This window comes from Poecilia mexicana, unplaced genomic scaffold (assembly GCF_051168715.1).
Source record: "Poecilia mexicana isolate PSO_F unplaced genomic scaffold, ASM5116871v1 scaffold_5, whole genome shotgun sequence".
NCBI classification, from domain to species: domain Eukaryota; kingdom Metazoa; phylum Chordata; class Actinopteri; order Cyprinodontiformes; family Poeciliidae; genus Poecilia; species Poecilia mexicana.
The window spans coordinates 20,341,162-20,413,250 of record NW_028263374.1 but is presented as its reverse complement, the minus strand read 5'-3'; the positions used below and the strand labels follow the sequence as shown (position 1 = coordinate 20,413,250).

The 72,089-nt window shown below is 38.0% G+C and overlaps 3 protein-coding genes across 3 annotated transcripts; all 3 read left to right on the top strand.

Annotated features, from left to right (window-relative positions):
- The first annotated feature begins 10,218 nt into the window (after positions 1-10,218).
- rpl29 (ribosomal protein L29) lies at positions 10,219-12,578 on the top strand. Its single transcript, XM_014975073.2, has 4 exons — positions 10,219-10,308; positions 10,720-10,772; positions 10,864-10,928; positions 12,413-12,578. Exons 2-4 carry the CDS (start codon positions 10,736-10,738, stop codon positions 12,503-12,505), a joined length of 195 nt encoding a protein of 64 aa, XP_014830559.1. The 5' UTR covers positions 10,219-10,308; positions 10,720-10,735; the 3' UTR covers positions 12,506-12,578.
- Positions 12,579-15,539: 2,961 nt separating this feature from the next.
- Positions 15,540-64,905, top strand: iars1 (isoleucyl-tRNA synthetase 1). Its single transcript, XM_014975083.2, has 34 exons — positions 15,540-15,625; positions 17,331-17,454; positions 18,029-18,185; positions 18,268-18,387; positions 18,479-18,561; positions 19,447-19,564; positions 20,486-20,633; positions 24,175-24,262; positions 24,520-24,580; positions 25,641-25,736; positions 26,822-26,944; positions 34,646-34,737; positions 35,522-35,620; positions 39,393-39,519; positions 41,822-41,895; positions 42,517-42,711; positions 42,866-42,952; positions 43,878-43,961; positions 44,918-45,062; positions 46,165-46,285; positions 46,409-46,500; positions 46,795-46,872; positions 47,402-47,523; positions 50,519-50,621; positions 51,400-51,483; positions 53,450-53,624; positions 55,940-56,052; positions 58,151-58,246; positions 59,613-59,789; positions 60,042-60,162; positions 60,326-60,451; positions 61,581-61,727; positions 62,490-62,642; positions 63,860-64,905. The coding sequence occupies exons 2-34, from the start codon at positions 17,336-17,338 to the stop codon at positions 63,940-63,942; spliced, it is 3,807 nt and encodes a 1,268-aa protein (XP_014830569.2). The 5' UTR covers positions 15,540-15,625; positions 17,331-17,335; the 3' UTR covers positions 63,943-64,905.
- On the top strand, positions 26,953-33,899 carry vimr1 (vimentin-related 1). Its single transcript, XM_014975093.2, has one exon. It carries the CDS (start codon positions 30,059-30,061, stop codon positions 31,193-31,195), a length of 1,137 nt encoding a protein of 378 aa, XP_014830579.2. The 5' UTR covers positions 26,953-30,058; the 3' UTR covers positions 31,196-33,899.
- Positions 64,906-72,089: the final 7,184 nt, after the last annotated feature.

Here is a 72,089-nt window from a genome sequence, read left to right as displayed (position 1 = left end):
TCTTTTCTATTCTAACCATGTGACTGGATTTTCCGGATTTTCTGCAACATCAGTTCAATTAACCAGCAGGAACTGTAATGATTGAGTTAATTGTAGACTGAGATGTTCTGGTGGCCCACTGAGTTCAAATCCATAACCTGCAGTCAGTGTCTCCATCTGGATTATGGTCCTTGGTAAAATATATTAATTTAAAGTTCATCCAGTAGAATATATATATATATATATATATATATATATATATATATATAAATTCCCCTCTCACCCTCTGTGGGTGGTCTCTTTCATCCTCTGAGCTCGGGTCCTCTACCAGAGGCCTGGGAGCTTGAGGGTTCTGCGCAGTATCTTGGCTGTGCCTAGAACTGCACATTTCTGGACTGAGATGTCTGATGTTGTTCCTGGGATCTGTTTGAGCCACTGCTCCAGTTTGGGGGTGACTGCCCCGAGGGCCCCTATGACCACAGGCACCACTGTGGTCTTCACCTTCCAGGCCTTCTCCAGTTCCTCTCTGAGGCCCTGGTATTTCTCCAGTTTCTCATGCTCCTTTTTCCTGATGTTGTGGTCACTTGGTATTGCTACATCCACCACAACGGCTTTCCTCTGTTCTTTATCCACCACCACAATGTCCGGTTGGTTCGCCATTACCATCTTGTCTGTCTGGATCTGGAAGTCCCACAGGATCTTAGCTCGGTCATTCTCCACCACCTTTGGGGGTGTTCCCCACTTTGACCTCGGGGCTTCCAGTCCATATTCGGCACAGATGTTCCTGTACACTATGCCCGCCACTTGGTTATGTCGTTCCATGTATGCTTTCCCTGCCAGCATCTTGCACCCTGCTGTTATGTGCTGGACTGTCTCAGAGGCCTCCTTGCACAACCTACCAGCACCTCGTCCTCTGTTCCCCATTGTCTGAGACATTCGCTGAGCACATCGTCCATTGAGGCTTTGTCCTGAGCACATCGTCCATTGAGGCTTTGTCCTTGATGTATTTATGGATCTTGGATGTTTCATCCTGGACAGTGGCTCTCACACTCACTAGTCCTCTGCCTCCTTCCTTATGGCTTGTGTACAGTCTCAGGGTGCTGGATTTGGGGTGGAACCCTCCATGCATGGTTAGCAGCTTCCGAGTCTTAACGTCCGTGGCCTTTATCTCTTCCATTGGCCAGCTAATTATTCCGGCAGGGTATCTGATTACTGGTAAGGCATAGCTGTTTATTGCACGGATCTTGTTGAGCCATTGAGCTGGCTTCTCAGGACTTGCCTTATTCGTTGGAGGTATTTGGCTGTGGCTCCTTTCCTTGTGACCTCATCGAGGTTGCCATTTGCTTGTGGTATTCCCAGGTACTTGTAGCTGTGCTCTATGTCTGCTATTGTTCCCTCTGGGAGTGAGACCCCTTCTGTGTGGATGACCTTCCCTCTCCTTGGTATATGCCACATTTGATGGACACTTGTGCAAGTGGTTTGCAGTTGGCTTCAAGGGTGGTTTTCCACAGCCCCATCGAGTTTGCAATGAAGGCTCTTAGAGTCCTATTGTACATCTCTAAGCATTCAATGATCCAAGTGTGTGGCATCGAGTCATAGGCTGTGTGTGTGTCGGGTTTTGCAGTCTCGGGTGATTGTGTGGTCTACAAGGAGTTGGTGTTTGGCTCCTCTGCTATTTATGCCGCTGCCCTTCTGTGCCGTGTTCATGTATTTATCCATGTGCCCGCTTATCTTAGCTGCTATGATGCCTGACATGAGCTTCCATGTCTTTTCCATGATCTCATAGTTCTCATAGTTGCTCTTATAGCCAAGCATTTCAAGGATCACTCATGCTGAGTTGTATATCAGCTCATTGGTTTCTGTTATGGTGTTGGTAGGGATTGTTCTCAATGCTGCATTCACATCTTCAATGATCATTCACATCTTTGATAGTTCGTTCATTACTGGGGCTGCATACCCAGTCTCGGGGTGGGGAGTAGTTAACTCCCCCCTGACCTTATCTTTGGGCTCCTCCCTTTTGCCGTAGCATTTGTGTTGTACCTCGTCAATCTCAAGTTGTGATAGCAGTTGCCGTTTGCGGATGTTGGAACACTGAGCTACTAGTTGTTTGGCAGTCATTGTAGACTGTGGGTGTCGAAGTAACCATTCCACCCTCAGTCTTTGCATGTAACCCCTCTGACTAGGGTTACTTGAGTAGTAGCATTCCAACAGATCCATGTTTTCGTCTCTCGCCCATTTCCGTCTTGTTCCAGTAGCCCATTTTTCATCAAGGTGCTCTGGTTCCCCAGCACCTGACGCAGACCTTGTTTGGCCGGGCGACGTCTGAGCCGGCATGTTATGCGTATCAATGTCTCTCATGTTATGAGGTAGGCTATATAGCTCCAAGGGTCTTGCCTAAGGACCCACACTGCATAGCTCAATTGCACAATTGCACTGTTGTAACTCGCCCCAGCCCGGATTCGAATCCCGGTCTCCCGGGTGGTAGACTGGTGTCTACCCACTGAGCTATACAGTCAGCTATATATATATATATATATATATATATATATGTTTTTGTTTAGCTTATTTTTAATCAACTAAAAATTAAATAAATAAATGTAGATTTTCAGATTACTGTGGCTAACTGTTCAGACACCAATGGTTCATGAGCTTGAAGATTATAAGATTAAGCAAAATCCTAAAGATGTTGAGTTTTAAGACATACACTGCAAAAACACAACGTCTTGTGTTTCTGGTCTAGTGAAATCTTAATACATTTGAAATAAGAGAAATCTCATTTGTAAGTACTTTTTCAGCATGTTTTTAGTAAATAATTCCTCAATATTGGATTTAAAAGGTTTTAGTTCCACTCGCAGATTATTTCACTTAAAACATTTTTCCCATTTCATAGGTAAAATAATCTATCAATGAAACTGGCACATTTTCATGAATATTAAGGCATTATTTACTTAAAATAAGCCCCTGTACCTTGCCAAAAAGCTACATGTAAGTTAGTTTTGTCTTATTTCAAGTGTACTAAGATATTTGCACTCAAAACTAGACAAGTGGCCCCCATCTCTCCACCTCTTATTAGACTCTGTGGAGGCAAGATGGGGCAATGGGGAAGCATTTCCACATCCAGATTAGCAGGGTGGGCTGCACAGTGAGATAGTTGTTAGCTCTGTTGCCTTGCAGCAAGAAGATCAGAGATTTCTGAGTGCATGATCTTTGGGACTTTGCAGGTTTTGGATTTTATGATGAAGTTGCTTGAATTTGAATTGAAGCTGTATATGTGGTTTCAATGTCAGCTGTGGCAACATTAATGGGAGTATGCACGAAAAGAAGAGAACTACAAACACTTTCCAAAGCAAAAGGAGAATTAAAGCAAAAGCTTGCAGTAAGAGACCGTCTTTAGCAGTTTTGCAGTGTGAGATTAAATGGCTGCAGCATTTAGGTATTTATGGAAAAGGTAGGAGACGAACTGCAGCTGAAGGCTGACGGCTCACAGCGGGCGAAGGTTTGTTAATCAAGAAGAGAGCTGGAAAAAGAGGGTAAAAAGAAGTAGGAGAGAACAAGCATGACTGACTGTAATTGGCAGTACCAGTCAGGTTTAGACATAAAATACTAACCTGTTCATAGCTGTGGACGACTGAGTTTAAACGCACGACTTCAAGCCGATTAAGGCTTTTTTTTTCTTTCCTTCAGATATGCTCCAAGAAGATCACTTCCAGTCTAAACCAAAAATATTTATCACAGGTTGCTTATTTGCGCACAACAATTCATCACGCCTCTTCTGAGATCCAAACCGTTCTGCCTCTGGTTCCTTCGGCTTCCAGAGACATTATGAGCCGGGTCTTTCATGTACTGACGGGAAGCAACTCCCTGGGGGATTCACTTTGTGCAGCTCAAAGACGAGACTTCCTCTTGCAGATGAAAAGGAAATGAAAGTGGGTGTGAATCACAGCAAAAGGGAGACAGGAGGTCAGAGGTGAAACTGAGACACAGAGACCGGAAGAGACAAAAATTAAAATGTACTTTTTTTTTTTTTTTTTTTTTTTTAGAGAAGCAATGGAGGCCGTGGATGAAAAAATAACAAAAGAGAAGTAAGTAAAAGGATAAGGAGAGATGAGCTGGAACAATGAAAGTTTTTCCCTGAACTTCATCTTTCACAATTTTCTCAGATTCCTAAAACTGAGGTCTATATTTCCTCATTTTCTTTCTATCCATAACCACATACTATTAATAAAAACAGGATTTAACCTGAACATAAATTTGAGTTAAGATCCTTTTAACTAAAGGATGACAAGAGAAGAATCGTACAGTTTTTTTATTGAGTAAATTAATTTATAAGTTATTTTATTTTGTATGACAAAATGCACATTTTAAATAAATAAAAACACGTCATTCAGTTTTATGAAAAGTGATGTCACTTTTTTTTCTGCTGCTCAGATCCATTTAAATTCATTTTATTTCATGATTTGTTGACTTAATCTTGAGGAATCTTCAGAATATGATATCTATGAGACAAACACATTTGAGTTACAATTATCTGTAATTTGAGCAGAAAGCTGCAGAATAAATAGTTTGCTGGTATATACAGCTTCAGGCAGCAGCTCTTTGTTCTGCGAGACACAAACTCAGATTACTATGTCTTGGAAAGCCACAATAAACATTTCTTTGTCTTACATGAAGGAGTTGTGTCCTGTGTCCTTGAGATGATTTTTTGTGCAAACTGTTGCTTATGAACTCCTACAGAAGTGTAAAAGATGTTAACTTCAGTAGAACGAGGTTTCTATTAGTTAGTTACTTAGCGAGGAAGAAGCTGTTACCTCAACAAAATAAAGAATTAAGCAAGATTTTGACTTCACTCAGTAAGAAAACTTAAATTTTTGGAGACATGTCCAGAGTACATGTGCTACTGAGAACATAAAGCTGTAACCCTGAAGTCTGTTCTGATTAGGGGAAAATTTAGCATGAGCAATTTCAAAGTTACCAACACGCCAGATACATAAACGCCAGAAAAATCTACAAAATATCGCCAGCGCACTAGACATAACAGCACCTGCAAATAACTTTTGTGCGATGCTCCGAAATAATTATGGAGAAGAAATAAAAGAACAGAATGACAAAGAGTCACAATAAAGATGAAATTGGATATTACAGAGATGAAACGAGTTCAGCAGCAGGGGAAGCTGCATGTGTTCAGTTTAAATGTCTCGCAGGGAAGCAATTAAATACCACAGCTTATTGTTGGTGGGAATTAAAGCCCCTCTGAGGATATTGTCTCTATACTATACATCTTCATGATATAATTACTATAAGTAGGTCATGGTGAATGATATGCACTCTATTATTAGATACGCAAAGATGCAAGACTTGGAATTTTTTTCATAATAATCTGGTTTCTGAAGCAAACATAATTAGTCTTTTTTTTCCCCCCTCTGGCACTAAAATCAGTAATTCATATTAAAAACAATTAACACTTTTAGACGTGCAAGTTTGTTTCCTTCTCATCTAAAGATTCAGATGAGATTTAATATGTGATATAATTCCAGTCAACAGTTGAGACTTTCATATCCTGTGACAGTAATGTTGAGTGGTATTTTTTTTTCTTTTGTGCATGTGTGCGTGTGTGTGTGTGTGTGTGTGTGTGTGTGTGTGTGTGTGTGTGTGTGTGTGCACGTCTGTCTGCATGTGTACAAAACAGAGAAATGCACAGATATGCATAGATCAATCTACGCGTATGAGGAAGACAAGTACATACTAGGAGGGTCAAATACAACAATTGTATCTCTTTTATGTGTTTTTTTTTCTAATAAAAATGTGTGTTGAAAGCACACATCTCAAAGCTTCTTGGCTTGCTTTGCCAGCCTGCGATGGGAGTCCTTGGCCCGTGACAAGTCTCTTCAGTGAGAGGATGTTCCCCTTGGCTGTTCTATAAAAGCAGATGCACATGTACTTCCTTCCAGATGGTTGGAAGCCTGATTCAAAAGGCTAACACTGTGCAGGAAAGACTGCAAACTCAGCATTGTTGGCAACAGCTGTGCACTGCAAAGCAATCCCAGGCAAAAGGCAGAAATGACAGTCATAAAATGTATTCAGATAAATATTTCTAGATGCTAAATATGTAAAATGAAGCCCATGTAACCTGAACAGATTGCACTCTTGAACTTTTACACATTTTGTCAGGCTGCAATCAACAGCAGAGATTAACAGGTTATCTGGAACACGTGTTAAAAAGGACAAATATTAGTGGTGCATCCCACAAATCTGACCTGTCCGGATGAGTGGCAAGAAAAACATTGCTTGAAGTTGCTGTTTGCGACAAACTTTGGAGCGGACTAAGCAAACATTTGGAAGAAGAACGAAAATCAACCTTTCTGGCCTACATGCAAAGCACCGTGACTGACGGAAAACTAGTCCTCCATATCACCCTGGGTGTGGCAGGGTGCTTTTGTCTTGAGCATGAACAGGAAAGTTGATGCAGGGCAACCCTGGAAGAAAATCTTTTTAAGCAAAAATCTATCAAGATAACTGAAGCGTACAGCCAGAACCACAAGTTCAAAGCATATTTGTGTGTTAAGATGGTCCAACCAAAAGTTTAGACTCAAATGTAATTGAGTGTTTGTGGTAAGACTTGTTGTTCACAGAGACTCTCACTCCAGTCAGCTTGAGCTATTTATCCAAGAAAGAATAGCCAAAAGTTCCAGCATCAAGATGTGCAAAGCTTTGATGTGCAAAGCTTGGGGAAAAATGTTACTCTACGAAAGATAGACAAAGGTGAGCTGAATACAAATTCTGCACTATTATGTGCCAGTCTGTCGCTTAAAATTGCGATAAAACATGTTTTAACTTTCACAAAAATGCAAATACAGCTGCAAGGCACTGATTGACGACATCGATTTTATAAGAGGTTGTTCACCTTTTTCAGATCTGCTAATTCAAAATGACATGATTAGGATCACAGCTGGTGTGTTTCGCGGAACCACAGCAGTTTTAAAACTCAAACTGACTAATCAAAGCCCAAATTAGCTGTTTCAGTCACATCTCCTGGAGTCTGAGACCAACAATTCCTTCAGATCAGGATCTCTGCCAACATTGTAATGTCAGATATAATCAGATCTTTTTCATGTTTCAAATGATTGTCTTTGTTTACTTTCTCTTCTGTCTTGAGGCAGTGGTTATTGCTGTAAACAGCACCTTGAATGTTGTTGTGATCGGTCTGCTCGTTCAGATTTATTCTTACTTGCCTTTGCAGTTTGTTTTGTTTTGTCTTACCATAGATATGCCTTATAAATTACTGACTCTTGTCTTGGCATCCTGGGGTTTGTTGTTTTATATTCAGTTTGCTTCCCAGCATGCAAAAACTAACTTGTTTTCATTCCTTAATTGTGCATTTTGCTTCATTTTTACCTGACATTGTGTGAATGACTGATGTGTAGCTCAACATACTGAACAGGCAAAGACCTGCAGACTCAGACCAAAAAATTTTACTACCATAAATCTTTTTAAAGGAGCACAATGAAAACTATCCAAACTCTATTCCAAGCAATGTGGTTGCAAGTATTTTTAAAGCATTGTACTGTTATGCTTTGAGGTTTGATAATTTAGAGTTTCAGCGATGCAGCTGAAACCATCTCGGCCAATGATTGCAGGACGATCAGATATAAACCAGTGAAGGGAAAAAAAAAAAAAAAAAAAAAAAGCTCACTCGAGCATGTTCAGCTTGTTGTTCAAAACTCACCGCAAAACCAAAATCACCATGTGTGAAAGATATCAGAGAAAGTGGAAGCCAGCACGCTCTCCGCCGCTGTCAGATGAGGGAGAAAACAAGAAACAACACATGTATCCAAATCTGTAATTGACTGAGTGGAGCTGAGAGCTGCAGAGTGGAGCGGAGCGACTCTTCTGATCAAACCAGAGACTAAATATAGGATCCTGCGGCACGATTTCCTCTGCTTGAACAGGGATTCACGCAGTCTGGGAAAGGAAAGGAAAGGAAAGGAAAGGAAAGGAAAGGAAAGGAAAGGAAAGGAAAGGAAAGGAAAGGAAAGGAAAGGAAAGGAAAGGAAAGGAAAAGAAAGGAAAAAAAAAAGAAGAGTGAGTATAGAACAGTCCCTTGGTGGATCATTGGTGCGTGTGTGTGTGTGGGTGGGTTTGTAAGGGAGAACAAAATGAAAGCTCATTCACACGGCTCTGCATCCATTCACACCCTTCATCACACAGAGGAGGAACAGCAGCACAGCAGTCTCTGTGGATCTGTCTGGTTGCTTTCTAATCTGTCCATCATCTCACCTCGCTGTGTGCCATCGCTAAAGATATTCTCAGCAGATCTGTGAAAACAAAGTCCCACAAAATCTCAACCTTGTTTCATTCAAGCTTCTGTCAAAAAAAAAAAAATGCCTTCAAGTCATTATCTATAAACTCCCAGTGAAGAGTTGTTATACACTGAGAGGCTCGGCGGAAAAATATCGATAAAGCCTTAAAGTTGTGAAACAACTGCTGAAGATAGGAGGAGGAATCAACATTTGAGGGAGTAAAACATATCTTTTTAATCTGTTATAAATAGGCAAACACAATCTGTGTCCCCAGAAAAATAAAATTTTCGAAAAATTATTTCTCTCTTTCTTTCTGTTCTTTATGGTGTTTTACATGTTTAAAAAAGGTCAGAGAAGTTATGTAAGTTATGCAAAATGCATATAATATGAGCAACTTTGAAATAAAATAATGCGAAAGCCCATGTGTGCAACCATTTGCATCTGACTGTGTGTTTCAGCTTGTCATCCTGTAAGTCATGTTTTTTTCAAGTTTTCCCTTTATCTGTCTTCCAACTCAGGTCAACTTCCACATCTCCACTCAGGAAAGCATCACCACAGGATGATGCTGCCACCAGAATATATCAACATAGGAATGAATGGCATGTTCAGAGAGATGTATACTTATTTTTCCCACTTACGAGCATTTTGCTTGTAGCCCACAAAGTTCCAATTTGACCTCATCTTATCAGAACCCTAGTGATGCACAGACAACTGTCAGATCCTTAAAGAGACCAAAGAGAGAAGAACACCAGTGTTTAGAAACCATGACTGGACACGCCCCTCTCAGCATGAGAGGGGGGTACTGCATCTCAGTACCATACCAGCAGGGCAGAGGATGTTGAAGGAAGCTGGAAGAGAAGGGTCGTTGAAGTGTCTCTACAGTTTACAGGATCTCCATCACAGCTCCTGCAGGAACAGGCTCTGAAACATAAGCAGAGATTCCTCACACTCTCTCCATGAGCTTTTGAACTACTGCCATTATGCAAATGACACCACAACATCAAAAGCAGAACCAAGAGGCAGCTAACACACCTTTCTGCCTCAAGATATTAAATGTTGAACCACTGCGAAGATTGTGCACTCTGTATAGTCTGTTTTCTTTCCCTATCCCATCCATTGATTGTCCATACCTGCTTATCTTCGCTGGTGTCTGTCATTAGGTGAGAGGTTGGTTCATAACAGGGCAACACAGAGACACACAGAACTAACAACTACACATGGACAATTTGGAAACTCATTAAGCTAATACGTAGTCATGTTAGCTTAACAGCATGCTCAGGGAGAACATGAAGAAAGACCTCAGGCCAGGATTCAAACATAGGGGCTCTTTATTACAATGCAACGGTGCTACTGCTCTACTGTACAGCTCTAGTTCATATTTGATAAATTAAATGTACCAATCTGTTGCGTTACCATTAGAAAATGAGTTCTCTGTTTGCTAACAGTTAAATTACAATAAATTGATTTGGTCTGAAGGCCTACGTCTAATCTTTAAGTAAATAAAAGTGCACAAGCACAATCTGCTAATAATACTGAATTATTATCTTTATTTTTAATTAAAAATGTGAATGTGATCCGAAAGAAATGGTTAACAACAATTACTATGTTGTTCAGTGGACCAACGCTAATGTCATATACTGTAATTTAATGCAATTTCATCTTTCTGTTATTATTCTAATTATGAATCAAAAGGCGTATGTAGAGAAACAGCTTAGTCAGACTGTACTCACGAATCGCACATTAATGACATCTAAGTAGCAAATAAAGAGGAAAAGAACATTGTGATCTTTCAGGCAAACGGAGCCACGCTTTGCTTAACATAAAGTTGATGTGGCTCTATTTTTTATCGTGGATTGGAGCGACACCAGGCGGTCCTGTGTGAGCTCTTTGTTATACTTTAACCCACCAACAGGTGGCAGTGTGCAAAAACATGCGACTCTTTTCGACACACCTCCGCTCTTGACTCAAGTCTTCTTCTCTTTGCCGCAGCGAACTTTCTTTCTCTTCCGGTTGTCGTCTGTTCGTGTGGCAGGTATTTATTTATCCCAGTGCTTTGAGCTTATTATAATCTTCATCCATCTGCTTTTGCTTTATATACTGTTCACCAAACATCCGCAGACATTGATAACGTTTCTAGTTAATAATCTAGTCTTCACAGTATGGATCGGATTCGACCCTTAAAAAGAGACAAATAAAACATCTGATTTGGGCTAACATCTGTGTAGCTACCGACAGCTACCGATATAATACCAACTAGTTCGTGATTTAATTGACTATATTTTCCTCCTGCGTTCAGTCTATTTATGCATTTTTTTTAGAATAAAACAGGTTTATTGGTGGCTAACAAGCCGAACTAAATGAACGTTTAATAGCAACGGACGCTAGCATCGCTTTTCGTGGCTAATGATGCGCTGGTTCTGTTTTTCTCTTGTCCGTTCTACAGATTTACCAGCGTTGAAATGGCAAAGTCTAAGAACCACACAACTCACAACCAGTGTAAGTGATTGCATCTGAATTTACTCGTTTATATTCCTCTAGCTTTGTGCAAAGAGCGGTGTAAAAACGAATGACTGTCCTGTTTCAACAGCTCGCAAATGGCACAGAAATGGCATTAAGAAGCCCAGATCTAATCGCTATGAGTCCTTGAAGGGGGTATGTATGTTCACCAACTCTGCTCTGTGTTACAGCGGTGCTTTGAGAAATGCAGTGTTCTTACACAAACTTTTAATAGCTAAATAATTGTACTATCAGTCTTTTGGAAGTTGCTTCCACATATCCAAGACCTCAAATTTGTCTCTGTGTCATCTCTGTCCAAGTATATGTTTTGTTAAAAAAATATATATATATACACATATAAACCATGTTTCACCTGGAAGAAAATAAACATTTTAATGATACCAAATTAGTGTCTCTGAATTGACATACACCAACAATTCAATTGGCTACATACATTACAAATTTATTTGCAGTTTTTGAACATTACAGTCAAGTTCAATTTATTATTCTAATTGGCAGGGGAAAAAAAACATTTCTAAGCAGATCACATTGAGTCACTGACTTGGAGCATTCACTCCTCCAGGATGAGCATGTAGTGATAGAGAATCACTTGCATTGTGTTGTTGACTTTGCAGCAATCCCTCACATTGAACATGCACGCAAGTGACAGTGCAGAGGAAAACTCCTAACAAAATGAAACCTTAAGCAGAACCTAGTTCATTACAACCAGAACCTAGTTCATTACAACCAGCCATCTACTGTGACTGACTAGGGATTTGAGTACGCTGTCTGTTAGTACTTCTGTGGCTTCATCTAGGAGAGAGAAACGTAACAGATGAACTCTGAGCTGGTTTAAACGGCCACAGGATGAAAAATTTGCAGCGAAAATCTCACCCAACAGCTGTGTCTAGGAGACGGAGAGAGATGTGGTCAAGTGCATCGTCTAGAAGAAGAAATGGTTCAAACTGGTTCAAATTTTATAAGTGAACCCAGCATATTGCACTGATGTAGCATTCCTTCTTAAACAAGCATGTTGTGATAATAGACCATCGCTTTAATTTAAAATCTTTAAAATGTTGAAAGATTAAAGAATGCTGTTTACAGGATTGTTTTTGATGAGTTTAATACCATTTCATCTGATGCCTACCACTATTCAAAACATTTTTTTTTAACTGAGAACTTCTATCTGATAAAGTTGACTTCTTGATTATGACATTGTTTATTTTGTAAGGGGCAGTTATATTGCAATACATTTTCTAGTATCATGCTGGTCTAAATGTTTTTAGCTAAATATTTGCACAAATGTTGTCAAGTGGAGTTTTGAAAAACTGCATTAGGAGAATGTGCTGTAGCTTTAAACACTTCCAGTTCTGTAGGTGAAAAGATGTTAAACTGCAAAAGATGATTTTAGATTAATAAACTTTTTGTATTGCATGTTTATTTTGTGCATTTCTGGTGAAGCTGGTGTAGTATTCTGTATTTGTGCTCAGAATTTTTGCACAATATTTTTACTTGAATCTAAACTGCTTTACATGATTTACTTTCATGAGCAAAATCTGTTTCCCCTTGATGTTTTAATGGTTTATGCTAGACTGTTTAGTGCAACAGCTCACTCATTCTATGAACCTTCCTGTTTGCAGGTGGATCCCAAATTCCTGAGGAATATGCGTTTTGCCAAGAAGCATAACAAGAAGGGCTTGAAGGCGGCACGGAAAGCAGCAGCTCAGAAATAAGCTGTCTGCTTAACTTCTTTGTCTTATTGTTCCACATACACCAACATAATAAAGTGATGCTTTATTAACAAAACCATTTTGTTTTATACTTTGTATGTGTTGATTATCCAGAAAAGGATTTATTTTAAGCCAGCACTGTGGCTTTTTGCTTCCACACCAAATTTTGGAAAAGTTTGGAAGTTGAAATAAATCGAGAATGAGCTTTCTGTTCTGGAAGTGTTCATACATGTTTTTTTTGTCCGCTGCACCGTTTTCGTTGAACCAGTTAGTAAATGATGGTTGTGAGCTGCAACGGAAAAGGAGACCGAGTCTGACTGAAAAACCTCTTGGCACTCTAGCATTCTTTGTGGAAATGGCTTTCTACTGGGGTTACATAAAAAAAAAACATCTGTTAAACTGCATCGTTCCTCAGTGACCTAAGAACGCACATTTCAGCTGAATTGTTCTAAATGTACATATAAGATCATTTATGTGCTTTTTTTTGGTGAAAACTCTTAAATTGAAGGTCTGACAATATGCTGTTTCAATTGGAAACCTCTATACTAATGCATGATGGTCACTGCCATTTTCACTTAATGTAAGCAAGTCAGAATTGAGGATCTTGTGAAAAAAGTTGCTTAAATTATGCAAATGAACCTGTAAGTTTCTCAGTTCAGTTCTCGGATAAATTATTTATTCAGAAGTATAAAGACATCATGGGATTTATCCAATAATGTAGCTGTAATGGAATATATTGTACAACCTGGAGATGCCCAAAAAAAACATTGAAAACATTTGAAATATGGAAGCTTTTAATATAGAGGATAAATCTTTAATAGTAAAAGTTAGACTTAAATCTAAGAAGACTACTTTCTGTATCACATTCTGCAACACTGGTTTTAAGCAGATTGCAACAGCAAATATAAACAAAAGCTCAATTCTTGCAGAATGATCTTTAGGTTGAACTTTATACATTTAATGCAGATTTGTGTTATGCTGTAATCTTTCTAGTAAATATGATTTTAAAAAATGACTTAAGTACTCTTGTACTAAAAAAATACATTCAGTGAATTCAGCTATGATATATATATATATAAATATATAAATATATATATATATATATATATATATATATATATATATATATATATATATATATATATATATATATATATACTCCAACTTAATGCATGGCGGGTTCCACCCCAAATCCAGCACCCTGAGACTGTACACAAGCCGTAAGGAAGGAGGCAGAGGACTAGTGAGTGTGAGAGCCACTGACCAGGATGAAACATCCAAGATCCATAAATACATCAAGGACAAAGCCTCAATGGACGATGTGCTCAGCGAATGTCTCAGACAATGGGGAACAGAGGACGAGGTGCTGGAGGAACCATCATGGGAAGACAAGCCCCTACATGGGATGTACCACCGACAAATAACTGAAGTGGCTGATATCAGGAAATCCTACCAATGGCTGGAGAAAGCTGGACTCAAGGACAGCACAGAGGCCCTCATCCTGGCCGCCCAGGAACAGGCCCTAAACACCAGAGCAATAGAAGCTCAGATCTACCACACCAGACAAGACCCAAGGTGTAGGTTGTGCAAGGAGGCCTCTGAGACAGTCCAGCACATAACAGCAGGGTGCAAGATGCTGGCAGGGAAAGCGTACATGGAACGACATAACCAAGTGGCGGGCATAGTGTACAGGAACATCTGTGCCCAATATGGACTGGAAGCCCCGAGGTCAAAATGGGGGACACCCCCAAAGGTGGTGGAGAATGACCGAGCTAAGATCCTGTGGGACTTCCAGATCCAGACAGACAAGATGGTAATGGCGAACCAACCGGACATTGTGGTGGTGGACAAAGAACAGAGGAAAGCCGTTGTGGTGGATGTAGCAATACCAAGTGACCACAACATCAGGAAAAAGGAGCATGAGAAACTGGAGAAATACCAGGGCCTCAGAGAGGAACTGGAGAAGGCCTGGAAGGTGAAGACCACAGTGGTGCCTGTGGTTATCGGGGCCCTCGGGGCAGTCACCCCCAAACTGGAGCAGTGGCTCAAACAGATCCCAGGAACAACATCAGACATCTCAGTCCAGAAATGTGCAGTTCTAGGCACAGCCAAGATACTGCGCAGAACCCTCAAGCTCCCAGGCCTCTGGTAGAGGACCCGAGCTCAGAGGATGAAAGAGACCACCCGCGGAGGGTGAGAAGGGAATTTTTATATATATATATATATATATATATATATATATATATATATATATATATATATATATATATATATATATATATATATGTATTATATACATATATACACTGCTCAAAAAAAATAAAGGGAACACTCAAATAACATCCTAGATCTGAATGAATGAAATATTCTCATTGAATACTTTGTTCTGTACAAAGTTGAATGTGCTGACAACAAAATCACACAAAAATCATCAATGGAAATCAAATTTATTAACCAATGGAGGCCTGGATTTGGAGCCACACACAAAATTAAAGTGAAATGTTCCCTATCTCCAATACATAATTGAGCTACCCAATGGAGAAAGCTCACTTGATCTCACAATTTCACAAACACTGGGGTCTATGTACAGCAGTCCTGGAGTTCTGTAAAGCATTGGGTAAACCTGAATGTGAAAACCAAAGAGAAGATGAAACGGCCATCTCTACATAGTCAGCAATAATGTCACTTAAATTTGAACAAATGTCCGTGTGTTATTCTCATCTATTAGAAATATGTCTATCAGTACACTATCATGTCAGTTTTTACAATTTCACTTATCCCAGATAATCACTAAAATAATTAATTTGTCAGCACATTTTTGTGCTTGTTTTCTTAACCGAGGAAAAATACTTTCACCATCTCTTTAAGCTGTATTGCATTTACATTGGATAGATAACCCAACTTATGTTTTAACTTGTTAATTGCTGTTATTTCTTCCCAAAAACACTATTCAAGTGCAAACCGCCTCTGATTGTTAATGTCACTCTTAGTTTGGTGGTGCTACAAACATAAACGAACCTTTTATTTTGAAGCAGCAAATCGGATCTCGTGTCGTCACGTCCGTCCATGCTCTGACTCCAGCTTGCATCATTTCTCGTGTCTCGGCAGCCGGTTGCAGTGCATGTGAGTGCCTACTTTTGAAGTAATTAAAGTTTCTTAGAACGCTGTATTTAATCATACTTTTAAGGGAAATACGAGCATTTAAGAGCAACATTTAACAAAGTTTATTGTTACTTTAACAACAAACTGAGCAACTGAGCGTCTACTTGCGGGATTAGCCTGCTAGCTGACAACAAGGATGTGTCATTCGTGTGAACCAGCTAACCTAACCTGTTTGGACAGTGGTTTTGTGATTTATTTATAGATATAAATGTTGGTCTTCTTGTTAGAAATTTGAATTTGAGTTCTGTTTAAAAGCCTTTTAGCTTGGTATTAACTAAGGGAATCAAAGGTGTAAATCAAAGTTTGTCTGGGCGATTGGTGTAAAATATGGCTAGAATTGCTCGGGAAGGTGATACAAGCATTAAACTTTGCACAAAAGTTCTTTATAGGGTACCAATAATTTTATTGGTAGTTTTTTATTGGCAGAGATAAAGAAAATAATAAAAACATAGAATTTTTACTTATGAAGAACCAACCTAAGTAGTTATTTCCAATCTTTAATTAGGTTTCAATTTAACACCTTTGTGACCCTCACAACAACTTCGTACAATTATCTATATTTATATGCTGTCCTTATGCATTCACAAGTAAATACTAATTTGATCATTCTTTTTCTGTCCTCATTGTACAGTTGATATTCAGTAAAGTACTAAACATTTCAAAACATCAAATTTTGTACAGAACTTAATTTGTCCTTGTCTGCACACTTCCTCATTTCTTCTTCACAGTGGAGTTTTGTTGTACTTATGATTACGGGACTTAACGCCACTTTGCATTTTGTTTGCTTCATTGTCACCTCCATCAGCATGAGCATGAGACGACTGTTTTCATTGGCAACGCATCAAGCTCATCGGATGATTCACAAATTCCTTTGTGTCTAAAGACATTTTGTCCAGTGAATTTCCATTACCAGTTCTACCAGTTCACCACCAACAACATGCATACAAGATAAAAAGAGGCAAATTATTATTTTATATAATTTAAGCTTTCAGTACAGAAGTTTTTAAGTCTTCGGTGCTAAGACTTATTGTTTAAAACAAAACAAAAAACTTGATGACAAAATAGATAGCAAAGATTGGATGAATTTCCGTTGAAAATATAGTAGTGACACAGCTCAGCTGGAAGGAGCTACTTGGAAATGTTGACAGCAATTGCCGATGGTGCTTTCAAAGTAAACTGCAGTTAAAATAGAACATCCCACAATAAACAATGCGGTCACTGAAAAAAATAAATATTCTTCCTCCTTCCATTTTCTCTGAAAATGAGTGATTGGTGTACAAACATCACATGGGTGATTCCTTTGCTAAATGTATTAGTTCAATATCAATTTCACTTACAATGACTTTTCATTTAAAGTCTTAATTTTTTTTTTTTGTGCAAATTTCAGTGTTCTATTTTCACCAGTCGGTTACTATGCAATAGTGGTTACCTAGCAGCGGTTGCTAAGGCAGTTAAATGTTCCAATGGCTCCAACTCTGAGCCATTTGAACATTTGTGAAAAGTTTTTGAGGCATTTTTACACCAAAGACTCTACTGATCATTGCTTGTCAAGAGAAAGACCTGAAACACATGTGGCTGTATTATCTGAAGTTAACTGAAAAACGAAAGTAAAAAATATATATTTCTAATATATTACTGAACTGTTTTTCTGTTTGTGTATAAACAGACACCATGGTGGAGCCAGTTCCTGAATCCATCAATTTTCCCTCTGAGGAGGAGAAGATTTTGCGGTTTTGGCAAGAAAGGGACTGTTTCCAGGAATGCCTCAAACAGTCCAAGAACCGACCCAGGTGGGACTCCTTATGGTGACATGGGTGATTTAATTCAGAATCATTTGACTTATTTTGTCCAAAGATTTAAGATTTTCGGATTTACAGTAAGCTCTAATATATTTTATATATATTTCAGTTTTTATATATGTCTGAACATACATCAGTTTTTCTCTATAAAAATCCAATCCATGAAAGGATGGTTTGTGCTTTTGAAAGCGAGAAAGCAAGTTAAACATTGACCCAACATTAAATAGATTGTTCTTTCAGTGACAAAGGTAAAATTATAATTTAACTTAGGGTGGCAATTACTCGGTGACAAATTATTCCAGGTTTCAGGGAGACTACGTGACTCATAGATGATACAGATGAAACCATAGTGACTCATTGATAAAAACATAATTATTTTAAATCCTTGGTTATAAAGTATATTAAAATTCCAAAATTTATTAGTATTTGTGTGAAAACATTGAAAACATGTTCAACTACAAAGTCTTTCTTATCAGCACTCTTCGCATTACTATATGACCTCATTTTTTTCATTTCTTTGTTTTATTGCTAAGTGAAATCCATGATATTACTAATACCTCACCAGGTACACCTTTTACGATGGCCCTCCCTTTGCCACGGGTCTGCCGCATTACGGTCACATCCTAGCTGGCACCATCAAGGACATCGTTACCCGCTTTGCCCACCAGAGTGGCTTCCATGTGGACCGGCGCTTTGGCTGGGACTGTCACGGCCTGCCTGTGGTGAGACTTTGCCCTCCAGTTTCTCAGAATATTAGAAAAGTATTGTTCTATGTGATTACATTTTTCTCATTGGTCATTACAGGAGTATGAAATTGATAAAACTTTGGGGATTAAAGGACCTGAAGACGTGGCCAAGATGGGCATTGCTGAGTACAACAAGCAGTGCCGAAATATTGTCATGAGATACTCTAATGAATGGGAGGTGTGTGCAATAAATATTTACATTTTGTCCAGTCTGTAATCAATATGCTTACATCTATTACATGGCAAATTATTAACATTTTTTCCGTCAGGCCACAGTGAGAAGAATGGGCCGGTGGATCGACTTCAAGAATGACTACAAGACCCTTTACCCATGGTTCATGGAGACAGTCTGGTATGGATATCTCAAACTGTTGCATTTTCTTCTGTAGATGGTGTGAATTTAATGAAAAGGACATAAAATCTCCAATTACAGTTGTATTGAATTTCTTATTTCATCTTCTTAAGGATTTTACCACTTAAAAATAGTATATTTCAGGATTTTATTAGCTTGTATTACTTGATTTGAGCTTGATCTTAAAGGCAACATTGTTAGCATTCACATTATAACCCACTGATCTGTGCTGTGAAAAGCTAGAAAACGTTTCTCCTCTCCGAGCTCACTCCACTTACATTTAAACATCGAAACTAATTGTCTAATTACCAGCTTGACTTGAACTTAAAATTTCCTGTCGTCTGCAAATTATAGCCGCACGCTGCTAGAAAATAATGCAGTTGTAATAGCAATGTTTAATGTTGCTTTAATAATAATAATAAAACTTTATTATCAGCGAGACTCCATAAAAATGTGTGAATATGTTGTTGTTGTCAAGCAAAGTCTAAACTCACAAAACTTAGAATATTTTCTTCTACTTGATAATTATTTGGATATTCTAAGCAATACATGTATATGAATATCTTGAAAAATTTGACCATGTGAGTAAATAAACAAAGTAAAAGTCTGTTATAATATACAGTATGTGCCTAATTTGTTGTTTTATGTTTTTTTTAATCTGGATTAGCCATTTTATTCTTTTATATTTAACCTGGTATAAAGCATAAAAGCAAATATATCTGCATCAACTAAGCATTTTATAGATGTATATTATGAAGTGTGAAAATGTATTTTAATCAATAACAAAACCGAATGCTGCGTACTTTATGTTACAAGTTTTCCTTGTTGTCATTTCATGTTTAAAAACGTTTTTGAAATCATTTTTATTTTGTCTTTTTCCTTCAGGTGGGTGTTTAAGCAGCTGTATGACAAGGGCCTGGTGTATCGGGGAGTTAAAGTCATGCCTTTCTCCACTGCCTGCAACACACCGCTCTCCAACTTTGAGTCCCATCAGAACTACAAGGTTAGCTCAAGTCAGGAACTCTTTCAGGCTCCTTCAGCTCGTTTCTTTTCTGAAAGTGATATTTGTTCTGGGATGTGGTCTATTTGGCTATAGAAGAAATTTATGTGGACAATAAAAACTGTCACCCATTTTCTGCCTTGCTCTGAATCAAATGTTGTCTTGCAAGCAGAAATGTATAATTCTTTATCTCAGTTACAGATGCAGTCTGTTTAGCTTGGGAAAACAATAACTAGATTAAAAATGCTCTGAAATGTAAATGGACTGAACTTGTATAGCGCTATTTCCGATCATTTTGACCACTCAAAGCGCTTTACACTAGAGTCACATTCACCCATTCACAAATGCTCACACATTCATAAACCGATACACAGATCGGTAGGCAAGTTGGGGTTAAGTGCCTTGCTCAAGGGGGCTTCGACATGTGGCAGGAGAAAGCTGGAATCGAACCTACAGCCTTCCGATCACAAGACAACTACTCTTCCCACAGAGCCACGGGGCAACTGTGGCTCTGTGGGAATTCTATAAAATGTATCAGCATCTTATAGAATTTAGCTCATGAGACCATTTTATAGTTTTTCTGTGTTTACACATGAATTTATGATGTTTTCTTTCATTTCTTTGTCATAGCAGAAGATGGTCAAGCCTGAACTCAGATATTCATTGATTTTGTAGTGTTTATATTTGTGTTTGCACATGTGTTGTAAATATCACCATATTTGTTTATTTTGTTTTTATGTTGTATTTCCTACGCTGTTTGCACTGTCTTTGGAGCTGGGTCTCTTTGTACATTGGATTATAGTCTCTAATTATACTCTAGATTTTATGAAAAATATGTCTGACGTAACAGTTTATGCACAGTCCCAAACTGGAAATGAGAATAAAGAGCAGAACCTACTCATCCTCTTGTGTTTCTGTCTGCAGGATGTCCAGGATCCCTCCGTGATTGTGAGTTTTCCTCTGGTTGAGAGCGAAAACGTTTCTTTGATCGCTTGGACAACCACACCTTGGACCCTGCCGAGTAACCTGGCGCTCTGTGTCAACCCAGAGTTCTTATATGTCCAGGTCAAAGGTGAGAGATTTTTTTTAAAGAATGAAGAGCTACATAATTTCATATTTTTTATCTGTATTTTCTTTTGTAGTATTGTAATAAGAGCAGGAACTAATAGCCTTTTGATAATAAACAAATTGAGGTTGTAGATTTCTTGAATTAGCTGGATGGCTAGTATTTTTTGCCTATATTCTTTTGAACAATGACCCTAAATATACAGCCAGAACTACAAGGGAACAGTTTAAGTTGAGGAATATTCACATATTGTTCACTGTTTGAGATTTTTTGGACATTCCAAAGTCTAGAAGTAAATGAGCTTTACAATTTTTCTTCCCCTTTACAATTAGACACTAGTTTGTTTTGCCCCATAAGACAAAATGTTAGTAAAATGTAAAAAATATTCAACAGCTGTGAATAATTCTTGAACGTGCTGTTGTATGTTCATACATTTTGATTTCACAACTTAATTTATTTAAATGTTCCTTGGTCCAAATACTTTGTTAATTTTTCCTACATTAAGTAGTTTCTGCAGCTTGTTCCCTCACCGCTTCTGAATTAGCTCCTGTTCCTTTAAGCCTCCTGCAGAAATACCACTCTTCTCTGATTGGATATCTGATTGGTCTAAAATGGCAGAGTGCAGGCTGTTAATGTATTTTTTTTTTATCGTTAATGGAGTGTCGGTGTAGCCATTTAGTATGCATCATGTGATGTTTTTTTTATGGAGGTGTGATCATGTAAAGTGAGACCTCTTATAAAAATATAAAACTTTAACTCACTACAGAGGAAAGAACGTGTTCTCATCCTCCCATTGCTGAGATGTTACATAATTTCTCTGACTGGAAGAAACATTTTTTTAAATGGAACATCATGTACATCATATCATCTGTTTACTTATTTATTTGTGAATACATAAATAAATAAATAAGCTTTCAACACAAGTGTGTTTTAAAAACAACAGCTTCTTGCCTTGCTTCCTGATATGAGACAGAATTGCCAGACCTTTACTCCTTGGACTGATTTTTAGGGTCTGGATCCAGGTCTGTGTACCTATTACCTGGAAATGTGGATGAACCTCAAACGAGGCCACTTAAAAAAAGCATTGTCCTTGTTCAGATACAGAAAAAAGAAACCCTAGAGATGTAGCTGCTGTTTTCTGCTACCCTACTGCTGTATTTTTTTTTCCAGTTTCCTGTGAGATAACCGGTAGGTTTTTAAATGGATGACCTAGATTTCTGTCAGCTTGCCATAACCTGGCAGATACTCCAGGGGGCACTGTTGACGTGCAGCTTTTAATCCTCTCTGCACTGGCTGTGCTGCATGAGAGACTGCTTTGGAATACCAATGAATGTTCTCGTTTGGCATCGGCACAGTCGCCTCTCTGTACTCCTTTTCCATCTTCATCCCAACAGTTTCCCAAATTTTCCCTGATCGCTCTTCCCTCACATCCACCTGTTATTGTCTCTTGTTGTTGGCTCCTTGCTTTGCCGCATGTGTTTCTGATTGATTCGAGGGTTGCCAGCTGCGGCAGGTCTGAGCTGCGCTGTCATTTTTCACGCCACTGAGGGGAAGAAACATCTTTTATTGATTCTGCTACGTACTGTCCCCCTTTCTTGTCCCTCTGGCTCAGACCGTTTGGTTTTGCCTGCCACACAGCTGCCGCACTTACTATTCTCGCTGCCTCCTCTTTTACATTTCCTCTCTGTCATTTTTTTTCAACAAGCTTTAGTTTCTTAAAATGTCTGTCTCTTATACTGTGCCTTGCTAAAGTATTCATACTTCAGACTTCAGTGTAATGTGCTTGAATTTTATGTAATAGGTCAAATCAAAGGCATACACTTCTGTGAAGTAGAAAGTAGATGATACATGACCTAATTATTATTATGATTATTATTATTTTTACCAATAAAAACCTGAAACAGGTGGTGTGCATTTAGAATCATCCCCTTATATCAACACATTGTAGAACCACTTTTTGCTGACATTACATCTTCAGCTCTTCTGGGCTTTGTCTCCACCAGCTTTGAACATCTATAGACTGAAATATGTGGCCATTGTTCTTTACAACAGAACTCAGTCTGAGCCAGATTGTATGAAACAGTTTACAGGTCTTGCTGCAGCTTCTCAAACAGACTTAGGTCTTCATTCAAGGTGTCTGTAAAAACTTAAAAAGTCTTAAATTCATATAAATAAATTAAGTCCTTCAAATATCTTAAATTAGTTAAAAGTAATTTAATTTGGCCATAAATATGTTAATCGCAGGACTTAAATGTTTGTCGTTGCATGACTATTTATTCTTGTATGTGTAGCAATTTTTTTGTAGCGGGACTTTTCTGCCTGGCAAAAGTTTGAGTTGCGCTCAACTTTACAGTTGAGGCTGCTGGTAAATAGCTGCCAATATAGCTTTGGTATGCTAACAAGCTAGTTTTTTTTGTGTCTATCATGGGTAATTGCACATTTATTGCTAGTTGGCTGGACAATGTTTGTTTCACTGCTGTCTCACTTCTGTTGCCAACCCACACAAAGCTAGGTGCATTGTGTGCAAAAAAAAAACAAAAAACTTGTTTCTTTTTCAACCTTGGGACTAGTTTCATGCAATACTTCACTGCTGCTGAAGAGATCTGAAGAATATTTGATGAGTTGCTGTTTATTGTAAATTAAGTTGATGTTAAAAAGCATTAATCACTCTGAAGAGGGCGTTATGTTGACAGGGGATGAAAAATGACCAGAGCTGTTAGATGAATGAGCAGATATTCCTCTTTGATAGATGGAAAGACTTATTGGATGCTAGGAATATCATGTTAGTAAATGTCCACCACAGAGATGCTCAAATAAAGTGGGAAATTTGATTTATGTATTTTCTCATCTGGATAAATGTGGAAAAAGCTAAATGAGATATAAAAAAAAACACCTGCATTTCTATGCATTATGCCATTTATTCATTTTCTTTATGCTTAAAAAAGCCTAAATTGAAGAAGTAGATTAGGCACATTTCTTTATATAACACATTAAGTGTTGAGTTTATCATTATTGAGATAATTGACTTTTTTATTATTAATTAAAAAACATGCATCCTTATATCTGCCTCATTTATTCCCTTATTGTCTGTGGTCTTTGCAGGTTACACTGATCACTGTTAAAATACCTACCACAGTCCAATTTAGCCATTTGTAATTTCTTCTTTAGAAATTCACCAGATTTGACATGTGTCTGTATAAATCCCTGGATGAAGTATTTCAGAACTTCTGACCATTATTTGAAGGGTTGTTTGTTAAAATCTGGCACTTTTAATTGGGATCTGCTGCTCTGCATCAGTCTGTATTTGAATATTGGTTTTCCTCAGCTCTAACTTATTAATAACATCATGTCCATTAAATATTCACTATTGACTTCTAGTTTTTACTGTTTCTGGTCTGAAGTATGATAGGTCTGTTTAATATTCACTTAAGACTGATAAACGTATTACTAGAGATTATTGCGTAAAGATTGTTCTTCATATAAAAAACCTGCTGTAAAAAGTGGAAACCCATAAGTTGCAAATGACATTTTCACATTATTCTTTCAGAAAACACCACAGAAAGGACCTACATCATGATGGAAGCCAGACTGGGAGCACTTTTCAAGTCTGAGGGCGAATACACAATTTTGAACAAGTCAGTTAAAACTATATTAAGTTTTCACAAGTTCAAATAAGAAATATTGATGTATAATCTCCGCTTTTCTTTGAGAGAACTCTACTGTTAAGCTTGGTTTCTCCCTTAAACCCTACACCCCTAAAAAAGTAGGAATGGTAATAAAAATAGTTTAGAATGTCATATCAAGTCGCCTCTTGATGAGCTTTCTGTTTTTTGAGGATCTTGACTAGTGTTGGTTATTTTATTTTTTAAACATTCTCTGTTCTTCTTTCTAGATTTCCAGGCAAAGATCTCAAAGGAAAAAAGTACAAACCACTTTTTCACTACTTCAGTAAGGTATGTAGGGTTTTCTATTTTATTTCAATCAAATTTGCTCGCAGCTTTACATAATCTTTTTATAAAATAAAGAAAACATCTGTACCAGGGCACAAATGCCACATGGGACTCTTTGCAGCTGACAGCATACATCAAAAATCTTTGTGCTAATGTAGGAACCATGCAACTGCATGGGACATTCAGTTCTAATATAACCAGGCTGACGTGCTGCGCTTATTACTCATAGTTAGCATAGCTATTTATGAGTAAATAACTGTTTGTAAGTAGAATAAATGTACTTCAGAATTTGAGCTCATGCAATTATTATGCAACTCTGACTGATGTTGTGTCCAAACTTGGCTGGGATTGAGGAGAGGTAATATAGAATGTGGGGTACGGCTGAAGTGAACAGGTTTATTAGATGAAACAACTGAAAATGAAGACAGGAAGCGCAACTCAAATGATGAAAAAAACAACAACAAAAACAAATCTTTCTTAGTAAAGAGGTATAGTCTAACTATTAAAAACAAAACAACCAAAATACATCTAGGCTAAGCTGGGTAACATAAAAAATACACGTAGGAGAAGCACTATAACGTTTGTACTCATTATAGTGCATTAACACCCATAACTTGCTGCACACTCATTGCTACTATGGGATTTTGCAAGAAGTCAAATGGACTGGCAGCGTCCATCTTTCGGTGTTGCAGGATATTGTGCTTACAGAGAGTAATAATGTGTGTGAACTTAAGCAACACATAAAAAACATGGTTGCAAGTTGTTAGTCACGTGTGCGAGCAGCTTGATTTGCACTGCGGCGCCCTGAAAAGAGGTGAGACAGAGCTGAAAAACTGCATGGGTGCCAGCAGGTAGACGCACCGCTGTGCTTGACAGGAAATCTGTGTATTAGATACTTTGCAACAGTGTTTTAATAAAATATATGATTAAACATGCAAATGCATACTAATGTCAAAGTATGCAAAAATGCTAAACGCCTCTGTTGATCGTGATTGTTTTTCTTCTGTTTCTTCACCTCTCTGTTTCTTTTCCACGGTGTGAAATCCTTCCTGTTTGACTCAAGTGTGCGGAGAAGGGAGCGTTCCAGGTGGTGACGGATAACTACGTCAAGGAGGAAGAGGGCACAGGAGTTGTCCACCAGGCCCCGTACTTCGGAGCTGTGAGTAACACGCTTACATTTATCTCCAGTTGTCAAACGGCAGCAGTGTGTGGCCAAGCGCTCGATTTATCTAAATTGCAGCACTTTCATAGCTTCTGTTCCCCGAAGGAGAGAAATTAATAAAAGTATACATGTTATGAAATGTGAGGAAACTTTCATGCCTTGACTGACACCTATGAGCATTTAGGCAAATATTAAATGAGAACACTGCTTGTATTCAAATGTCCACCATCCATTTGTAAGGTAGGCATCAGAGATTTGGGTCTCATTCTTCTGCCTGAGGGAACAAAGGATAAAACTGAAACTAAGCAAGTTAGTGATTGATGTGTCATTAAGTGGGTGTGGGTGGATTTCCATCTCTGACAGCTATTAGGGTGTGAATTTCTTTAACAACTGGAGATGTTCAAAAACAACAAATCAGGGCATGACTGGTGGATCAAAGTGTTTTCTAACCAAGACTCTCCAGGGAACCTCTTTAGTTGTCACAGAGCGACTGAATTTATACTGAGATTAAACTAATTAATCGTTTTTATTTCCACGTATTTTGACTACTTTGTGTCAGTTTACCACATAAAATCTACAATTTGAATGACACTTGACATGTTTTTATGCTTTTCATTAGGACCTTATATTCAGTGGTGAGATTCTCTTGGACTTATTTGAAGAGTCAAACCTGAAATATGAATGCATTTATTCTAAAGATTTATGGTCGGGGAAAAAGGCACTGCCCAACTGCGTTTTTCAAAATTTATTTTGTTATGACTAGATGTGAAATGACCCAGTGAGTCATCCGTCTTGGATCCTGACAGGGTGTTTGAATAGAAATTACATCTAGAGCTGGGCAGTGCTCATGTCTTTCGTGCAAAGCTGCTACATACCAGCAGAGCTTGTTTCACTGCTGTAGAAGCTGTTCGCCTCAACAAGGAATTTAATGTGCAGTCACATGGTTAAACCAGAAACATCTTTGTTTAAAAAAGAAATAATTGTGATTAACCTTGATATTTTGTGTTAAGTTTGAAGCTAGAAATAAAAAAAAAATCTAAATGTAATAAGAAAAGCTTTAAGTGATGTTACTGTTTCTGCAGGATGATTACAGGGTGTGCACTGAATACAACATCATCCAGCGAGACCAGACTCCTATCTGCCCTGTGGATGCCTCTGGCTGCTTCACTTCAGAGGTCACTGACTTTGCAGGACAGTATGTCAAAGTGAGTGGCACGTCATGCATTTACATGCAGATTAAATTCAGGGAAGTTTCACATTTTCTGCCCTAGGAACGCCTAATGTAACGTTTAACATAATGGTGTTAACATTTGCTTTAACTGGTAAAGCTAATTGCAGCTGTGCAGGGTTTGCATCTGATTTTTATTCTGAGCCTCTGAGCCATTTGCGCCTTAAGGCACCTGCTGCAGTTGAAGTGTAGCTGAAATATAAGGTAGTATTCACATAATTTAAAGTTGGTGACTTCAGAACTTGATATACTGTTCTTTTATTTAAAGTGATGTTATCAGTTGTTCTCCATGTTTTTAGGTGTATCAGAAAGTTTTTAAATAAATGAAGAATATTTAAGTGATAAAAGAATTATCAAGCCTAAGGAAAAAACAACAATTTTATGAACATTATCTAAAAATGTGCGGTAGCATCTGATTGTGATTGATCTGCAGGTGTGTTTGATGTAGTGTTCAGGCTCCAAGATAGATTTATTTTCTATTGCCTGACTATCTGAACATGCTTATTAACATGCAAAGCGTCTTTGATAAAATTTTGAGCTTTTATTCTGACGCCTGGTATCCCTATGATGCTCCCAAATAATTCTCTTTGAACATTTTCCTGTTAGTTGCAAGACCTTTTAGATACGATTAAATATCTTTCAGCTTTTGTGTAAGATTAATATTTCACATCATTGCACCTCACCTTGAATATCTTCATGGTGGGGTTTACAGTCTTGAACACCTTATGAATTATTCAGTTCACACATCAACATCTAATCTTTTCATTATTTAGCTGGAAGAAAAACTGACTTAATTTTGGATAAACACCAATAACTAGCTCTGTTTTACCAGGAAATCATCCACCAGTTTCTGACATTGTCCTGAGTCACCCCACAGCATCTCAGTGAGATTAAGATCTGAGCATGTATTTTATGTATCTTCTATAATATAAGATAAAACAGGCGGCGGCAGCTCACAGGAGTTCCAGTGAAGATGTTTTGGGATTTTTAAGGTTTCTTTTAGTGTCTTGTGATCTGCTGTCGGTCAAACTTGCTAGGGACAGCCAAGCGAATGTCGTCCACTTGTTGACTTTTTTCCTGGCTGATAAAATTCTGCAATTGTTGTTGTTCTGAACAACTCAGAATCTAACAGGGCAAGCCTCCTCCAAAATACCACAGAACGACGTCTAATAACATGCATCTCATGTGATTTTCCTGCATGTGATTTTTTTAGTTTTGTTTGTTTGTTCTTTTTTCAGAATTAGGATCTACAACCCAAATCAAGTGCCTCTGTCCTGCAACTCCTGGATGCATCCCTGTTCCAACACAGCTTAATAAAATACAGACACATTGGAGCAGGGATGCATCCAGAAGTTGCAGGACAGATGCACTCAAGGACTTGGGTTTCTGGCTCTTTTCTTATATATTTTCATCCATTGTTGTCCTAATTTACTCCCCAACAGAGATAATAATTTATTAAATCACAAATACATTTTTGTTATCTTTTATTCAGTTTTAATTTAGTTTTAAACTGTGTGCATAAATTATTACTAGATCAAGCTGGGTAAACTTGGATTCTTAATGGATTTAATCGTAACAGGTGATGTGTAATGAGAGCCGCGGTAGCCTAAGGAAGTCAACACCGTTGATCAAGATGTGCTTAATTATTTGGTAGATTCTTTTCTTTTAGCAAAAGAAAATATAAAAAGAAAATATAAAAAGCCTGAAAGTCTCTCGGAGGGATGCAGCAGTCTTGAATTTGCTAAAACATTAAGGGCGTGATCAAGTAGAAATTCTTCTAAGAAAGCCAAAACCTCACTTTTACTTTCTTGAATATTTATGTTTGACGTTTATTTCCATTTTGGGATAACCAAGAGCACTAATTAAAACAATCCCCAAATGAAGCAAATAAAGAATCACTGTAGAGTTCACAAAGCTTTTTCACTTTAGGCTATAAAAACAGGTTTAAAAACAACTGTAATCTGCAGCAGAAGAGTAATCTTTTCATAGAAATCGTAACAAAATCTACTGTTCTCATCAAATACTGCCTCACCACAAAAAATGGATGATGCAGTGTTTGTGTGATACTGTATCCTGCATATACTGTATCACTGAGGTGGTAAAGAAGTGAGTCAAAGCAGAGTCATGCTCTTTGGAAATAAAAACTACAGATATTCAAGTGGTTGATTGTTTCTCATTGCAGCTCAAACCAAACATGACTGAAGACTCTCAACTTTCCAGATTTTTATATTCAGGAATGTTTAAAATAAATCATTTGTTTCAAACATTAATTTAGAAATGTTAACTATGAACCGGTTGTGCTTTGATGGAAGGATAATTAGTCGTTGCAACTACTACCGTGGGTATCCACGCTTCCATCACAACGTTTTTCAGTGAAATTTCTAATTATCACTCACAAATGCGACTACATTGTTGATCACAGCACAAGACAGTGTAACGCTCTGCTTTGAACTAGGTCACACTCTTTTTTATTTTTTTTTAATTTTTTTTTTTAGATCAAAATTTGTGATACAATTAATATGCTTTCTGCAGTGTTAACGCGTTAAACTTTTTAGATTAATCGCATTTGTCAATGTTAACAACCCTAATAAAAACAAGGGGTGACTCTATATTTCAACTCTACAACAGAAAGTAAAGGAAATCTTTATGAAACAGATTGACACATTCTTGAAGAAGAGGCTTACGGTTCTTTGTCTACCAGTACATCAACACATAGTTACGTCTTTGCATTTGGTCACACCCAACTTTGTTTGCGTCCTGAGTTGATAATGAGTTAAAAATAGCAGCTGTAAATGATGTGGTCACTATTTTACATGTTGGTGCAAAGCTCAGGGAGTGGACATCGTCACTAACAGTACAGCGACAGCTAATAAAGAGCATGGAGCAACAGCTCTCTGAAAGTCTGTCATAATCCACTTTTGAGATGTGTTAAAGCTGAGCGTAGTTTCATGGCTGTCTGAGACATTCTTTACCGCCGCATAAAAATCAAGAGGTGATCCGGGGGAGCTTCAGTCTCATCCTGGGCGACTCAAGAAAGCCAGAGCGTGGTTCGTTTTCCAGTTTCAGAAGGAAATCCGGTATCTTTCACAACATGCGGGCTTCATCTTATACACAGAAGAGCTTGCAGGTCAGCAGCTCCGCCGGCAGAGTAAGAGTTCAGAGCCCGTCTCCGTCCCGGTGCCGCGGATCGTCGTACGACAGCCGCGGGCGCTCTGGTTACCGTGGCACCGCGGTTGAGATCGGGACAGAGATACACCAGCACCATGCCAACGAGAAGGAGGAGATGCAGGAGCTCAACGTCAAGTTTGCAGGATACATCTCAAAGGTCCAGGCCCTGGAGCAGAGAAATGCCGCTCTGCAGGCGGAGCTGGCCACTCTGCAGGACCGCTACAAGGGAAGCCCGAGTGGCATCAGTGAAGAATACGAGCTCAAGTTCAAAGAGGTGCGGGATCTGATTGAAGCCCTTACCAACGAGAAGGGAGCAGCTGACATTGAGCGAGGCTACATTGAGGAGGAGGTGGAAGTGTGGCGACTAAAGCTGGAGGAGGAGCTGGCGCTCAAACAAGAAGCAGAGATGATTCTGACGGAGTTTCGTCAGGACGTTGACAGCGCCACGCTGCAGAAGGCCGAGCTGGAGAAGTGCATAGAACAACTAGTGGCAGAGATCGAGTTTCTCAAGAAGCTCCATGACGAAGAGGTGGCTGACCTCATGAAGCAGATCGAAGACGCAAAGATTACAGCCGAGATGGACGGCGACCGTCCTGACCTCGCTGCTTACCTGCGCAACATGCGCGCAGAAATAGAATCTGTCGCCGCCCGAAATGTCCAAGAAGCCGAGAAGTGGTACAAGAGCAAATTTGACACCCTGAAGGAGCACGCGGGCAAACACGAAGAGCACATGAAAGTCATGAAAGAAGAAATCGCAACTTACCACAACCAGGTGTCAGACCTGCAGAACCAGATCGACAGCCTGCGAGCTCGCAATGCCGCCCTGGAGCAGCAGCTGGAGGAGATGGAGGACTCCCACATGGACAAGGTGGGAGGTCTGGAGAGCATCATTGCCCAGCTGGAGGCGCAGCTCTGTGAGACCAAACTGGAGATGACCAAGTACCTTCAAGACTACCAGGAACTGCTGCACATCAAGCTCAAGCTGGATGCAGAGATCGCCACCTACAGGAAGCTACTGGAAGGAGAAGAGCAGAGGCTGGGAATTGCTAAGGATGCCTAATCCACATGGAGAGCTGTGAAGAGTTGGTGCACAACATGAGCAGAGATCACCTTGTTTTAGAGACTTGAGAGGTCTTAAGCAAAGGACTTGATATTGTTTAACATTTTAATAGCACTGGTAGACAGCTTTCATTATTTAACTGAACACATAAAAGTCTAACTTACTGTTCCTGGTGGAAATTCAGTAACTGAAAAATAATACAAATACAAATGTAGCAGCGATGTGCATCTATGCATAGTCTCGGATGTATTTTGTGTTGAGACAAACAGCTCTTCTTCTGTGTAATTCATGTTTGACTCCATTAAGCATTAGTCCGCTGCCATCGCTACTGTCCTCCATCTTTCCTGAACATTTTCATATTATTTTCAAAACTAATTTTTACTGTCTCTCCTTGTCTCATTTCATATCTGGGTTTGGCAGGTTTCATCTCTCCCTGCTCGTCTCCCCTCTCCTTTACTCCAGCTCCTGCAGTAGTCCTGCTAAATTTACCTCCCCCTTTTTTCCTGCCAAGTCAGCCCCACTTGTCGTACCTCTGTCACTTCCCTATGCTACTGTCTCTCGCTCCGTGTCATCAGTCTGCTGCCTCCTGTCCAACTTTCCTTCACGGTAAAACTCCCGACTTGAAGCGAATGAAGAAGGCCACCCTTATTAATTCTGAATGTTTTGACAAGAAACAACTGTTAACCATTTAGAGTAATGCTTACCAGCTTTTACTAAATAAAGACTGAACTGAGTGCATACAAAACCATGCTGTTGTCTCTTTCCTCAAGCTTCCCTCTTAACCCTTTTCTCTGGAAAAAAAACATTTCTTAGAATATCAGGCCTTTCAGTGTATCTGATACTGTTTTAACATTGTTTAAATACCTTATTCCACATTGTTCATCCATTTGACATATTGCTGAGTTAGGGTTGGTTTCCACAAAATATTCTCATTAGGGATACAAACTGATGTGTGGTTTGGATCATCTTATTTAGATGAAAAGCAGAGTCTTAACCGCTTTGAGATGCATTTATGAGCTTCCTGCGAATTGAACTGCGGTCGTGGTTGCAGGAAGCGGAGTGTGAGACGAGCTTCTTGGCTGATTGGATACATGACCAGAAACTGAATTGCATAACAAAATACACACTTCTTACTTTTATTGACAATGTTGAGGCTTGATGTCATTTTAGTCATTTTTATATTTAAGGTTACATCTCATTTACATTTCGTTAAGTTCACCCAGTTAAAAATGCAAAAAGAAGAAAACTCAAAATAAAAACCTGAAATAGTTTTGCTTTGGGTTATGTATGTTATTTAATTAGAACTTTATTGTTTAAATGTTGTTTACAGTAAACTAGGTTGTTTCTTTCTTTGAAATGCTTTATTACAAAACAGGTCATTTCAAATGTCTGATATGCAGATTTTTATTGCACCCCTTGTCAAAATAGACCCATTCAATAAATCAGGAAATTATAGAAAAAATAATTTATTTCGTTAGCTGAAATCAACATATGGATCACTTACACACAGTTTTGTTTTTAGCCTTTAGTTATGTTAATTATAATGTTTTTATGCATGCAACAAATGAAAACAGAACAATTATGGTTAAAATATTTCATCAGACCAATAAAAAACATTTTAAGACAGAAATGTGGGCTTAATGAAAAGTATATTTAATGTTTAAAGGTGATTTTTTTTTCAAAAGGTAGTTCTATGCTGATAAATGACCCTCATCAAAACCCCTATTGTAACAGATTGAATATAACTGTTTGTGTATGCAGCTGTAAAATGAACCTTTAATTGCACTAGCACACGCTCTCATTGAACAATTGAGAAAATTCAGATCATTAATTGGATCACAATGTAATTCCAAAAAACAAACTTATTTAAATTTGCTACAGACAGAGTAATTATTTTAAGTTTTATTCTTGTTGATGGTGGCTTACAGCTAATTAATACCTAAAATGGGTACTCGGCACATTAAAAGAATACGTAAAGCCAATAAAAAATTAATTTGTAATACAGCATTCTTGTAGCCTACACGATCCTGCAAAATTCTGCAGACTCAATAGTTCTCCAGATTACAATCATCAATAAATCTAACACACCTGCAAAAGGAGGATAAAGGGCTCTGCATGGTCCACTCCCATAATCAGTTGTCATTGCTGTGACTACATGACCAAAATCTCTTTATTTTTGTTCTGCACCTCAGGTTGTCTGCTCCTTCTTGCCACAAAACCTGGTGCCTTTTTACTTCCCTGAGCTACTTCTCTGAGTATCTGTGCAAAGTAGGACTGATGGTCGTGTAGCACAGATGGACAGAACACCAGTTTTTCAGTCAGAGAGCAAATTTTAATTGTTCAAGGCTGTGAGGAAGTATGTACTGATATATTAAACTCCCCCTGCTCAGTTCTGGTCTGATGCAGCTGGAGAACGGCTTACCAACTTCCCCTTTGCTTCCATTCCCTTCTTTTTTTTTCTTCTTTTTTCCCAATACCATCAAAAATAAAATTTTTCAGCCCGTCAATTATTGTTTTCTCTTCCTCCGATGTTGTGAACTGTAATAGTGGTTCCTCTCTGCCATGATCTCTGTGTTTACTATGCTGTTGTAAATCACACATGACAAAACACCATGATGGCAGCAGGAGGGGGAACTCGATTTGGTGATCCTTGTGTACCGTGAAAGGCCTGCACCGACAGAACGACACAAAAACTTCAGGAAAAGACATTGAGTGTAACTTTATTCATCACAAAATGTAAATAAAAATGGAGTAACATCAGATTTGAGCAGTTTAGGCTTTCCTTTGTTGTCTTTGATAAAAGACCATTAGCCATTTCTCTAATTAGACTCTCTCATTTGTTTTGATTGTATTTACCCAGAATGCACTGCACCACAGTCTACTTCCTGCTTTTTGAGCGGTCTCTGGTCCGTTTTATATTCACATATACATTTGAACCGTGTCAGAGTTCACTTCAACTAATCAGAGGTTTGTAGGTGGACCAGAGTTTGTTTTTTCAGTCTGCTTTAGAGTTCGATTGCGCCTTCACACCTCGCCAATCAAATCAGACTTTCTAAACAGACAAGCTAGAGTTAAATTAAAGTGGACTAAATGGGGCTGGTGTGAATGCACCATAACTTTTCAGTGACATTCTAGATGACTGCAATGTGAAAAGTATGTGGGATTTTATTTTGATCTTTACATTTGAAACTTTTACTGAAGTGAAACGTATCGGTGGAAAAGCTTGTGTGTTTTTCTTGATATATCCATGCAGCCAGTAGACTGAATTATACTTAACATGAGATAAAAAAAATATTTTGGTGGCTTGTGTGAGTTTTAGCTCTCAGCAAAGATCTGTTCATGTGTCCACCCATCAGACCTTCGTTGTTGCTACACCGCAGATGTGTGGCAGCATTCAACACAGTGGGATCTCTAACCTTAAAGGTATTGTTGTGTTTTGTTCTGCTGTAGGATGCTGACAAGAACATCATTAAATTGCTGAAGGAAAAGGGACGGCTGGTCAATGCCAGCACATTCAAACATAACTACCCTTTCTGCTGGAGGTGAGACATCTTTACTGTAAACCTCATTACTGTTCTTTGTGCTCGTCACCCTTTGAAAATGAAAGTTTATTTTTCTTCATGACCATTCTAGGAAAGGTCACAAATGATTCCTCCTCCAATACCTACAGAAATATTCTCTGTTTAAAGACATTAAGGTCATTGTTTTGCACAGGAAAGCTTGGTTGCGATGACAGCTGGATAGTTTGACAGTTAACACGTCGCCAGTCTTATGGGCTCACCATTTATGCCTTCTCAGTAAAATGCTCATCATTCATCACATTCTTAAGTGTGAAACTTTTGCCCTTTTCCCCAGATTTAACTTTAGAAATCAGATTCTTATCTAGAGCATTTTTAACATCTTTTTCCTTATGTCAGTGATGAGTCCTGATTATAACTTTGTTTAATGTAGCATCATTTCCATCTTGATGTTTGAAATTGTGTTTCAGTTGCATATTTAAGTAACTTAAAACTTGTCTGTGCTTCAAAATAATTTCTTCAGATGTAATTAAAACCTATAAACCTTTGTCAACAACCAACCACATGCAGAATCAAACACACATTTAAATTGTAACAAAATAAAATTTATCAAGCTGAGGTAGATAGAAATGTGTGTGGAGAGTGGAAGAAAAATTGAAAGCTAACAATTTCATTAAACCTTTATGAGCAGGGCCATTTTGGGCCCAAGGGTAAAACCCGTAACTGAATTTTAAAGGTGCCTCAAGTTTTTAAGTGAGTAGAAAAATATAGTAGTACTAAACTTTATGAAATGACTTGCATTTTTCAGGTCTGACACCCCCCTGATCTACAAAGCTGTCCCCAGCTGGTTTGTGCGAGTGGAGCACATGGTGGACAAACTGCTGGACTGCAACGGGAAATGCTACTGGTAAGCTGCAACCAACCGATATCTATATTGGAGTTAAGTGACCGTGAAGTGTCAACTATGGGCATTTCACCAAACAATTGGTCTTAAATGCTTTGAGTCAGGGCAAACGGCAGATGAGGTCTCAAAACAATTACATCTGCCGCTCGGCTGTGCTAGTTGATGGTCCATCTCTCCAGCTGCAGAGGTCTTTGAAGCATCCATGATGGATTTAAAATCCAAGTCTTTGCAGTGACTTTTCTGAATTTTCTGATATGAGAATAAAATTTCTCCTCAAGGTGTTTTTTTTTTTTTTTTTTTAATGTAGAGAAAATTAGCATGTGGTTAAATCTGAAGCAGGATAAGCTTCAGCATGATGGCTTTTCTAAGTGGTATTACCCATGGTGCTCCCAGCGCTCTTTTCTGAGCCACAGTAGCTGCCTCTGGTAATGGGACTGTCAAACCAAGATGAATGACTTACCGCAAGGAAGGTGAAGACGCACACATGCAGAGACGGAGCCGCACACACACACACACACACACACACACACGCACACACACGCACACACACACACACACACGCACACACACACACACACTCCAGTCTGTGGTTCTTATCTAAAGGGTGTTGGTACTGCATACATCAAGCTGCCGAATTATTCAGTAACTTTTACTAAACCATACAGGTACATCTTAGAAAAATAGAATAAAGCGAAACCCAAATATTATATAATCATCTCACATAGTAGTATATTCCAAGCATTTGTTTCATGTAATTTTGGTCTCTGTGTCTAACAAATAAAGAAAACCTAAAATTCACCACTTCAGAGAATTAGAATACTTTGAAAAAGGTCATTTTTGGAAACTCATGGTGTCAAACCCTAATCAGCAAATTAACTCATCTCCATCTCCAGTAATTCATGGAAGAGGAACCCAACCAAGTACTGACGGCAGAGAACAATACGTTTCTGAAACCTGACATTTGCGCTTAAAACATTGATTTTTGATTGGTCTGATGTGATATTCTAATATTGTGAGACACTGAATTTTGGGTTTCCTTTACCTGTAAGCCATAACCATTAAAATGGCAAAAAAGAAAAAAGCTTGGAATATTTTACTCTGTGTAATAAATTTATAAAATGACTGGCTGTAAGATTGGATGTAAAAACAAAAATAAAACATACAATAAAAAAAGTTATCTTTTAATATATATATTTAATTTTGTTTTTACATTTCCACAAACATAAATCCTCAGCACTGCCAAATGTAGTCTACATTAGCTCATGACAAATCCCTGAACCACTTCAGAAAATTTATTACAAAAGACCCGTTGGAGTGCTCTAAAAGGGATTTGTTCCTTTTATCCGTTTACTCAGAAGTTTCATTCAATACTCAGGCTGAATCTCTCCAGGTACCTGCCTGTTAGAATAAATTAATGACTGAATTATTGAGCGCCTAAAGGGAGACGACATTTTCTGAGCCAGAAGGTGAATTGAACATCTCGTCTTTAAAGTGATTTCTCCACATTTATAATACATAAAGTTAACAAAATACATAAAAGTGATAGTTAAGAAAGCATAAAGGATACTGTTGAGAAAGTGTCTGTCTGGACTGGTTTTGTTCATGATTCTTACTGATTTTATATAACTCTATTAAACCATGATCTTTTTTTCAGATAAGAGTTTCAACCCAGATTTTCTTCTGTTTTTTTTTTTCGGAATAAAAATGTTTATCCAGAAAATAAATATGTTATCATTATTTCAGGAAAAAGAAAACTTAATGAATCCAGGTGGGAAACACAGACTCTAAAAGAATCAAACTTATTTTTAAATATATTTTTTGTGGTAGGAAAAGTTATTCCATTAGACCAAGAACAGCCAGCAAGTCCAGCACCTTTATTCCACAGCTGATGAGGTTTCTCAGGTCCTAATGACACTCATCTAAACATAAGAAACCAGTTTATTTTAACATTTTTAACTGAGCACTGATCACTTTTTTACCTATAGCAATTTAGAATTGTGTTTAGCTCTTTATTTTCTATTTTTTATTTCTTTTGTTGTTTTATTTTTTTCCCCACCATCTTTTCAATTTTTGTGTTTTTGGTCAAGAATTAAGAAAACCTAGTCTTGAAATTCAGTAAATGTATCCCCCTGTTGAACAGATTTGATTTGTTTCCATTACTTTTGTTTTATGTTCCCACATATTTGATGTAAGAAATAGGCATAAACCTTCAACATGGAGTCATAGTTTTCATTACATGTTGGAAAATTGGTTTTTAATCTGAATTATAACTAAAGCAGGAAGTAGATTAAAATGTTAAGCAATTTTAGACATTTTACTCTTTTAAAAATATTCCTTTTTTTCCACAGTAACCAAAACCTTTATTTAATTCACTCTTTTAGATATGAACGTTAGTCAGACAAGGTGTGATAACTTGTCAGTATTTCTAAGCATTGTTTTGCTTTCTTGGTGTATCTTTAGTATAATTTATTTTCAACTATAGTACCTCTGTTGGTAAAAAGATTAGTTACAGCTAATCTTTTAACTAGCTGTTAAAAGATTAGTTACAGCTAATCTTTTAACTAGCTGTTAAAAGATTAGTTACAGCTAATCTTTTAACTAGTTTAATTAGCAGTTAATTAACTTGGCTTTAAAAACAGCTGATTCTGCTAGGGATGCACAAAACTAATGTCAAATTTATTCATAACATTTGCTCTCTAAGACGATAACAGCACTCAAACAATTCAAATTTGCTGTTGTGCTGTGCTGCAGGCATCATTGTCACTGTCAAATAGAAACAACACCTTTTATATCGCTGAGTTATTTTAACTGAATGGCTGATTTCCAATATTAAATTTTACAGATAATATCGTCTGATACCAATACTGTGCTGATAATATCTTCTGCAGTTTAAGGTGTTTTGAAACTTGAAACCACCAGTCTGCTCTTGAATGAATCATGAATCAAATTTTTACCAACCAGCTCTGCCTCCCTGCTGTGATAAATATTCATGACTGGAGACAGATTCACCTTGCTCCTTTTTCTTTTTTTTTTTTAAATGTAGTCATCGTAATTTTGTCCAACAAATCACTTTCAGCCTTTTTGAATGATAGAAGCCTCTAGGTCCTCAATAACCCTCCTCGTGTCTCGCGGACGGGCCTGAATGTTGTAAGTTCTTGATTTAGCTCAAACTGGGAGAAGGAGGGTAAAGGATGGAGGCACGGTGGTGAGCAGCACTGGCAGAAAAAAAAAATCATTAAATTGATATATTATGGGCCTAAATAGAAATGCCTTGTACAAATGGGAATTGATGAACTCTTTGCTTAGCGCGTGGATCCTGGCGACAATTTATACTCCGCACTGCACTGTTCTCGTGAGCAGAATGGCCTGGCACAGCAAGAAAGAAAAGGGCGACAAAAAAGGAGGAGGTGACGGGGAGATGGTAGATTAAATCCAGAAATCAACCCAAGTAAACAGGAAAAAGAAAAAAAGCAACACACAAAGATGAGGATGCCTTGGAGGAATGTCCACCTTTACTGCTAAAGTTTGCAAAGAAAGCAAACGAAGGACGGGGAACAGTTCGTTGTTTTTAGACATAGAATGCTGATGACTTTTTATGTGTTGCAGGTAAGCTACTGAATGCTAACTAAGCCACTGACGTCACATAAATAAATAAAAAAAAAAAAGATTTATCCTTTTAAGCACAACAGTATTTCTTTTGGATTCTGAATAAAATAAGTATTTTTATTTTTATACGTCTTCAGCTGAATACATTATGATCTCTGTGTTTCTGCAGGGTCCCAGAGTTTGTGCGTGAGAAGCGTTTTGGGAACTGGCTCAGAGATGCACGCGACTGGGCAATTTCGAGAAACCGCTACTGGGGCACGCCGATCCCTCTGTGGGTCAGCGATGACTTTGAGGAGGTCAGGAAAACACAAAACACCCACAGAAAAATCCACTTTTTGTGCTTTAGTAGACTCTTTATTGCTTCTAATGTCTCGGTGCAATTTGTCTGTCTTCACTAAATACCAAGATAGTTTTTCTTTTCAAAGGAAGGCTGATTGTAGTGTTTGCGGCACTCCTAGTTCAATCAAGGTTCAGCTTGAGAGGGCTCAATTGAAAAGTTGAACTTTGCTACTCTGAGTTTTATTTATCATAAAGAATGATTTTTGCGGGGGGGGAGGGTTGCACAAGAACCCAGGTGTTTTCATAAATCTGCAATGTAAAAATTGATCCTTGTGACCCGTTTTTAAAAGCTCATGATTTGAGCAGTTCTGGCTCCTTTCTGCTTGCGGATGCCGGTGTGGGAGAAACTTTCTGGCACAGCAGAATGATGGTGACCACGGCGTCGAAACAGAAACATGCAGCGTGACTCTGCTGCAGTCAGTCTCCTCCCTTCAGGCACCATCATGCAGTGCCTCCATAAACTAAACGCATGAATGATTCATTAATGTAAACATCAAATAAATATGAATCAAAATGTGTTTAGTTTCACTTGAGTTAATGCAGCTTCAAAGGTGTTCAAGACAAACAGCTGTTGGGGGTTTTAATGGCGAGAAGATGGGAGAGGAGGAGGAGGGGGCAGAATAAATTAACCGGTTTAGAAAATGAGGAAAAGTAATGCATGTGGAGAGGAAACGGGGAGGAATGTAAAATGAGAAGGATGCCAAACTTTAATTGTTGCTTCTGTCGTGAATATTTGCTGCTAAACTTGGCTGACTGTGTGAATTAGACTGAACTGAATAGAGATGTCAGAACTGGGTTATTTGAGCATTTGAAAAATGAAGCGGCGGTCCCCTGGCTGAAAGAGGGACAGCAAGCGACCTGTTTGCTGGAAATAGCTTTCTGACTGTTTCCAGAACATTCACACTCCCTGGTGCCACCCTCACACACTCCTCAGCAGCAAACCGCTCGCTTTCATCCCAACCTGTGAGGATCTGCAAGTCTGCGTTTTTCTGATTGCTGTTGAATGCTTCCTCCTCTCAGCATCCTTTTTGTCGGATTTCTCTCTGAGCTTTTGGTTTCCGGGTATTTTTTTTATTTTTTTATTTTTTTAACTGTGTCTAATTTTTACATGGTGGGGCACCAGGCAGTATGTGGGCCACGTTACCTGGTGCTGTGGTAAAACTAGAGCAGAGCCTACAGGTTACCTCTCTGGAGAGACCAGATAACACACTTTGTCTTACTGTGTAAGGTGAAGTTACTCAGGAGAAGGCCTACTTTAAACTTCTGTGTCTAAACACCAGCACACACTGTCTGCTTTCAGAAATCAAGAAGGTTTTCTGCAAGTCCAACTGTGTGCGCTTGATAGTACAACCTGTGTCTCACTGTACAATATGAGAATCAGAGTTTAGAGGATGAAGAAAAAGTTTATAGTTTCTTTATTTCTTCCTTCATTTCCTTACCCAATAACTGGACCAGAAGTTGTGCTGAAGTCTGAGTAGCATTAACACAAATTAAGTGGTAGAACTCAATTAAAATTTTTTTAGATTTAATTGCAGGATCTGTAATTAATTACTCAAAATAAAAATAATTTTAATCAAAAAGTATATATTGGCAAAATAAGTAATGTTTTCAATTTGAATTCCCTTATTGCTGCTAAATTATTAAATATACAGATGAACAGATGAGCCTAACAACATGAATATTTATTGTTTTTAGTCTACTGTTCAGGTCATTTAGCCATCAGATTGGTGTGAAATGCTGTCATACCCTTTAAACTTCCAGGTGTTTCCCTGATCATTTATGGACACTTGTGATGAACTAAAGTTAAGTGCATTTTGCTATTTAAGCAGAAAATTTTTCGTCTTGTAGGAAATGGTAACAAGAATGCCCTTATTCCAAACATCGAAAACATTCAATTTAAAAAAGAAACACTTGAAATATTTTATTATTAGCCCCTGAAGTAGGAGATTTGCATTGCAAGAGCAGAAAGTGGACAGCACATAAGAGCAGCAGAAATGAAAAACAATGCGATAAAAACAGTACAGCATAAAAGTATACTATACAACCAATGAAGAAATATAAATACAAAGAAACAAATGTGTATTTGAAAATATAGACGAGTTTTATCACTAATAAATGGAATCTGCTTTAAATTTTTGGAGTTGCAATAAACTACTAAGGTGAATTATGAATGAGCAGCACATACTAAGAAAGTTCTTGTTAGTTTTGAATGGTTTTGCACATGCATACATTTATTCAGTGTTTTTCTGGATTTACCAGGTGGTCTGTGTAGGGTCCATGGCTGAACTGGAGGAGGTGACTGGAGTCAAAGTTACAGATTTGCATCGGGAAAAGTAAGTTGCATCTACAACTCAGGTAATCCATTAAGACAGGAGTCTACAACTCCCGTCCTCCAGTGCCGCTGGCCTGTAACTATTGGTTGTATCCGCTCTCCAACACACCTGAGTCAAATAAATTGTTAATGACTTGGCATTTGCAAAACTTACTGATTTGCCAAGGAGGTAATTCAACCCTTCGACTCAAGTGCGCTGAAGGGTTGGAGTTGCAGATCGCAGCACTGTGATATTTTAAACGTCTGTTAAAAATCCTAAAAAACATAAGACGCCGATAAATCATTTCAATGCGATGTTTAACCGGAGGAAGAAGAGTAAATTGAAGAATCAGATTTTTTCTCAATGTGAATTCAGGATGATTCAATTTTAACACGCTGCGGCCTAAAACTAGTGAGTCAGTTTGTTTTTTTTATTTTAATTTTTTTTTAATCTTTAATATAACAAACCATCTTTTAATGTTCATCCAATTCTTTATGGTAAGACTAATAAAAAAATATCCCAATGAATAGTTTTAAAGGTCCTGGTGTTTTTAAGACTGAATAAAAACATAAGTCAAACTTTTGGAGCTACTGAACTTTATGATTTTTTTCCCTTCCTTCTTTCTTAACTTTCTCTGTCCAGCATTGACAGCCTGACAATCCCGTCACGGTGCGGTAAAGGCGTCCTGCGGAGGATTACGGAGGTGTTTGACTGCTGGTTCGAGAGTGGCAGCATGCCATACGCCCAGGTTCACTACCCGTTCGAGAACAGGAAGGAGTTTGAGGACACCTTCCCAGCAGACTTCATCGCCGAGGGCATTGACCAGACCAGAGGATGGTATGCTGAGGATGAATGGAGCTGTTCAGTCGGGTTAGGCTGAGACTGAGAGACAGAGGAGAGACGGAGGATAGGAGGAGAGTGAATGATTGACAGAGGAGAAGATGAGAACCAAAGATCTCAGTCATACTGACCTTGTTTTCTGTCTCTGTAGGTTCTACACCCTGCTGGTGCTCTCCACAGCGCTGTTTGGGAAACCGCCCTTCAAGAACGTCATTGTTAACGGGCTCGTACTCGCTAGGTCAGTCCACTGACTCACAACAACTTGAAACAACCGGCCAATTATCTGAAAACATTAAAAACAGAGTCACTAATTCCTCAGTATTCTGTGTTTTGCAGCATATTCCTTGTACTTGTCAAGTTTTTATGATTCTGCCCTCATTTTCCTACATCGCAGAAATCAGTGAGCCCTAATTCTGAGGATGCAAATTAAATTTCAAACATCAAAAATGAAAAAAGAAATTATATCTGAAATTACTCATGCAGCAGCACTAATTGGCACAACTTGGCAAAAGGGAATCTTTCCCAAAGTAGTAAGATTTATTACTACTGCTAGATGTGTGTGAAAATATTCACAGTATTTCAGGAGGATGAAGGTTCTTTAACATGTTGAACTAGGAAGATGAAGTGTTGTCTGATGGGATTCAGCATTAAGCTGTTCAGGGTCATTGCCTCCCTGTGTTACATAATGACTACACCTCATCATATCATTTGGAATATTTGCTTGGCTATATATGTACTGTTAAAAATTGAATATGGTTTCATGAGCACTTAATGTTAACATTAAAGCTTAATGTTGTGGAAGAGGCTGATAAAATGGGTTGTTTTTGGTTGTTCTGTGCCATTTTGAACTGCTGCTAGTGATCACAGCCTCATCAGCACATTAAAACAACCAAAAGCGTCTTTATTCCCACCTTACTTTGTTTTTGTTCCTTTTTAGAATTTGTTTATTGAGCCGCAGCGTCTAGGCTCGAAGCTTCTCTGCATCCTGGCTGCTTCGTCTCAGTCTTGAGGTTTATATGTAGCTGTGTGCACACAGGCCCGCTGACCTGGAAGAACTTGATTAATTTGAATACCAACTTCATGGTTTCCAACATGCTCTGTTGTGCACGCATACACGTGTGTGTGTGTATGTGCATTAATGCCTGCCTGTTTTCTTCCTGCAGCGATGGGCAGAAGATGAGCAAGCGTAAGAAGAACTACCCAGACCCAGGACTGATTGTGCAGAACTATGGAGCCGATGCCCTCAGGTCAGCTTGGTGCTTGAATATTAGTGCATGCAAGGTCTGAGGCTACCTTGTGTTATTTGCTATAATGACTTCAGAATGTTAAAATCACTAAAAACACTATGTTTAAAACTCTTACTTGGATGTCTGCGTGTCCGGGTGGAATATTTCCTCACTCATGCATGCTGTAGATGCGAATCCAAACACTTGTCCCCCTTTGTACATCCTCTCATTTGCCCTGAGCAGTAAGAGTGCTACGGCCATATGGTGTTATGAATAAATCACTCTGCAGTTGGACCATATGCTCATATATAGACCATAAATGAGCAAACTACTAAATTAAAGAGAAGAAACCAGCAGTCTGATTCTATTCCAGGCTTCACCTTCTTTTTATTTTTGATGAAAAACTACTTAAAGTACTATGAACCGTCACACTTGAAGCTGGTTCAACATTAAATATATTCACCTTTTTTTAATCTCATTAAATTATATCAAAATATTCATTTGTCATTTATTTTTTGTTTATACGTTCCTTTTTAGTTATTATTTCAGCTGATTATATGTATTTTGTATGTTTTTGTATTTGGGTTTTATTTCCTCCTTCCATTTTCTCAGCCCTTATTTCCCCAGATGTATTAATTTCATTGTCTCCTATTTTACATTGCTTATGTTTTTGCATTCTAATTATTCATCTTTCATAACAATAAATGACACAGTTTGAGCTAATTTGCTCAAAGTAGTCCTCCACCTCCCCTACATCTGCTTCGGCTACTAGGCAAGCTAATAAACCAAGGCCTGTGTTTGCTGTATGTTACAATTACATTGCCAGTGAAAAGCTAAACACTGGTGTTTTATTAATGAGTGTTAACTCTTAAAATATCACGGGTTATATTTCAGAATAATAACCAGTATGCATTTTTTCCCCTGCTTGCTCCGTCAGTCTGAGCCCGCAGAATCACTGACGTTCTGTCTGTGTGCAGGCTGTACCTCATCAACTCCCCTGTGGTGAGAGCGGAGAACCTGCGATTCAAAGAGGAGGGCGTGCGAGACGTGCTGAAGGATGTCTTCTTGCCGTGGTACAATGCCTATCGCTTCCTGGTGCAAAACGTACAAAGATTACAAAAGGTATGTTATTTTTTTCCTAATTTTTCCTTCTCGCATTGTTTTCGATTAATTGTCTCTGATTGTGTTGATGCATACATAAAATTTTGCACAATTTAATTGTGTTAATTTGCTATTAAAATATGAATTGAAATTGTATTGAGAATCACCAAGCTGAGAGAAATCAATCAGTGTGTCAACTTGGTTCAGTAGATTAAAATTTTTGTATCTGTTGTTTTGGTTCCTGTTGGCTGATTCGTTTTAAAAATGTTCATCCATCCTCTTCCCAATCTTGCACCTGTTTCCCAATCATCCATCCATCTGCTTATTGTTCATTAGTTTATTCTTCCTTCCATCTCTTTGCTTTATTTCTATCCATCTTCAAACTTGAGGCAACTGCAGAAATATCTGTCACATTTACATTTTGGGAATCCATCTCTGTCCTTTAAATTGAGCTCATGAAGGACTGGAAATGTTTTGACATGAAACGTGTTGCAGCCCTGTTGGAACTGGATCTTCAGTTAGGTTGCACTATCCTAATTATATCAAGAGTGCTAAGGAATTTCCAAATTCTAACATTGTTCTTGTGATGACAGGTTGTGATTTCCAAATGTTTACCTAACCAACCTTGTCAGTGTCTGTGTGAAAAAAATCAACACTTATTAATCTGATGAAGCTCAGAAGCACTCCCTGTATGTGACACAGCAGGTGTTGACTAATGAAAAAGTTTCCTCAGACATACTTACTGCTGTTGGGACTCATGAGGTATCCATCCACCAAATTAATATTTAAATATCTTTGTTGGATTACCTGTAACCTGAATGTCTTTCATTAAACAGCAAACCCTCTCCACTGTAGATTGAATACAACACGTAATGGAGATAGTTACAAAACCTATGTGTCCATCTTTTCTTGCTTTCTTGTTTTCTTGTTGAATTTGCATACCTCTTTCTTCACATGCGTCGCATCAACTTCAAGCTGAGAATAAAATACATTTCTGGTGGCATAACCGGAAAATGAGAGTTTTTTGACTTTATCAGTGTACATCTTTCAGAGTACAAACTTCAGTCCAACTTGCATTGCTTATTGCAGGTCCAAACTGAAACTGTTTGTATTCATGCATTAGGAGGAGGAGATTCAGTTCCTGTACAACGAAAACACAGTGAAGCAGAGTGACAACATCATGGACAAGTGGATCCAGTCCTTCACACAGTCTCTCATCCAATTCTTTAAAGCTGAGATGGACGGTAAGTCAGATTTTCCATCTTTATATAATTTTATTCTTGAATAAAAACCTAACTTTTGGTGAGTTGACAGCTCGTGGCGTTCCTCTGAAGTGTAAATAAGTAAGCGGTTGCCTCTGGTTGCAGCGTACCGCTTGTACACGGTGGTCCCTCGCCTGGTCAAGTTTGTGGACATGCTCACCAACTGGTACGTCAGGACCAACAGGCGCCGCCTGAAGGTGAGAATCCAGCTCTGAAGTTAAAAGATCTCGACTCAAAAACTAATGTTGTGCTTGAAATACTTTGTACCTGATGATTTTTGTAATTCAAGGACATCAATATTAACATGTTCTGCAGGGCTACAGTAGGAAACATTTGGCCAGTGGTAGAAAAGAAACTTAAACCTGTGATTCAAATATCATCGGTTGTGATTAGGGGGATAATGGTGTCGATTCTTGTGTGATAATCGTCATATTTCTGCTTCTCTAAGGGGGAGAAGAAAAAAATCATTGATGTGTTTGTGAACTTTGTAGGGCGAGAGTGGCACTGAGGACTGCCTGTGGGCGCTGGAAACACTCTTCAGCGTTCTGTTCTCCATGTGCAGGTTGATGGTGAGTCATTTGGTTTCTATATAAAAGCAATTCAGACCAAGAAAGAAAGAAAGAAAGGTGATTGCAGGGAGAAATTTTTATGTTTGAAGGGTTTTCTTTTATGTTGGAAACCAAAAGGAAAATCTGCAATGGATAAACTGTGTGTGTGATTTTTGTATGGTTATGCAAAATGGATGAATATATATTTTTTAACACGCAAAGTGTTTGCATGTGGGCTATCAGGCAAGCTAAAAGCCAGTCAGCCTAACTCAAATCAATACAGATCAGCTCAGAGCTTACAAATTAATTAGCCGTGGTTTAAATGGAGGAGAATCACATTAGAGGATCGCTCACAATAGCTCAGTTTTGTTTGAACATTTGCTCCAAAGGATTGAAAGAAAAAAAAAAAAAACGGACTGCAGAAAGAACTTGGTTCAGACCTTTTATCTCAGCGAGTGTAAATTAACCACAGTGCAGACAATTTAATCATTTCTCTATCTATTCCTCCTCATGCTCATGTCTGCTTGCTTTCATCCCTCTTCTTCCTCAGGCCCCCTTCACACCCTTCATCACAGAAATGATGTACCAAAATCTGCGTCACCTCATTGACCCTGCCTCTGTTGAAGAAAAGGACTCCAACAGCATCCACTATCTCATGCTGCCACAAGTCAGGTCAGCCAAATTCATTTAGTAAAGCATCAGGCCAGAGCTTTCCCTGCAGCCAAGCTTTTCTTAGAACTATTGGTGAAACAAGATATCGCTGTAAGAAAAGACGTTGATCCTGAGCTGATGTTTCATTCGTCTTAACCCAGTACTGGGTAACGTCTCATGAAGTGAATGCATAATTAAACTCCTACTTTGAATCTATTAACGAGGACAATCAGTATTTCAGTTCATTGTAATAATTAGAAAAAATAATAGTTTCTTGCTTTAAGCAATAATAGCTTGACAAAAATGTAATTCAAACATCAGAGTTTCTAGGAAACATTACTTTTTACTCTGTGACTTTTTGTACTTTGTATTATAAACATAAAATCTCTGAATCAAATTTATTTTAGCTACTTTCCACAAAACTGGACAAGAATCAATTTATTTTGCTTCCACCTACAGCGAGCAGGATCGTTGAATGTAAAATAAATAAAAGAAAGAAACTCACTGTTGGAGAACTGTAGCAAAAAGAGGTCACCAAATCTCCAAATCTCTTTTATGTCTCACCATCACAAATGTAGACGTGTAGAGTTTACTCGTGCTTTACCTGGAATAATGTGATTTGATTTGATGAGCTTTTTCAGCAATAAAAACCACAGCTGTGTCTCGTTTCTCATGCCCACTGTTAAGTATGTATCTGTGATGCTGTGGGCTCATTTCTCTTACGCAGGCCTTGGGAAACTTGTTGCTTCATAAATTCCATAACATTTTGAAAAGCAGCATTTTGAGAGACAAAATGAGATGATGATCCAAAACATGAAACAACTCAGAAATAGTTTACAATACGCAGTCGTTTAGTTGCCAGCCATTCAGGGTGGTTAAACGCTCCCACGAAGCTCCTCCTTTGAGCTTCAGAGCATCCCTCCCCCTCGACCCTTCCACTCAGCTTCTTCAGACTAACCAGCAGCAATTAGCAAACACCTGGTGGAACTGCGTGTTTGCTGAGCTTATCATACAAATTACTTCTCAGTGTAACCCCCCTAAAAATGATTGTAAATGGCATAATGAGAAGCACTGAAGGCGAAGTGTTGTACAGAGAAGCTTCTTAAAGAGACCAATTTCAGGGCAAAGTCAAACGTCTTATAAGTTATGTTTGATATGCAGCATTTTTTGAACGACTGAATCTTACATAGTTACTTCACTGTGCTATAAAAAGGCTCTATGTGTCTGGAAAATACATAAATAAAAAGTCCTCCACCACACAGCCCTGTGCAGGAAACACACCACCTTTGTCCTGTTTGTGACCCTGTTCTCAGAGGACATATCCAATGCTTATTTACAGCCTAATCAGGTTCTCCCAGAGTCACCAGCCTTGCTTTTCTGCCACTAAATAACCGTAAAATTTGCTGAATTATGGGCTTTTGAACCTTTTGATTCTGTTACCTACCTTATTTCAAGGTTTAAGGTCTGAATCAGTGAAAATAACTTTCTTTTTTTTTTTTGATAGATTGATTTTTACTACGTTCTTTGATCTGAGTGGTCCTTCACTGCTGCCATCAGTCAGGTCGTCTGTGTTCACCCACAGCAAAGACCGAGAAACACCCGCACTCTCCCACACCGACGCTGTCCTGATTGTTTGCTCTGCAGAATGGATCTTTCTGATGAAATATGATTTTGTTCCCTTCACTTCATTTACTTTAGTGAAGTGCATGTCTTGGCGGCAGATCCTTTCTGAAATGCCTGGGAGGAATTTCTAATCGCCCAAATTTAATTACATCATCTGGAACTATAAAGAAAAAGTTCTGGCATGATTAAAAATCTATTCGATTTTGCATAAGGAAAGTAGTTTGTGTAATGGTTCATATAATCTCGTCTGTCACTTGGACAGCCTCTAATGCTGCAGCTCTATTAAAGCCTCTTGTCCTTGGTTATACTAAATGGGTCCATTTTGACCCGCCTCTAAAGGCCCAGCCACCAATCAGGTGTTGGGAAACTATGACTCCTTAGTCATCTCATTAAATGATTGGCTATTTTTAGCCAATCTGTTTTTTTCTTTAATACTTTCTTGTCCTCGCTTGAGAAAGATTATATGACTAAGTTATATTTTAATATTGTCTTATTATATTTATTAGTTACTGTTTACTTTAATTGGAGCTAAGATGCACCATAAAAGGGCCTGGTTAGTTGGTGTTTCGGTTATAAGGTCTGCTCATTGTAGTAGCATGTTGGAGTACCTTTGTTACAGCCATTCTGATTTATTTTTGTAGTCTTTTGTTCTTTTTTTTTTTGTCGGTTGAGGCATTTTCACCTTTGATCAATTATTACTTCTGGTTTTGGATGTTGTGCATATAGAAGTATTTTTGCTCTTTTTGACTTTCATGCAGTTGCTACGATGGGTAACTGTTGCAACAAGGTTTTGTTTTCACAGCTGATTAGCATCTCAAAAGCTCACAAAATACCTGAACTCCAACCCAAAAATCCCAGAGGAATAGAAAAGGTTTCATGGGTCCCGAGCAGGACCGAAAAGCAAAGAGAAGACGAGGAAGTTCAAACCATTTCCTCAGCTTTCTAACCATACGGCACGGCAGACATTTAAAGACAAAAGTAAATGGGGTGGATTAGCAGTATTCGCCAACAATCCAGGACATTTTACTGTAAAATATCATCATAAGCTTGACAGTCGCAAAACTGTCATCCAACAACAACTTTGAGTCAGAGGTATAAACCAGAGACGTTGCAAGACTGACTTCTGCTGGATATCCTTTCTGTCCACAGCATCACCATCCTCAACAACTCTTTGACAATGCTTGAACGATAGCAATTATAATTATAATTAATTTCCCTTTGGGGTAAATAAAGTATTTGTTCTAAATAAAAAAAGAAAAGGCATTACATTGTGTGAAATGATTTAAGTTATATAATGCAGTCACTCATCGTTATTGCTAAGATTTGGTAGATATTATATTGTTTGTAATATGATGATAATCAGGATTTTCTTTACCTATCCCTCTGTTTTTAGGGACAATCTGATTGACAAGCGTATTGAGAGTGCCGTCTCTCAGATGCAGTCTGTGATTGAGCTGGGAAGAGTGATTAGAGACAGAAAGACCCTTCCTGTCAAGGTACAGCACCATTCACTTGCATTTTACACACCACTAATGGAGATGTAGTCAAACTCCTGTAATCAAGCGGTTAAAGATAAAAAACCAACCTTGATTCATTGTTGACTCAATGATGCAATTTTTTATTCCTACTGAATCTGAGTAATTCTCCATTGTTGTGTGAGACGAATTGTTACTTGGAGAACAATGTTGATCCTGAACCTGCCTAAAAGTATAAATAAAATAAGCCAGATGTACTGAAAGGATTAAAATATGTTTACTGTCTGAGTTTGCATAAATAAGACAACCTGATAAAACAAAGGTAATTTGGACTTTGAAAGAAAAGAGCTTTTATGCTGACATATAAAATGTACCATCCAATTAGTGGGACAGTGTTGCGGCAGCATCATGCAACAGTTGATGATTTTAAGATGGCTGGAACTGAATGCAAGGTAGATGTGGAAGTGATTACAGAACGCTGAAAAATGCTGTGAAAGTGAGAATATGTGTATTTCAACATTAATATTTAAAGATGCACTCTGTCCAATCTGACCAAAAATTTCAGTTCAATGAACAAAGCAGGTAGTTGCCCCAAACGGATGTTTATGGGGAATAAATACAAATAAATGTCACAGTCAGATATTTATGTAAGTATAGATTAAATGTATGTATAATTCTCCTTCCGCTTCATAATTAATCACCGCTTTACATTAGTTTATCACATTAAATCCTAGTAAAATATATTTGGTTAAGCTGGTTCATCAGCTATTAACATCTGCTTTTCCTTTGTGCGTTTCAGTATCCATTGAAGGAGGTGGTAGTCATCCACCAGGACCCAGAGGCTCTAAAAGACATCCAGTCTTTGGAGAAATACATCCTTGAAGTGAGTAAACGCTGTAAACTTTGAGCACCTCGATGAATTACATCCCTTTCGTCAGCGCTCTTAAACATACAGTTTGAAGAAAACATCCTGAGAAACATGTTCACTTTCCAGAAGCGGTGGAGTAATGATGAACATCAGAGGGAGCGTAACTTTACATGCTGCGTCTGCACTCTGCCATCACTGAAATTTGTAGTCTGTTGAGTGGAGAAGGGAGGACAAAGGGGATGTCTTGGAAAATAGTTATTTAAATACTTAGTGCTGACACACACACTGAGTAGTTTTTTTTATTAAAACATTTGTGGTAATGTGAGTGTTGATGTGTTCACTGTATTCAGCAGCAACACTAACTATCGCATCTTTAGTACTTGTCACACATGCTGGTTGTAGAACCACTGTGTGTAGACTGGAGTAAACTGCATTTAATCAAAAGGCTTTTTATTTAGATGTCAGATAAGCTGACTCTAAAAACTGATACTCACCTGTTTTATCAGGATTTTCCAAACCCGCACATCTGCATCACCCTTCACAATAACAATAAATTACCAAAAAGCATCGCTGCAACAAAGCCAACCAGTGTTTTTGTACTTTTTGCTCTAAGTTTAGATCCTTACTTGCGTGTCCCATGACAGACGGAGACAGACACGTTAAAAAGGTGCAGGAGAGCAACATTGCTGAACAAAGTTCAGCCACTAGGTTTATCTGATGAAAGTCTTGCTTTTTAATGAACTGTAGATATCCCAAAAATGCAAATGTCTTCAAACAATTTTTCTTTATAAATAGATTTGTAATTTAAATTCCTGTTTAATTTTCAAACCTTTCATTGATGCTGAAAGTAGGTATATTTTAATCGTCTTCACTCAGTATCAGTGTCCATACTGAAGAGTGTTGTTGTTGGAGCAACACCATCTGGTGTCTCAGGGCCTCTTCTTGCCGTATTTTATAGGTTTCTGACACTGCACATAGTAGGTGCATTTTGTTTAGAAAACTTTTCACATTTCGTTGGCTACAAAATGCAAGACATAGTGTTGCTCTTTTAAATTCTTCATGGCAATTATTGCATTTTCCTTTTATCCTCTGTCCAAAAGCACATTTGTTTGCAGTGTGCCAGCTTTGCGAAGGAAGAGGTCAGGCACAAAATGGCACTTGCTGTTCTTGCATCTGATTTTAGCTTGGCTCAGCTTTCCTTCCCTGACATGCCTGTTGGTGTCTCCACTGATGGCTCCAGTCTCCAGTGAGCTGGAGATGCTCTTTCGAATATCAGATGAGTCACCATTTGTGCTGACAGAAGCCTCGGCTCAGTGTGATGCACCGGTATACTGTAAACTGCCACCGTCTAAGTCATCACACACACAAATCCATATTTATCCCCTAAATAAAAATGTGTTATTTTTGTGAAATGGGTGCCTGGACTGAGTTCTGCCCAGGTTTTTAAACCCACACTGCCTTTAACGCTTCCACTCAGCCCACTGCAGTACTCGCTGTGCTCGCTGTCAGAAAGTTAACAATGCCAGAGCTCAGCCTCAACCTGAACAGGGTGATTGACTGAAAGGAGGAGGGGATGAAGGCCTGTCAGTCTGGTTATATTTAGTATCTCTGTTGCGCCACTGGATACAATTTTATCACAGATTTCTCTTCCTTTTGGCTAAATGGTAAAATATTGACTGAAGAGGATTGGCTTATTGGAGTTTTATGGCTCATTTACTGTTTGACTTAATGACCTGTCTTGATCAATTTTGTCTCAACTTTGACCTTTGGGCCCAAGGTAAGATAGATTACTGAGATTTTCATGTTCAGTTCAGTTTTCTCGTGTTTTCTGTTAAATTTAGTTGCTTTTATTTGATATAAAAACATATTTCTCCCACAGTTTCCTATTTAGTTTTAATTATCTCTGCGGGCATCCCAGGACACAGCGACTGTACATTTTGGGAAGACATAGCCTGTGACTGTTTTTCTCTTATTCCCGCAGGAGCTTAATGTGCGACAGTTGACACTTTCAACCGACAAGGACAAGTACGGGATCCGCCTGCGAGCCGAGCCCGACCACATGGTGCTGGGCAAGAGATTAAAGGGGGCCTTCAAAGCCGTGACTGCTTCCATCAAGGAGCTCACCAGTGAACAGCTAGAGGCCTTCCAGAAAACAGGTACAACTGGGCAGAAACGCCACTGACTTTTAATGCCATAAATGTTTAAACAGTTTGAATGCATCTCAGTTTTGTCATCCTTTTACACTTCTCTTTCCCGAGCAGAGTGATGAAGATTTGATTGTTTTAAGCTCAAGCTTCCCCAGCTTTTCCAGACCTGAGTTATGTGAAGAGATTGTCTGTTCACATCGAACTCAAAGCAACAACAACAAAAATAAAGAAAGTCCCCAAAATACAAATCTTGGCTAAAATAAAATAACATAGCTAAAATAATGAAACAAAACAAAATGTCCAGGGACTCAGTAGAGTTTACCATCTTTTTCCAAACTACTACTATGTTATGTGTGTGTGTGTGTGTATATATATATATATATATATATATATATATATATATATATATATATATATATATATATATATATTAATATAAACATTTCAGTGAAAACTTTAGTCTACATCATGTTGTCATCCATTAATAAAATGAATGGGGAATAAAAACAAATGAGGGCTGTTAATCGTAGTACATGTCCGGTACATCAGTGGTAAAGCCTGTTTACCATTTTTATTAATGCAGATAATGAGTTAAAGCCTTTTGATAGAGATAGTTGCCAATGGGGGGTAAAGACCTTATGGCCATTTTGTGGTTTCCATAGATAACATTCCTCACTTTTACATTCGACTGGCTCTAAAAAGGATTTTTCTTGTTGATATTTTACCATCAAAAACAGATGGGCAGATGTCAAATTCTTTTCTTAATCAGTTGCTTATCAAATAATGAGCATTTTAAGAGCAACAAAGCAGTCAGTGTAAACAACAAATTCTTGCTGTAAGCGTCTGTAACCTGCAGACACACAGAGCCGGTTTATCCCTAGACTGCAATCAGTACCCGAGTTGGGATCAAAGCAGGTCAAGGTATCTTGTCTCTCCAATTATAGAAAGACGAGGAGAGCCCCCAGAGTCTCTGGAGAGCGAAACGGCAGAGGTCAGCTGGGCTGTGGGAACTTCAGATTTCCAATCACTTGCATGTTTGAAGTCAGGCCAACTGGAGGGAAAAAACAGGGAGGGATGGACCTCATACGGCATGGAAGAAAATGTTGGCAAGAAGAAACCTAAAGATGGAAATATTTGTAGTTCCACCAAGTCGAAGCACAAGAAAGATTTTTTTGTTTTTTAGCTTTAAAGTTCATGTAGAAAAACTGAATAATGCCTTATGAACAAAAATGTTTTACTGTATTATTTAAAATACCTAAAGGAAATAAAACTGTTGAAGGTAACTTGCATTCAACTTTTCAAAGAACATTAATTTCACGTTTCATGGCTCTAAAACTTGTTCCAGTCTAGATTTTAGGAGGGCAGCAGTTTCACAAGAATAACCGTCGCTTGGTAGCTATTATTGCCTTACCTGTACTTTTGATCCCATTATGTCTGATAAGATAGAAGAAAAGGGGTCAGTGCAGAAGATTGAAAAGGCAAAGAAGCAGCGAGCGACACGGGAAACCAAAGTGTGGAAATCTCCGATTAGAGAGAAACTGGGAGACTGTTTCATCCAGCCTCCAGGGGTTAACAAGTAAAAAGGACAGAGAATCGTGGCCATGCTTTAAAGGGGAGAACACAGACATTACCAATTGCTGCCATGGGCAAAATGGAGATGTGTTACAGGTAGACAGTTTTCCGCATTGTTTTAAAGCCCAGACTTGTAAGTGAAAAGAATCCTACTGGTTTTCACTTTCAAAATAATAACACTGTGAGTTCATAATCTGATGCAAAGAAAAACTGTTGATGTACTTACTGAAATTAATGAGCAGATCTAAAATTTTAAGATGGTAGTTTTTATTGGAAAGGAATTTTTACCAACATCTGCATTTATGATTACTGAAAACGAGCCTTTGGGCCTTTTGGAGAGGCGTGGTTGCTCAAATTACATAATGTGGCACTGTGCAGATGTCACAGATTCATCAAGCATAAACCAAACTTAAGGCTGTGAGAGACAATTATACTTTCATGTAGGATCACTTTAGGTTTTATGGTTTTCCCTCTTTAAAAAAAAGAAAACTGCATGCTGTATTTACTCGAGTTGTTTTTGTGTGGTACTAGAGTTAATTTAATCATTTTACCAATGTGGCCAAAAAAACAAAAAAAAAAACAAAAAAAGACTGAATGAATCTCAAAAAGGGGGAAATGCATCTTACAACACTTCATGCACGTTTCGTTCTGCATCTAACTAAAGATTTCTTTCAAACCTAATTGATTCAGGATGGTATTGTGTGTATTATTGGCTTTTGTTCAGCGTTGATTTTGTCTGGTTGAATTTACAGGGTCCATCGTGGTGGACGGCCATGAGCTCCATGAGGAGGACCTGCGGCTGATGTACACTTTTGATCAGACTTCTGACTCTGCTGCACAGTATGAAGCTCACTCTGACGCTCAGGTAGGCTTCTGATTAAAACACGGTATTCATTTTCAGAGTTGATCAGAGTGTCATTTTTATACTCTTGCACTCCTGCCGTCATCTTGTATTGTGACTCATAATGTAACTCATCTAAAAGGCGATGCTGCTGCTCTGCTGCTGCTGCACCTATCTGCCGTTTCTGTAAACGGCTTCAAGTCTCTTTGCCGCGTGCGACGTATGAAATCATTTCATGGCTAAATGGAGACATGCAGTGCGCCTTTTTCCACAGGGCCTTTCTAGTCGGTGCTCCTCCAGCCGCATACACAGCACACAGATGCACCTTATCACCAATGTACTAAACTGACTTTTTAATTCTCCTCTTTATTCACTCATTCACACAAACTATCCTGCTGTCATCTGTCTGTCTCCTTTTTCTCTCCTATATTTCTCCTTCCTTCCCACGATAAGGAGTCGACATGACTCATTGAACCATATAAGCTCCAACATTTGCTTTCTTTGCTTTAATTTAGTTTCCATACTGAGACTGCTTGAATAACCCACAGATTAATGCTTCCTCTTGTTGTGTCTCCTTTCTAACCTCCTGACATAAAAACCTTTCAATCGCCGAATAAAAAGCAGCCTGGGGAGCTGTTACTAAAATAAACTCAAATCACAAGGTGAATAAAACGTTTTTGCCACTTTCCCGTCTAAAACGGCGAGTTCCTGCAGTTTTGTGCATGAATAAAATTAATTCAGAAACTAAAATTTAAATTCCGCCTCTGCACCAATTTCTGCTCATTACAGAAACGGCAAAAATTCATAACTCTTAAAGTCAACATTTAAAGGTCAGCACAGTAGGTTTTGTGTCAGTGTTAAGTAACGTTCTCATCCTCTCTTGAATCTTTAGGAGAAATTACAGATTGCAACAGATTAAAAAAATAGTTTAATTGATACGTCATTTGCATGAACATGTGTTATTAAAACATTCTGAATGCAGAAACTAAATGTTTTCAATCATCGTACTCTAGCAGCTAGTGTTGAGTAACCCTGGTTTATGACAACGCAATATTTATCTCGATCCACGGCCGAGTATCTGACACTTTGAAGGCACTCACCACAATTTAAATTGAATCGATGTGTTTATCAACCAAATACAACAGAAAGTGGTTTGTTATAAGATAATTTGGGATGATGCAGCAAAAGAATGCTTGGCTCATATCAACAAGTCAGGTACACACAATTAGAAAATCACTACTCAGCATTTTAAAGGAAATGATTTCCCCTCTATAAAAGTAGTCAGGTTTCAAACAAATCTGAAATCTTTTTTTACTTTATGGAAAATGTGAAGATGGAGACCTGGAAGAGGTAGAAGAAGGCTGGTTGGTTTTAACATTGTTTGGGCAGATTGAGTCATTTACTTTTGAGTGGAACAAGATAATTTGCACTTAAATATGTGTTTATAAGTAACTGAATATTTAATCGTGTCTTTGCTTTCTTTTACTTGACGCTGTAGTCATTGTTTGTCGACTAGATCAGAGGGAAATAAACTGCACTCTCCCGGTGAAAGTGATAAAAAGCCTTTCAGTTTATTTTGGTGCACAGGCAGCAGTCATCTTCCCAAACAGTTAAAGCCAGTATGTTGGAAAATAAAATAACTCCACAGCAGAAATGGCAGCAGAAGGTGTTGATTCATAGCTTTGCAGACTTGATGCAACCAGATTTGCTCCAAAAACACTTGCATTTGATCACAGCTGCTGTACGAATGCTGCACTTTCATCGTACTGCTACGCCTGTCAGGAACAAAACGGTTCATGTTCAGGTATCTACTAGGAACCATCATAGTAATGTCTGTATACATAGTTAATATGTTGAATTTTTGTTTTTAGATTTCACTTTCAATCGTAAAATGAAACTTTTAGAAATTTAAACTGACTGATTTAGCATTAAATCCTGTTTTTAGAATGTATTTTTTGCTAATTATCAATTTAATTAAAGTCTCTTACAGAAAGAGTGAAAGTGGAACAAAAAAAAAATCATGAATAGTGCTTTTTGTATCCAGCATCTCTCTGTCATCAGTTGGGTTAGCTTTGAGGTTTGTGATTGGTTGTGATTGTGTGTTTCTCTTCCTGCCTTTCAGGTGCTCGTGCTGTTGGACGTGACCCCAGACCAGTCCATGGTGGACGAGGGCGTTGCCAGAGAGGTCATCAACCGCATTCAGAAGCTACGCAAGAAGGTGGGGCGTTTATTTCAGGAGCACCACCGGCTCCTCGAACCGGGCTGACACATAACAAACTAGTACTGAATTCTGCGATCCAGTGTTTGATAGCTGGGGTCACAGTTGGAAGGGTCACTGTGTTTCTTTGGAGGCTGAGGACTCTGGAGGTTTTTAGTTTTTTTTTTTAATTAGATCTTTAAATAAAAATATTTATTCAGAACATGACATCCTGTTTTTTCCAAAGAACTTGCCATTCTAATCCTTATTCCTGCAGCTGTACAGTAATAAAATCGCTGAAACATTTTATCTAAGTTTTTCTCCACCTTTAATCACCCCTCCCTTCCTCTTTATGTCCCACTCTATTATCAGGGCGGTTTGGAAATCTTTCCACTACAGCGTCACAGTTAGAGGTTTCTCCATCATAAGGCAGGCTTAATAGAAGCTTAATTACAGTCTGGCCCCTTTCAGATTCTCACATTGGGGCTTTTGAAGTGGTGTGGGGAGTAAAGACGGATTAGCCAACAGTGCTGCTTTGTCACAAGAAACGAGCAGTTTTTTCCGTCCCCCTATAGTAGCGTTGTGCGCTGGCGCCCGGCCAGCCTAAATTCCTCCAGTTATTTCAAACAGAGACCTGTCAGGAATTTTCCACCCTGTGGATGGGAATTAATTTTTTAGCAGTTCTGGTACATCTTGTAGTTTGTTGGTGCGTTTGGGCTGTGAAACAGGGGTCAACGTTTCCTTGATCTGACGCACTCCGAGTACGAATTTAATCAGGTGGAGGACCTTGTCCAGGGAAAACCTATAAAACTTTTCCCCCATTGATTGACTGCTGCTTTGTATCTTGCTTCTCCTGCCCTTGAGCTGCACGCTACAGCAGAGGTGTGTTTCCAAGCGCGTGCACTCGCTTCCGTCAGTCAGTGTGTACGCCGGCGTGCAGATGTGCACAGCTGCATACTGTAGATTAGAATGGGATCAATGTGTTTGAATATGTCAAGGTTAGCTGGAGCCGGCAGCAAGTGATGCCAAAGCAGATGGGCTTTCATCCAGCAAAAATGCCCCGGTGTTCCTTTCTGTCTTGATTTGTTCCTGCATTGCTTTCTCCTTTGTATTCCCAAACCTTCGTTTATTTATCTTGTTGGCCGTCCGTTTCGTTTACCCTTGCCTCCTTTCCTTTCAGGCAAATGTTTTCTGCATGAAAAATGATTTGTTTTTAGTACAGTTAGTTGAAGTGCCATTCAGACGGTGCTTTTAGCAGACATATGTCCTTATAATTGCCTTCCCTCATGTTTCTAAACTCAGTGGTAACAATACAAAAACAAAACCTATGCTTTATGTTGTGCTCTTACTTACACACTTTGTAATTTTCCTCACTGTCCTGCATTAGGCACATTTGGTACCATCAGATGACATATTGGTGTACTACCGCTGCCAGCCAGAGGGGGAGTACTTGGGATCTGTGATTGAGGCTCACACTGACTTCATTCTGGCTACCACCAAGGCTCCGCTCCTGCCCTTCCCTGTCCCAAAAACTGCCAGCGTCATCATCGAGGAGAAGACGCAGGTATGGATTCATACCTGCGTCTTCAACATTTTCCTGATTAATTACTGTTTTTTTAAGTGACTATACTGTGTTTTTTTTAAATGACTGATTTGATTCCTTTGATTCAGGCTCATTTAATTCTTGAATAGATAAAACCTTTTATTTTGTTACACATCTTTCAACATTTTATTGCAATTTTTTATATCGGTGATGAATTATAGTTGAAAACATCTTTTTTGTTGCTTTAGTTAAACTTTTATTTGGATTTTGCAGCTGAAGGGCTCTGACTTGGAGTTCACAATAGTAAAAGGATCTTCGCTCTCGCAAACGAAACCAAACGGACCAGTTTGTGCATACATTAACCTCAGAGTGAAAGTCGACAACAAAGAACAAGGTAGCATAAAACAAACAAAACGGCTGATGATTCCAAGCAAATTTCAATTCGCTTTTGAATATTTAACATCCCTCTGATTTTCAGCGGCCTTGCATGTATGGCACAATTTCAGTGTGGTGCCTATGTTTGATAATCCAGCGTGGCTGTGCTTTTTGTTCTTCAGAGGGCGTAGTGTTGCTGGAGAATCCCAGAGGGGATAACAGACTAGACTTGGACAAACTGAGGAAAGTGTGCAGCAGCATCTTTGGAATCAATAACACCCAGCTCAGATTCTTCAGCGATCAAAGCGGTGAGAAATGTTTCAGATACTCAAACACATATATATCCTACCTGCATTTCCCATACCATACCTCTTTATTTATGAAGCACTTTGAAAAATAACAGGGCTGGCCACAGTGCTGTACAATAAAATTTAACGGGAAATAAACACTGGCCAGAGAATAAAAAGTACACAAACGCACACAAGTTAAAAACCTTGGTTAAAAAAAAAAAAAGTAGTAAAAACAAGAAATACAACTATAACAAAGAATAAAAGCATTATAAATTCAAACCGTTAGGGTTGTGAACAATCATTCCTCCATTACCATCTCCTTTTAACACTCCCCTCATTTATCTTTATCCGTTAATCATCAGAATCTATAGTGATCAAAGTCCAAATAAATGTATAACCACATCTAAACCCAGGAATGGCACAATTTCAGTGTATTGCCTGTGTTTGATAATCCAGTCAAACACAGGATAATCCAGTCAAACACAGTTATTCAGGGCTAGAGCCCTGAATAACTTGAAATACTGAAGGAAATGATACAAAAAAATTTCATAAAATGCCTAATGAATGTTGAGAAAAATGACACTTTTCAGAATAGAAACTAAGGCTGGGTTAGGTTAGGTGAGAGGATAATCCAAATTAAATCAGACCTTTACTCAGCCCTCGATGTTGGCTGTTAGAGGTTTGAGTCCCATCCTGGCTTTGCTACATGTCTTCCCCCTTTTCTCACAACCCACTTTCATATATTACAACTGTCAAGAAGAGGCCACTGGAGCTGACAAAACCTGTTTTCAAAAACCCCGGCAAACATAAGTGTGTTTTTGATATTTTATGTGTTAGACCAACAAAGAATGGTTCCTACTTATTGAGCATAGTTTTAAGTTTGGCTGTTCTGTCCCTTTATGAAAATGAAGTGCAACCAATTGTATTCTGAACTCAGTATTAGCAAAGCACTTCACAAATCTGTTCTTATTAATGAGGTGGAGATACTTTGTGAGGTACAGCTAATCTTCACAAACTACATTTATATTTCTGTGCATAAATAAACAAGAATGCGTATAAAAGCTGTGGATCGATTCGTCTTTTCCAATTCAGATAAAACCCACAGGGACATTCCTTTGCTGATATTTCCTTCTCTGTGTTTTTGCAGAATTGACCAGCAGCGCGGACCTCCAGGCCTACAGTGGCAAAACGTTGTTGGTGACTTCAGGCCCCTCCCCTCCCGGCGCCGTGCCCACCGCCGACACCCTGCTGTGTCCCTATGTAAACCTGTTACTGTGGAACGCAGTGCCGGCTGGTGAGAAACGCGTTGGGTTTGCTTTTGTTGATGAATAAGGCATGCGTTTTGTAATTATAATCAACAAATCTGTGCGATTATTTGCTAAATGTGTTATTATAATCAGAAGCCATTAGAGCTTTTATTTATTTATTATATTACATAACTTACGGCTGAATAAGAGCTGATAGTTTCTTCCTGATTCATTTTCCCAGTGACTCAACACTTTAATGTAAGCTCTTATGCTTTGGAAAGCTTTGGCAAGGTTGAGATGTTTTATTAAAGGTGCCACATTCATATTTTAAACATCTCCTGACTTTAAAATGATACTTTGACATTTTTTGGTTTTCTGACTTGCTCTGGATCTCAGGAACTTTGGAAGATTGATGCTCTTTGATTTCAGTTGCAGAAGCAGCTAAAACAAATCTATATTTTTGTCCCTGCACAGTTCTGTCAGAGTGTTGGCGAAGTAACGTTAGAAAGATAAAACTGTGTAAATATACCAGTGGCATCTATGTTTTGATTCATCACCCCAAAATCCTCCAGTTATTCATTTCAGTTTATTAATAAACTGTAACTTTGGACAGGTTTTTACAAAAGGTGTCCAGCTACTATGCAGCTAATAAAATACAGTCTTTGAATGTAAATATGCAAATTTTCATTCTTTTCTCCATGTTTAGTCCCTTTCACTGTTTCTCTTGGTCTTTCTTTCCCACTGATTTGGTTGATTACAAATTTGTGACTGTGGTGTGTTACTCACATCGCGCTTTCTCTCTGGTTTAGAGTGCCAGGCTGGAGATGCTGGCACCCTCTTGCTGGTGAACCCAGTTGGTCGGAATGAGCTCGACCACTCCAGTCTGCTCTCTGAGGCTGCCAAGCTTTTCGGCCTCCGCGGCAGACGCATCAAACTCTACCTGGACCACCATCTTACCAGTGGTAATGTTCAAAGCAAAATTGACAATAACCATAAAACAAAACTCAACTATTTTAGGGAGACGACAACATTCAATGGTGACTGCAGCTGTTTTACGTGGAGTTAGTTGTAGCAGCAGTTTCTTGGTGCGTTTTCTAGATTGTAAATGTTCCTCAGTAACTTGTAATGCTCTTGCACAAAATACTGGAATGCCTATTGTGCATTTTGTTTGTCTTAGCTCTAAAATATCTCAAACAGTTGAGCAGCAGAATGCTCACAGTGCAGTGGACACAGCCATTTTCAACAGCCTATACTTTTAAACTTTAAATTTTGCTCACATTCTGATTATGCTGCATCACTTTAGGCTGCAACAACTTTTTTGTCTGTGAGCTTAAACTTCACTTCCAAATTAAAATCAGCAAAAGAAAAGGACCTGCGGTGTCTGAATTATATCTAGCGGACTAAAGTTCCATCTTCTGAATTATTAAAGTTAGTTGAATACATTTATTTAAAACATCGTAGCAGGAGCTGCACATGTTTTACTAAGTAAAGATTGAAGGAAAGCACCTATTCATAATCAACATTTACCTCACTTCAGTCACTAGATGTGACTTTTTAATCTCACCTGTCGGAGAGGCTCTATCCGTCAAGCTGAATGTTGCATTGCCAAGAAAAGTGTGTTTTTATGATACTTGGAACATAACAGCCAACAAATATTCTATGTGAAATTGTCATTTAAGGCTTCCTTTCAACAAATGCTGATCATATTTTCCAAACGTATTGTGCAGCACTACATGCTAATGCATGATCTAAAGCTATTTTTCAATTTAAGCTTTGGAAATTGTAAAGCATTTTTAAGAGATCATGTCATGTTACATTGTCTTGAAAGTAGGGCTGAGTGATGAATCAATTTTAATTTTAATCAATTAATCCAATTTTCTGCTTGTAAAGTTTACTTTATTTTATTTTATTTTTTTTTTTTCAAACTTTGAATTCAGGTCATTTGCCAGAAGGAATGACTGAAATAAAAACAATTTTTTGAAAATATTTTATTTCATTTGTATTTTTCTTTTTTTCGAACAAAAGATAATTTTCTTTTTTATTAATATTGAAAATTGGATTTTGTATGGGTAAAAAAGATCTTTTATTTTTGACCCATCTCGCCAAGTCCTACAAAAACAACAATGTTTCCAAGTATGAATGTAATATATGGATATTTGTTCTTTTTTTTTTTTTCCAGAACTGCCTGCTGAATCATCGGTAAAATCTCTCCACACCAAAACTCTGTTTGTGAGAGTTTTTCCAACCACCGCTGAAGCATAGACCAACCCAAGCCACTTAAAGGACATTTGTCTTTGAAGCGATCCCTTTAGCTGAGTTTTCTAACCCCCCCAATGATGCAAAAGAAGTAAATTACAGTTTAAAATGTGTAGATCCTTTTTTTATTGCTTTGAAAAACCCGATTCAAACGAGGTTTATCTGTCAAATTCACTCAACAGCTTGACTTCAAAAACACGTCCATGTTGTAAAAGATGTTTAAATGTGTTAAACAGCGTTCCGAATATATGTGTTGATGAACCATTCGGGTGTAGATTTTTGTCCTTGACCACAGGACATCTTATTAGACTCTCACATTCATCCGCCAGCCGAGTGACTCACAGATGCTGGATCTGCTTCTGGTGGGCCAACAGTTTACACGCTTCACTTGAGGATCAACCCACCACAACGTCTGCATGACTGTTCCTACTTACAGGGGAATAAACTCTGCATAGATCATCCGCTGCTGACAGAAGCTGTCATCACCAACTGGAAACAGTTTGGAGCAAAGTGAGAAACTCTGAAATTACAATGTCAAAGGTTCATTCGTGCCATATTAGAATATTTCTTTTTTCCTCAGTAACTCATTTGAGGAAAGGTTCCAGGAAATGGTCTAACTCGATTAACTGTCACTGTTACCGATGGCTGATTTTCTTTATTATGGTAATGATGCAGGTTACTTTGCTTCATGGCTTATTTGCAGTGTGCTTAGTCCACAGTAATTATATTTTGGCACATAATTGCGAAAGGAATTTGGGCCATTGTGAATTTAACAGATAAACCTATTGTGCTCGTTACAGAGGGAGTTCTCAGACAATGAAGGAGGTATTTAAAGGGTGAAATGGATTTTGGGGGCTGCTGTACTTCAGGGACACAAAGGGTTCTGTCATTTAAAAAAAAAAAAAAAGCAACGAATGGATAATGTAATATTTTAAGCGACAAGAAGAATAAATCAAAGGTGACTAAGAATCTACATGTTCTTTTCTTTCTGTTCTCAGACTTCCTAATGGCAGAGGGAGACACAATGTGTGGGACTCTGCAGTCTGACTTCATTGCAGTCTTATAAAAATGGGCCTCACTTTTATTATTTAGGCTGGGACGTTTTGACCGACTTTGATTTAGTTTAGCAGCAAGGTCAGAGAACAAATACAATAAAGTGGATTATAAGAGCTCACAGCAGTACAGAAAAAATATGAATATGAGATTTGGGGAAGTACTTTGCTTTCTTGACTTGAATTAAATGCGAAAACGCTCACATTTATTCCTCAGTAATGAAACTACAGCTTGCAACCACATTGCTTAAAGTGAATAATTCTACTAACCTGGTGCTGTATAGAGATATCAAGGCCTTCAACCATCACAGCATATCTAAGACAATGTCTTAGAGTAGCAAGTTAAAAAAGTTCTTTTTATTTATTTATTTTTTTGTATTTTGTTCAGACTTTTTCTAACATACCAGGGGTGCCCAAATCCAGCCCTCAAGTTCTGCTGACCTGCAACTTTCAGCTGCATCTCTTTTCCAACACCTGAATTAAGGGACTGAATTACCTCATCAGCATAGCATTCAGCTGTGCAGAGGCATTGTAGCAAGCCGTTCGTTTCTTCCAGGTAGTTGGAGAAGAGGATGCATCTAAAAATTGCAGGATACGCCTGGACTGGATCATCCCTGCAGTAGATGAATGCACAATTGGGAATGGAAGGCAAATAATGCATGGTTTAACATTATACCGCTACACAGTGAGGGTAGAATGCTGTCCAACTGCATATTTCTGCAGTTGGACAGCACAAACATACAGAATCTGAAAAGGTTTCCTGATTCAGTCTTTTGTGAAACTGTTTTTTCAGTGCATCTCTCTACCCTCCTTACAGATCTAGAGGATGACATTTTTGCCCAATTTTCCTCCACCCTCGTCTCAAATCTTTCAACAACTCAGTCCATCTTTTCCCTGCACTTAAGAAGATGCATCCCCATGGCATGGTGCTGCCACTACCATGTATCACAATATGAAATATATATGTGCTTAAGGCTTCCTTTCAACAATCATTTACATGAGGCTAGTCTTGAGTCATTTAATTGTACCGCATATTTTCACTGGTTTAGACGAAGCAGCCTTTGCACCAACCATTGAATCTATTGTAATTTTCCTAGTAAAATTTTACATTTAATATAATTTTCAATTAAAATTTTAGAAAGCTGTATGGCTTTTCTGTGTGGGATGGTAATTTTGATGTATACTTGTTCCACATCCTACAGGTTCTGTTTGCTACCCTGACTTTTTTTCTTTAGTTCACTTCCACCATATCAAAAAGAGGGGTGTTAATTTCAGACATTATGTTCTACTAAATGGTTCTGCAAAAAAGAACAAACAAAAACAAAACATGACCAGTAATTTTTTTAAAAAAGAGAACAAATACTTCAATATTCATGTTTGGTTTTTCACGAAATGCTAAAGTGGTACTAGCTACCACTGTAAGACCAGTCGGTGTCTCACTGGCGTTTTGCGTATGTAGAGATGCAGCCTCTTTGATTTTGATTAACAAAGAGGTTGAGGTAACTTGTAATTATCTGTGCAATGGCTGACTACAAATTGATAATTAATGTACATCCAAATTAAAACTCAGTACAGTATTAATCTTCCATTCTGCTAAATCTCATAGCCATTCTTCTCCTGCAGGCTGCATCACCACCAGCAGTGTATCGTAAACTGATGCAGTTCATGATGTATCGCAGCATCCACAGTTGGACAGCAGAAACATGGATTTTGTGTTTGTCGTCTCTTTCCGACCCTTTAGTGCAATCAGCATCCCTTAAGCATTCCTTTGCTAAACTTCAGTGAACAGTGACTGCCAAAAAAACAAAGTTTAGCTGTAGCTCACAAAAGCAGCGGTGTTTTCTTAAAGATGTAGGCCAGTAAGGCATGTTTGCGGCTAATCTGTGTTGAAGAAATATGTGCTGCGTAATGGAAAACTAAATCAATTTTCAACTCCCTGCATGTTGCCTACTACAATATGACAGCTGAAAATGTACCTTAAAATAGCAGGATAAGCGGATCAAAGTAGACGTATAGCAGCAGTAATGTCAGATGCAAATAGTGTGAGCTCAGGGTTAATAAAATAATGCAAAACTTATTTAAGCTACAAGCAACAGGCTTGCTGGATCATTGAAAATGAAAAAAAAAAAGAAAACAACAGAAAAACTATTTAATGGGTTAAATCCAGTCAGCATCTTGATATTTTTTGGCTTGTATTCGATGGTTTACGCAGATTTCTGATGTTAATTTCTGGTAAATAAGACCTGTTTCTTTCCTAAATGTTTTGACGCCTGGACATTTTTATGATTTTTATATGTACATGTTGGAACAGATGATTGTGGCGCAGTCAGCCATCAGGAAATTAAACCCAGTATAAGTAAGTTGTGCTGAGCTTCACAAGTCTGTCCATTAAAATATTGCTTGGTTTCTTTTGATTCTGCCATAATGTCGCACAAAGAAAAAGTATGTTTGAGCTGTTGCCTTAAAATATGATCACTTCGTCTTCCATTTAATTCAAATGTTCCTATCAGATACTTACAAAACATTACGTCCTCATTATCTGAATTTTCTAAAATTATTAAAAGGCATAGTAATCTTACGTAAATTTAAAAATTTATTGAAAGTAATGCAAATTTGCTTAAAAATCTCAATTTAACAAAAAGTACTTTTTTTTCTAACTGAACTAAAACAAAAGTTTAGTGTGATTTAATAATCAAATTTTTCTAAAAAATACTATTTTTCCCCACACATTTTTTTTTATAAATGTATGAATATTTAAAGTTTATCTTATAAACTTCAAATATAAACCAGTTATTTTTGAAGTTATTTTTATTATTGGAGTTATTTCTGCACTTTTCAGCAAATATATTGACCTTCGAGACATAACAAATGTGAAAGTTTTGTCTCTTGCTGTTGATTTGCTGTTTGAACTCCTTAGTCGTTGGGAGTTTAATGGGTCAAGTTGACAATTTAAATAATTCATGATGTGCTTCAGCGCAGGAATATATTTATGAAATAACTATGTACTTTTAAAAAATGAAATCATTTAATTGAGGCACATTTAATTTGTTTTTACTAATTTATTTTCAGTTGTAAAAAAAACACTGAAGTAATGACACTTAAATTTTATAAGTCTAATGTAATTTGGCATTATTCACTCTCCATATTATACAGGGGACATTTAGTTGGTGAACTGTCATATTCACTTTGTTCCTCAAAATTCAGGTCAGTAAGCGATAAAATGTTTTCAAATAATATTTAGTATTGTAAAATTAATTTGTCTGCTCTAACATGTGATAACTGTTAGGTGCATATTATGTTTATGGTTAGGTGTAGTTCGTTTCAACAAATTCCGACCAGCTCCACTGTTGGCAGCCATCTTTAAAAATGTGAGCCACCTGTGAAGTAATTTTTGTCTTTGGATTGTCGGTTAGCACTGTAGGGAACGCAAACATTTCCCATGTCCCCTCGAGGGCTCCGTAAGGAATCAAATGTTTTCACGTGGCATTAAAGCTATTAAATTAACGTCTCGACCAAATCCGCCAACAAACAGCAGTGTTGCTAAACCAAACTAGCCAGTCAGAAATAAACGGCACGGTAAAAGAGAATAGCACATCCGAGCTGCTGTTGTTTGACCGCTTTTGAGTACTTAGTTTTAAATTTTGTTCAAATGACGTCTTGGCGACGCCAACTGTTTCACAACAGTTGGCGTTGATCGTTGTCAAATCCAAGCTACCATGATTATTGTGACGAGATTTGGCAGCCATTTTTAAGAGGGACTCTTGTATGGCTTTGGACGGGTTACAAAACACACTATCAGAAAAATTTTACGCTATAACTAGGTCAGTTTCGAAACTACAATAAGGTAATTGATAAGTAAAAATTTTTTACAGAGCATTTAACATGCCAAAAAGAATTTGTCTTTCCTAAAACCTGGCCAAATCAGTTAAACGGAGAACTGTTTAAAAATCAAACAGGCGAACTGATCAGTTTGTCAAAAAGAAAAACATATTTTGACAGTTCATATCTGCTTAAACTTAAGTATTTATGTATTCATCTGCAGATGTACATATCTTTCGTGTCTTTAAACTACTAATCATCTGTGCCACAGTTATTTAAGGTTTTGAGTTTTTTCAAATTAGGAGTTTTAGGAAATGTTCCCTCTGTTTTTTTTTTCTCGGTTAAACTTAGTAAAGACATAGCGCACATGGTCCAGTAAGTTTTTCAAACAGGCTCTAATGATACTGTGCTCGTCTTCCACATGTAGATGTAGAGAACATCTGTACATTAAAAGGAGCCGTAAAATGGACAGACAGCTCAGGCAACGCGCGTCGTGACTTCACAGGGGAGCTCCAATTCAGCGCTCCGTCTCGATTTCCGCTACGATTCATCCCCTGATCCTCCAAATGCATTCATCATGATCCACCTGCTTCTCTTCCGCTTCCCACACCAGAAAGGTATGAAACGCTTAAGGATTGCAGATCGGCTCTCAAATATAAATGCTCCTTTTTTCTGCATATCCATGGCGGGGTTGGTAAGAGAGCTTGGACATATTTGGAGATATAATCCAGAGATTGGTAGTGAGATGCGGGAGTGACACGCTGTTGCTACCGTCTCCGTCTGCTATGGTTGCCACAGATGCGTGTAATTTGCTGCAGGTATGCAGTGGAGCGGAGGACATGAATTCGACTGTATTAGTTTCCTATTTGCACACGCGTTTTGTGTAGACATGATCCTTATTCTTGACCTTGTATTCAAAAAGAAGATAAAATTGACTTAAATTATAGAGAAAATAAATAAGGATCTCAGTATCTTGTGAATACTGGTCAAAGAAATCATTACTAAAAGGACAAGTTGCTCCCCTCTTCACTGTTAATAAATAATAAGGGGGAAAACTATATATATATATATATATATATATATATATATATATATATATATATATAAAGTGTGGCATAAATTGAGGAAATCCTTGTGGATTTAAAAACTTAAATAGTTTGAAATTATTCATATTGCAACACATTTCTTTACAGATGTTCCTTTTGGAAAATATTCTCAAGTTTCTCTGGAAACGTTAGGGGGAAGCATACTTTTATCATGCGTTATATATTTATTTGTTGTTTATTTTTTTATTTATTTTTTTTTTTTGCTTAATCAGATTGCTTAGGAGTTGTTCTGGTCATACCTATGTATGTTATGTTTTTTCTAGTCACTTCTGAAAGGTGAAAGTTTTCCACTAGGGATCTGCTAATCCAAGAACAACTCTTAAATAGAAATCATTTGTAATGCCTTATATTTTGGTTACTTCGTACAGCTTGAGGGTTATATTTTCCATTATTTTAGTTCATTGTGGCCAAAATACCCAGGTCACAAAGCAGTGTTATACAATAAGGCAAACAAAAACAAGTATAACCTTAAGTCTCACATAATAAGCATAATTTCTGTCAGTAGACATTGCAAGTGTTATGTGCCAGGTTCATAACCAATCATTTTATTCAGGTAAACTCTAGGGAAACCTAGTTACCTTAGGATTGTTGTATAAAATAGTTAATGTAATTGTGTTTTCTAATGAGCAATTCAGAACCGTTAATTACCACTACACCCTAACGCTTCCTCTGTCATTCTCATATCGTGGCAGTGTCGGAGTTAATTTCACATGACCAATTCTCACTGCAACAATCAGAAGCGACACCACATGCATTATGTTCCTTTCAGATTCCCTTCCCAGATGGATTAAAAATCATGCAGTAATTACTTCTTGTGTGCTGCTATTGCTGTTCTAAGCCTATTTTTAAATCCTTTTAATTTGATTTGATCTGAATTTTCATAACAATGAAAATATATTGCTATATTGGTTACATCCACACCTGCTGTGATAACTTTCAACATGTAGACTTTTTTTTTTTTTTTTTTACATATTTGACATTCCCCTGCTGCCTTTAGCAATGCTGTGTTAACTCTGCTGATTTGTGAATTCTACTGAAAGTGGACTCTTTACACTTGTAGGATAAACGCACATTAATGGGCTTACAGTGAGCTGTTTGTATTTGGAGTATCCAGGTCAAACCTTGCGCTCAACAAAACCCTTGGTAGAACCAAAGGAGCTCTCAACATTATATTTTAGAGGAATTATATCCGGCCGTAATGTAAGCCACAAACCTTTTTGTTTTGTTTTGCACTTTCCTATGAATGTTTATTTCATGAACGTTATCTTTTGTATGTTGGTTGGACTTACTTTCATAGCTTTAGGCTTAAAATTCCTGCCATGTATGAGACACAGCAGGTACTTAGTTCTCTCCTGCTGGCATGCTGTTTTTACCTTTTCTAAGAATTTGTTGTTTTTCTTTTGGGTGTCAGAAGAGTGGGAGGTTTTTGTAAGGTTTCATAGTGGAAAGGGCTGTCATGTTTTTGACAGTGAGAGCTTACCGTTTTGTGACACACACATATTTAATCATGCAAATCTTTACAAAGTGTTTGTGTCTGTAATTTTTCTTAAAAATGATTATCGACTAAAATGTTTGAATTTGATCAATCAAAGCTAAAATAGATTAAAATCATTTCTTTATAGCTGTAATGGGAAGACAGGACATTTCTATTAGTCACTATTAGTCATTTTTGAAACTTTATTTTGAGAAGGAAGTGTGATTGACTCATGTTTGTTTTGTTTAGAGTATTTAATTATTTCTGTGGGAGTACATTTTTCTTCCTAGGATAGTTGTGCTTAAGAAAACCTTAAAGGTTAGCATATAACAGAATAGGAATGCTACTAATTAGCATCAAGAGGCCTGCATCGCCAAAGAATAATTCACAGACATAGAACAAGTTTGAAGGGAAATATGTTTATGCAATAGCAAGCCACTTATGCTATTAAACTCTTTCATATTGTGTTTGATATTACACAAAACCCTTCAAGGATTTTGTTTAGAGTATAAACACTTTCCAAGGTCATATCACCATTCTTAAATCTATTTACGAATTATCTAGACCTTCTCTACTATCATCTGTTGTATCATTTTGTGTGGTATTTGAAATGTGAAGCTGGTTGGTCATGACCTTTTTGTCTGTTTTGGATCTGTCTTTAAAATACCTTTAAGCTGAAGATGAACATGGGTATGATCTAGG

Coding starts and splice junctions, on each gene's coding strand:
- rpl29 (XM_014975073.2), top strand. CDS start 10,736: ATGGCAAAGTCTAAGAACCACACAACTCACAACCAGT. Junction 10,773..10,863: donor CCACACAACTCACAACCAGT/GTAAGTGATTGC, acceptor CTGTTTCAACAG/CTCGCAAATGGCACAGAAAT. Junction 10,929..12,412: donor GCTATGAGTCCTTGAAGGGG/GTATGTATGTTC, acceptor TCCTGTTTGCAG/GTGGATCCCAAATTCCTGAG.
- iars1 (XM_014975083.2), top strand. CDS start 17,336: ATGGTGGAGCCAGTTCCTGAATCCATCAATTTTCCCTCTGAGGAGGAG. Junction 18,186..18,267: donor ACTGTCACGGCCTGCCTGTG/GTGAGACTTTGC, acceptor TGGTCATTACAG/GAGTATGAAATTGATAAAAC. Junction 46,501..46,794: donor CCAACAGGCGCCGCCTGAAG/GTGAGAATCCAG, acceptor TGAACTTTGTAG/GGCGAGAGTGGCACTGAGGA.
- vimr1 (XM_014975093.2), top strand. CDS start 30,059: ATGCGGGCTTCATCTTATACACAGAAGAGCTTGCAGGTCAGCAGCTCC.